The sequence below is a fragment of the Balearica regulorum genome, chromosome 5, assembly GCF_011004875.1.
Source record: "Balearica regulorum gibbericeps isolate bBalReg1 chromosome 5, bBalReg1.pri, whole genome shotgun sequence".
NCBI classification, from domain to species: domain Eukaryota; kingdom Metazoa; phylum Chordata; class Aves; order Gruiformes; family Gruidae; genus Balearica; species Balearica regulorum.
The window spans coordinates 43473337-43532852 of record NC_046188.1 but is presented as its reverse complement, the minus strand read 5'-3'; the positions used below and the strand labels follow the sequence as shown (position 1 = coordinate 43532852).

At 52.0% G+C, this 59516-nt stretch overlaps 1 protein-coding gene across 4 annotated transcripts; it reads right to left on the bottom strand.

Annotated features, from left to right (window-relative positions):
* Window positions 1–12600: 12600 nt before the first annotated feature.
* Window positions 12601–58916, bottom strand: CREB3L1 (cAMP responsive element binding protein 3 like 1). 4 transcript variants are annotated; one of them, XM_075754541.1, is made up of 12 exons: window positions 58662–58916; window positions 33988–34216; window positions 29036–29196; window positions 27288–27366; window positions 26186–26346; window positions 25425–25574; window positions 24577–24635; window positions 22622–22690; window positions 20151–20250; window positions 16009–16129; window positions 15287–15533; window positions 12601–14901 (listed from the first exon to the last, which is right to left on the bottom strand). In XM_075754541.1, the coding sequence occupies exons 1-12, from the start codon at window positions 58767–58769 to the stop codon at window positions 14865–14867; spliced, it is 1521 nt and encodes a 506-aa protein (XP_075610656.1). In that variant the 5' UTR covers window positions 58770–58916; the 3' UTR covers window positions 12601–14864. The 4 variants fall into 4 exon arrangements, with proteins under 4 accessions (XP_075610656.1, XP_075610657.1, XP_075610658.1 ...); XM_075754542.1 differs by having other exon boundaries at window positions 14717–14901; window positions 26186–26343; XM_075754543.1 differs by lacking the exon at window positions 29036–29196 and having other exon boundaries at window positions 14717–14901; window positions 58662–58796.
* Between the last annotated feature and the right edge of the window lie 600 nt (window positions 58917–59516).

Here is a 59516-nt window from a genome sequence, read left to right as displayed (position 1 = left end):
ATGGCCGGTTTCCCCCATTCCCCCCAAGGGTGCCGAGCCAGGCTGAAAGCCAGGACTCCCCCGGCAGGGGCCCAGCTGCCAGCCCTGCACAGCCACTTGGGTGATCTGTAACCACCTCGAGGCAGGTCCTGCTTACCACTTCAGGCACCCAACCGTTCACAGGGGGGCTGGTGGGGATGGGGACACAACTTCCAGCTCCCACCGCCTGCAAGAGGAACCCGACAGCCCAGGTAAAGCCCCACTGACCCCGTGCACTTGCAGGCTTGGTGTCAAGAGCACCCGTGTGGCCCTCCGACATCCCCGCTGGGGAGATTGTGCTGTGCGAGCCCAGCACTGGCACCAGGAGAAGAGGAGGGGATTGCTGGCGAGGCACCGGGAAAGCATGGGAAGCCTTTCCCCCACCCCCCGAAGCACAGGCTGTCAGCACCAGCATCTCATCCCCCCAAGAGCAAGAGGAAGGCAGCAGAGCCCAGCTCGGTGGGTACCTTGTATCTATGTCCCCCGGAGGGCTCTGGGGAACGTCCCAGGAGCGGTGCCGCCACATCTGCCGCAGCACGAGCTGATGCACTCAGCCGGCCTGGGGTTCACTCTCGCTCTTCCTCCCCCGGCAGCCGCTTTCCGGAGTCATCCCAAGGGCAGGTCCCTGGCAGTGCTCCGCCACCCGGCCTCCCGGCCGGGGCCCCGGCTTTGTTTGCACCCTCCACCTGGTTCCTCTCTCTGCACTTCCTGGAAGTGTGAGGGCGGCTGTCATCGCAGCCCCGGCTGCGCCGCACTCTTCCCACAACAGCCCATGGCGTGGGGCCACCTCCTCTGCCGGGCCCTCTCCGGAGAAGCCTCGCACGCGCCCTCGGCAAGCAGGAGCACGCCCTGGCGCGCCAGGCTGCGTGCTGAGGAGTCTCGCCTCCCTTGCCAGGCGGCTCTTCAAAAGCCCCTGGGCTCGAGACAGCCCTCTCTCCCAAAGCTGCCCCAGCACCACCATGCAAACGGGGCCATGGCAGTGGGGTTGTCCTCCTGCAGCCCACCCTGTGCCATGTGCAACCTCACCCCGCATGGTACTGCAGCACTCGCAACCCCCCAGCTGCGTGTGCCCCCCTGTGTGGTTGGTCTCCATACACCCTCCAAGCCATGAGCGTCTGCTCACCCTGCACCAGGGTTTGTCGAAAACCCACCTGGGTAAAGACAGATACGGGGACTGTGGGAAACGCAAGCATCTGGAAGGCTCCAGACCAGCCTCTAAAGAGCAGAGAGACAGACTGACATTCATCATCCGTCCCCAGTGTGGGTCTGCAGGGCACGGCATGAGCCTGCAGGCTCAGCCTGTCCCCAGCTCCACAAACCCCAGCTCTTCACAACCAGACAGTGCTCAGTCTGCTCTGGCTCCAGACCTTCAGATCAGCAAGGGGGTCTGTGGATGGTTTCTGTGCGGACAGAGAAAAGCAAGCAAGCAAGCAGAGCCAGGCCCCGTAGCCCACACGGATGACATTTCTAAAGGGGCACATGGTCTTGCTTTAGACTCCATCATCAAAAGGAAGAAAAAAAAATCACCAGACCTTGATCTCACCAGGCGAGCTCTGAAACTGAACACAACCCACTGCACTAATTACCATGCAGAGGGAGGAAAAGGCAGGTCCTGGATGCCTAAATCCAGCTCAGAGATCGGGGAGGGGAGAGGTTTTGTTATCACCAAAAGGGTTTGTCATCTCCACCGCTTTGCATGTCATGATGGGTTGGTCAAATTTGCTCCCTGCCTGCAGACATTTCCCTTTCACATTTTGTGCTGCCTGGCGGCATTGATGTCCAATCCTTTTACCTGGGAGCACTGAGCTTGGTGAGGCTGTGGAGAACATGCCCTGCCCTGGGACCTTTGCCCTCCTCTTTCTGCTGTGTCCGTGTGTCTTTCCACAGTCCTGTCCCTCGGGCTTGGTGCAAAACCACGTGGGATCCCACAGAAAGCCCATTCTCGCTGTTCTTGGTCAGGAGACCAGGGAGGACAACCCTGCTGGCACTGACTTCTCTGCAGGCAGCACTGGAGAGGGATGGGGGTCACTGTGCTGGGTGGTTTTGTGATCCAGCAGCCCTCTGTCTCTCTGCTAGTCCTCTGGTAAGGAAAGGGTTAAGCCGCCTGCTTAGCCCAAATCTGGCAGGATACCTGCCTGTGGGATTCATTGTGAGCTGGGATCAGATAAGGGAGGGGATGGCCAAGGGAGGGGATGGCCACTACTGTGAATTTTGGTTCAGGGATCCATCCCAGCCTTCCCCACCCAGGAGTGTGTGGGTGCAGTTTTGCACTGGCCCTATTTTGCGTTGCCCTTAATGCAACCTCCCTGCTGGCCTGCTCTCGGGGAGTCCCACCCCACACTCCACCCGCACACCCCCACTGCACAAGGCTGTGGCTTTGGGGACAACCAGGGAAGGCTAATGCGTATTCTGCTGCCTGAGGGAGCAGGTCTGGCCCAACTGACATGGAAAAACCCCAGCAGGAGGGAGGACAAGAGCATCCCCTCTGGCAGCAGCATGATCTTGGATTGGCTTAAACCAGGGAGCGTGTCTGGTTTAAGATAGGGGCTTGGGACTGTGTTACACTGCCCTGGCACAGCTGCAGGCATGTCCCTGCACAGCCAGGCTGTACGCGCAGCCTCCCAGTTTCTCCAAACTGCCTCTTGGGATGTTTCCATCTCTTATCACACACTGCCCAATCCCCAGTTTACCACTGCCTTGCACCTAGAAGCATCCAGGATGACAGCCATGGAGTGCTCACTGAGCACTGCGTGATGCTGACTCCAAACCATCCCACTGCTGTGTCCACCAGAGCCTGTACCTGACTGCGGGGCCAGCCACTGGCAGTGGGACTGCCACTGCGCCTGGGAGCTCTCACCAGCACCGTGCCCAGCAAGCAGAGTGTGTCTCTGGCTCTGGAGAGGGTCAGGGCAGGGGATGGTGAGACACCTGCTTGTCACCCCCCCAGCAAGGTCTGTGAGGAGCCACCCACTCACTAGGACTTTCCAGCGCTGTGAGCTTCCCTCCGGTTGTGCCGGGGGGTGCCAGCCATCTCCTTTCCCCAGCTGCACAGAGGGACACAGAGACAGATGTCTCTGTCAGAGTGGAGCGGGCTCAGCTTGCTGGGAATGAATGGGAATTTGATTATGCTGCTCTGCACAGCCAGGCTAACATGATTAAAAGGCTAGCAGGCAGGACTCGGAGGAAGGAGGCCCCTCTCTGCCCCTCTCTCCTGCAGCTGGAGACTCTCCTTCCCTTCCTCCCCAGCCCCTGCCCTGCCCAGCTGGGACGGAGGGGCTGCACACCCTCTGTCCTGGGACTTCACAAAACCCCAGAGCCCAGCCGGATCTGGAAGCAGAAAGAAGAGAAGACGGCAGAGAGCTGCAAGCAGCTCCCCTCCAGCCCCACAGGGCTCCCACCTCCCTCTCCCCAGCAGGCCCTGCCAGCTCTCCCCTCTGCCCTGCCTGTGCCTGTGCTGGTACCCGTGCCCAAGCTCCCTTGCTATTTACATTACAAAGCAGCCCGCTCTGCTCCCTCGGTTATATTTAGCTCCCCAGCACAGAACAGCCTGTGAGATCCATTAGCTGTGTCCTATCTGCCAGCCGGGGACCACGCCGAGCAGATGAGGTGCCCCGCATCTCACTAGCAGGGATGGGAGCTGGCTAAGGAACGCAGCCCTTTGCTCCGCGGGGGCTAACACTGGGGGGTGGGGGGACACAGAGGGCCACAGGGACCCCTCTTCCCCGTGCCGCAAGATGCCTGTGCCTCTGGAGGTGGCTGAGAGCAGAAGGGGACTGGTCTGACGCCCGGCACGTCCTTCACCCCATAGACGTAGCCTGCAGGGAACCCGTGCAGCGAGCTTTTGTACACTTGTGGTTTCCTTTCAGGGTAAACATGTCTGCGGGCTGGGTTGCAGGCCTTTGTCACTGCCACGGCTGCAAACATCATCCCGAAAGCAACTGAGAAAGTGTCAAAGATGAGAAAGAGCCCAGAACAGCACAGGTCCCCAGCCCCGTCGGAGAGGCTGCAGGGTGCTGCTGTGGCCAGCCAGCACCTGTGCCAGGCCTCCCCGGCTCTGGGTCACAGGGTTTTTCCTAGAGCAAAGTTTCCCCAGGCTCTAACACACCTTATTCCCACTCGCGGAGCTAGGGATGCTCCTGCCCCACTACAAAACCTTGGTGAAGACACTGGAAGCTAGCAGGAGCTGACTTTAGACTCCCCTTGGCCAAAGTGACTCTCCAGGAGCAAGGCACAAAGCCCTGGCACTTGCTCAGTGTTTGCTGTGGTGACAGAGAGCATGGGGTCCTTCTGGCATTGCAGAAGCACCTTCCTACTGGGAAAATTGTCCCAGAATGTGCAAATCTGGTGTACAAGCCAGGATCATTAATAAGCTTGGCACAAAACTGCTACTCAAAGCCCTAAATATAACCTGAGTGCTGAGCTCTCTTCCACCCGCCCAAGGCGCCTCCATACACCGCGGCAGCTATTTATGGAAAGAACTTTATTTCCATGGGCTTAACATCATTTCTGCTTATTTCAAAACCTTTATATAGCAGCTCATGCTGCCTGCCCCTTGTGATGACTAATGGGTCCCAGCAGGAACAGGCAGGTTGGCAGCAGGAGGACCAGGGCCTCCAACCTTCGCTTGACTTTGAGGACACCTGTGATGCCCACAGCCTAGGAAGGAGGTCCTCCAAACTCCATACTGGGGTTCAGTAAGTGCCTCCGGAGGCAGGCAACATGGTGAGGGGATTTCGTTCAGTCCCCCCAGGGTTTCTTGTGCTGCAGGAGGGGCACCTGATGAAAGGCTAGCCCAGCTCTGGGCAATGGCTCCATCACTGCCTGACCTGCCCCAGAGAGCAGCCAGACCCAACCCTGCATGGGCGCTGCAGGACGGCACAAACAGACTTCCACCCCCAGACACTTCCTCTCTGGTTTCTCCTTCCCTTTGCTCGACTGCCCGAAATGGCAACTCATCCCAAACATCGCCTCCTCCCTTGCAGCTGGCCTGCAGGTCGCTGCGGCATCCCCTCTGACCCTGCCAGATTCCTCCCTTCTGCAAAGCTCGCGTTGGATGGAGCAAAGCCTCTTGGAAAGAGGCCCCTTGTGAGGCTTGAGGAGGACCGAGGCGCTTTGCGGAAGAGCGGCACGGGCTGGAGTGTGTCAGCGGAGCCGCCTGCCTGGGGCGGCTGGGGTAGGATGAGCAGGATGTAAACAATCCCCAGCAACCTTAGACAATTCTGGAGCAAATTCAGGCTGATCAAATTAGGTTGCAATATGGTCCCTTCCTCCCCTGGGGAGGCTGGATAATTGCTAATCCATTTGCAAAACACTCTGTGCACATCTGGAGGAAGACAGCTAAGAGGAGAAAATCCTGCTCTGTCCCCTCTGCTTGGCACGGTAACCTCTCATCCTCGGTGGCGCCAGGGCAGAGATCCCAGGTGTCTCCAGCGCCTGGGAGAGCAGCCCCGGGTACCGAATGAGGGCCAGGAGGGCTGCGCGTTGCCCCAGCTCATGGCAAGGCTCAGGGATGCAGGGATGCCTTGGGGAGGGTTCTGCCACCCCGGCTCCTGCTCGCCACCCACTGCAGGAATAACAAGTGCTGGAGATGAGTCAGCTCTGAGGCCCCTCCTGCCCTGCAGGCACTAATAACGGTTTCCCATTAGTTCCCATTACCGCAGTATTAGAGAGCAATTTGCTCACAGTTTGCACCGCAGCCCTTGCAAGGGGGGAGAAGGGCTGCTGTATGCGTGGCAGCGCAGCTGGGGAGTGACCGATAGCTCCTGCCTGAAATCTGTCCCCCCCCGCAGAGCTCTGCACCCTGGAGACCCCGAGTCCCAGGCCGGTGGCCAGAGAGCCCGTCCAGCCTCTGCCCACCATGGCAGCAGGCATGGCATCAAGATCCTCTGTGCCAGTTTTTCACCTGCTTGTAAACTACCTGGTGCTTGCTGAGCGAGCCATGACATGGTGACACTGAGCCCAGGAGGACACAGAGATGTCCCTCGGCCAAGCTAGCTCAGAAGAAGGGTAAGGAGGTGGCTCCTGCCTTCTCCCCTCTGCTTGGTCCCAGACCCCCATAGCAGCCCAGGGTCAGTCCTGCAAGTGCTCACTTTTACTCTGAGCAGGCGCAGGGTTGAAGGATTTCTCCTCACTTACACCTGAGAGCCATTCTGCAAAGTTCAGAGGTACTAAATGGTGGAAGGGCTTAAACAGTGAAAGAAAGCAGAGGGTGAGACACCAAACCTTATTTGCTGTGAGAAAAAGAATAGAGCTGAGCTCCTGGAGGTGCTGACCCAAGCAGGATTTTGGACAGTATGGCTGGAGTTGGGAATAGGAGCTCATCTGAGCATCACCAGGCAATGGCTCCATAAAAGCTCCATGGGAGCTATGAAAACCGCTCTTTGCCTCCACCGGATTTACTTGGCTATAGCAGGGGTAGGTGAGTCCTAAGAAGAGCAGCCCTGGCAGAAGTCACACCAAGAGCCAGGACAGATACTCCTCGTGCTGCAAGGTGCCCACAAAGGGCACGTTTCCAGCCTAAGCCCCAACCTTAGCCCCTTCATCTTTGCATCACTTCTCAGTCTCCCCAGGTGGGACCAAGGTTTGCTGGTCTGGACCTGGGACTCAAACAAGTGGACATTTGCCTTGGGGCAGAGGAGGAAGAGGAGAATCTATGTTATCAGAAGTCCTTTGCATGCAATGCACTGAGCAGTGATAAGGCAGCCTGCAGAGAAAGGGAAACATCCAGCCCATGGCCCCATGCCAGAGCTGGTGGGAGGCTGTTGAGCACGGGCTGCCTGGAGGGGGGCCTGGGAGGCATCACAGCCCCGGGACAGGAAAGGGGAGTTGGGTAGAAGGAAAAATAAAGGGCACTGCGAGGGTGACAAGGGGACTGCTGCTGGGGAGGGGACTGTTGCATGGGTGGGGAGGGAAGGGGCTAACTGGTTCCCTTGTCTCAGATGGTTTCTGGTGGGAAGGCACCAGTGACCACCAGGAAGAGCCAGCCCTGACTCACAGGAGGGAGATCCCCCCCGGGACGGGACGCTCCTCTGCCCCAGTGCAGCCCCAGTGCTCGGGGACCCGGGAGCTCCTACCTGTAGGAGACCTGCTTTCTGATGGCCAAGTGCAGGAACTGCTCCTCCACCTCCACCTCCGCCACCACCATCGCCCCTCTCATCTCCTCCCAAGCTGGATCCATGCCGTGGAGGCCTGAGTGTTGTGCTTGCCCGGCGCTCTCTGCATCTGCCGCTCCCAGGAGGCTTGCCGCAGCCCCCCTGGCTGCCTCGCCATCGCCCCTGGCTGGGGTGAAGTCTCTCCAGCTCCCGGGACCTTCAGCCATGCTGAGGTGAGGTGCCTCTTTGGGCAGGGAGTCCTGCTCTGTCCCCACAAACCTCTCTGGCTGCTCGGTCCGGCCTTGCAGGGTCCCACGGTGCTGCTTCACTTTGCCTCCCCCAGGGTCGTGGGACGATCTCAGCGAGGCTTAACTACCTGAAGGAGCACGAGCACGGAGAAAAAGCAGTGTCCAACTTTTTGCAGTGGTATTTATTAGTCTCTTGATAGCAGGTTGGGCAGCTCAGGCACCGCAGCTCAGCCTTCCTCTGTCTCCGCTGCCCTGCCACGGTGAAGCAGAGGAACAGCCAACGGAAACCCGGAGATGTCAGTGCTGCTCCTCGGAGGAGCCGGCACTGCGAGAGCAGCGGGGAGGGAGCGGGAAACACGGCACTTGCCGGAGAAGGGGTCTTAGGAGACAGCGTGTCCAGGGATGGCGATGCTCTCAGCAGGCGACGGAGAGCAGGAGCTGCCTTCTGTGAGGTCCCCCTGGGGCCAGGCACGTCCCTTGGCGTCTCCGGCAGCAGCAGCCGAGTGGGAGAGGCAGGCAGAGGTAGGCAGCGAGGAAGGTGCCTGTGCACCGATCCTGCAGCAGCCCTCAAAGAGACAAAGCAGAAAGAGAGCGTGAGTGTGTGCGTGGGGAGGGGGGCTGCGGAGAGCTGCACCAAGCGAGGCAGCCTAGTGTCACCTTAGAGACACTCGGAAACTGGCACTTAACCCTTCAGAGGCTGGGGAGGCAGAGGAGGGTGACAATTCAGCCGCCCCTCGCTGCTCGCAGCCCAGCTGGCATCTGCCTGACTGCAAGGGCTGCTCAGAGAGCTGGGTCTCAGCTGCTCATCTTAACCAGACACGCAGTCAGGTAAAGTCAGGCAGCCTAGAAAACTGTGTGACAGCAGCACCAGCAGAGCAAAGTACCTGCTGCTCTGGCTGACAGCCCAACATGGATGAGATCTGTCTGGCAATAGGGTCTCCAGCTTTGGGCAGTGGTACCCAAGGAGAGGTACGGCTGTAGTGCAGCTTTCCTCCTCCCAGCAGGCACACTCAGCTCCTTGCCACTTGGGAGGCCACATTATCCCTGCTTTTTACTAATTCAAGGCATTTTTTCACCAATCCTAGCATCCAGAGGTAAAAAGGCCCTTGTGTCCTCTGCCCACATCCATCAGGAGTTGCATCGTCTGTCTGTCCTGGGCTGGGACTAGACTCTGTAGCTCCAGTCTCAGCTCTGGCCTGCCCCAGTGCTGCGGATGCCAGCTGGGGTGAGAGATCCCCACAAAGCTCCTGTATGTGCCTGGCTGCTTGTTTTGGATTTATTCTGCCCCAGATTTGCACGTTGAGGCTTTACCTGCTGGGCGCTGGGAAATTTGGGCTTCAGGTCTGTAAGAGCCACCCCCTGCATCGGTTGCCCACGGCAAGGTCCTACAACCATGTATTACATCAAGAACACATTGCTATCATCACCCCTAATCCCAGTGTCTTCCCATGAAGAGCTGGCATGACAGGAGCTGGAACGTGTCCTCAGCCTGCTCTGACCCTTTTATCACCTTGGGAGTCATCAGGAGCAGCTCATCCCTCTTCCCAGCCCTCCCCATCACCTCCATGCCACCCTGTGGCACCTCTGCTGCAGGATGCCATGGCAGCACACATTCCCATGCTGCTCCTGACCCCAACCTGGGAAGCAGCAGGGGCCGGAGAAGGGCTGTGCCTTTCCCTGGGAACCACGGCCCACCAGCACCTCCAGTTCAAGTTACTGAACCTTTGCCTGGCCCTAAATGCCACAATCACATCTCCCCCCATCCTGCACCTGCTGGGGAAATCGTGCCTCCCAGGGGCACGGCAGCCCCCGAGCCCACTCCTCCGCACAGTCGTGACTCGCAGGGAGCCCCGCACCCTCTTCACCGCGTGACTCAGCCCCTCCAGCCCCCACAGGGGTTTTGTTCCCCTTGAAAGCCAGAACGCTGCTGGGCGAGCCCTCCCTGACAGGCAGAGCTGGCCCTGGGGAAGTGGCTTCACCCTCGCTTGCTGGGATGGAGACCTGCCTGGGAGCTTGCCAGTGCTCCCCGCACTAATGCACAGCCCTGCCCGTGTCCTCCTGCCACCCACGGGCACTGCGGAAGTTGGGAGCAGGCTGTGGGAAGGGAGAAGCAGCAGGTACCTGGCAGGTGCAGAGGCACTTGTGGCACCTTGCTGCTTCTCACCACCCGCTGGGCGATGCCTTGCTGCCTGCCCCAGGGCTCACCCCAGCCTGGGGGTGCTGTGAGAGCCACCTTCACCTGCGCTGGTGGCCGGGCTGCCAGGGCAGGGCAGAGCTGGGCTGCCCAGAGGAGCTATGGGGGATGCAGGATGCAGGTCCACTCACGCTCCCAGAAGATTCTGCCCTGGGGTCGCAGAACCTCTGGTGGATGCAGAGAGAGGGGCAGGACAGGGGGTGCCTCCTGCCTTCCCACGGGGGCTGATCCTGTGCTGCTGAGGGGAGGAGCAGCCAGTAGAGGGATTTTGCCCTTTTCTACTCGTGTGCCAAACTGTACTGTTGTCACACAGGCAGTGTGTCCAGATTTTGTGCGTCTGGAGAAGAGGAGACATCACAGGATATGCCTGCATGAGGGGAGGTAAAGGATTGCTCGGGCTTCTGCATCTCTCTCTGCCCACCTGTCTCTACAGGATGTTTCACGTGTCTGTCACTAATGGGGTCACCTTTCCCTTGGAGGATGCCACCAGAGCTGCCTGAGGACCTGGGAAGAGCAGGCAGATGCTGGCTGGGGACCACGTGGCTGGGTGGTGGGATTGGGTTAGTGCTGTCCTCCTGGCACCCAAGGTACCCTTCAGCTGAGCCAGGTCACCTGCTTACCTGGAGGTCACTCACTTACCAGGGGCACAGGCAGGATAGGGCCTCCCCTGTGCCCTGGGTAGGGATTTCCTTCTGCATGGGCACACGGGACAGTGCAAGGGCAGCTCGGATTTGCCATACAGACCCTGTCCTCCCTTTTGCAGTCACAGGCAGGGCACAGGCTTTCTAGGAAGTTGCATTTCCAGCAGGTACAGTGGCATTTCTGTGAGGGTACAATCTCCTTCCCTGGGCACAAGAAGAGGAACCTCCATCCTCCTCACCCATAAGCCCCATTTCAGCCACCAGGTTAGAAAATCAACACGGATTTGTGGAGGCTGAGGCGGGCTGGGTCAGGGTCTGGCCAGGTGCCATCGTTATTAACAAGCCCAACCTGGGGGGTGTCAGGAGGTCTGACCGCCCCATTCTCCCCAGAAGCTGTCCAAAAGCCTGGATCCTTTGCCAGGCAGCAGGACCGAAGCCTGCCGATCCCATGATGGATCCACGTAAGAACTGCTAGCACAGTTCCAAATGGTGACAGCAAGAGGGACCGCGCTGGACTTGGAGAGCAGTGGTGCTCTCTTGAGAGCCCTAATAGCACATGTCGTCCTGTAACAAACCCAAATGTACCCACCAAGCTGCTGCCACGCACCGCCAGCGGCCCGCTCGGCAGCAGCAAGCTGCAAAAACCAATTCTTTTTTTTTTTTTTTTTTTACAAGTTGGCCTGGTAACAGAGAACAGTTGGGAATAATTTGTCTCTGAAAAATGAAGCCTGTGTTCTGTTCACGTTCTTTTGTTCAGGGCTTGTATGTATCGACAGTGCAGAGGCTTGTTAGAAATGTGACCCTAAATGGGCAAAAGCCCGGCTTGGCATGGAGGAGCTCGGTTGAGGGCATTTGGAGCAGGCTCAGCGTAACTGAGTGAGGCTGAAGGTGACTTGTAAAGAAGGTGCCCTCTTGCTTTGCTAATTCTCTCGTTCTGCTCTAATTAGTCACCATAGCCAAACTGGTAGGTGTGATTGGCTGGCTGCGTTTTGGGAGGCATAGCAGGTATCAAAAGATCCTAATGTTTTGAGCAGCTCAGAGTTATCCGGTAGACTGCAGAATCAGGAGGATTTGTCAAGATGAAATGAAATTTGCTCCTGACGGGCAGGGATTCCGGTTGCTTCAGCCACATCAGTGTTAAAGGAGCAAAGCCTAAGAAATCACCCTTTTAAGAGCTTCCCTCTTGCACCCATTTCCCTTGACATTTTGGAGTGCGCATGAAGGGCACAGGCCAGAATCTCCCTGGAAAACAATGCCCAAAGAGCTGGGTGATGTTGCACAGGGGCAAGCAAGGCACGAGCCCTTCCCCTGGATGAAATCTGGTGGGAGTGGGGAGAAGCCTAGTTGCACGGTGGGGGAAGGTGCATCACACTGACGAAGGGGTAGGAGGCTGCTTTTGGACAAGGTGCTGCAGGAAAAACGTCAGACCCTCGACTTAAAACTAGTTCTGGCCCAGGACACAAACTGCAGGGCAAGGTCAGGCATTTCCTTGCATCCATGGGTGCAGGGTACAGACCCAGCCAAGAACAGAGAGCTCCTTTCCTTCCCAGCCACTGTTCAACGGCCAGCCCTGTCACAACAGGGCTTTGCTTCTCTTCACAAAAAATCGTAATCCACAGAAAGAGATCTTTGCAAGCCCCAAGCCTCATATCCTCCTCCTGCAGCAAAGATGGAGCCCTGCTGTACCAGCCCAGCCAGAGGCAGGAGACAGAGGAGCTCCTGCTTGGGCGGCCTTCCAGCTCTGGGGGGCCTGATTGCAAGAAGGAGTTGTTTCAATGGCCAAATTCTAACAAACCCACTTAAAGCTTTCTAGAAAATGAAGATTCGTTTCCTAGACCCCCCGTTGCCTTGTGTTTCACACAAAATCAGGACAAAACCTATCAGTTTTCACGGATGGAGATGGACTATCAGGGGTGTGGGCTGACAGCCAGTCAGGTCCCAAATCGTTACTCATCTGAGCGCAGCTGCTCTGCTCTTACAGTTAACTGAAGGATTTAAGTATTTTTTCAGACGGGATGGGACCAGAGCCATGGTGCTACTAGCAATGTCTTTGTTGTACAGACCTCTGCACTGCCCCTTCATCAGAGGAGCTCATCGCACCTCATAAACTTTCTTCCATGATCTTCCTCCTTCCGAGAGGATGATGTTAGTGGTATTTCGGAGGGGGAGAAGAAACTGAGGCAGAACAGTTCCGACTTGTTCAAAACTGCAGAAGAAATCGCAGTGCTGCTGGAAATAAAACATGCAAGTTTGATTCTAGCCCCTGACAGTGAGCACAAGGTCCCAGCACTGAACCAATTCTGCACACGGCCATGGAGTGGGACAGTCAGGCAGCAGGAGGTGAGGAGCTGTGCATGTGGGCTGGCGTGACAACTGTGCCTCAATGAAAGGACCCGTCAACCCAGGGCTGATGCTGCATCTTTTTATTTTATTTTTATTTTGCTTCACTAAGCAAATGCAGAGCAAGTGATAAGAGAAGGGGAAAAGGTGGCTTGGAAAAAACAAACAAACAAAAAAACCAAAAAAAACCAAACAGGAGGGAAGAAGCAGCTGCTGGAGTATAACGGGAAAGTGAGCTGCTAACCATAAAGAAGTTCATAGATGCCAAGCCCGCACTAATTCTTAATAAAATACAATACTGAAAATAGGATCTGAGAGTCTCCAAAATACAATATCTTAAGGGATCGGCAATAATACAAAATAAGGTTCATTATGTACAAACGAGTTCTGCTTTTGGTCTCTGTACAACGGTGGGAGTGGGAGGCACGGGGACATGCTCAGTGGAAGTGCTGGGGGGAGGAAGGCGTGCTTGGACCCGGCAGTGGTTCTCTGTGCTGGGGTGGAGGTGGAGGACGGGGAATGAAGTGGTATCTGGTGACCAGCGGGCCCTGTGTGAACCTCGAGAAGAGCAGAGCTATGCTGAAGGCCTTCCTCTTCCTCACCCCACTGGCCACACATGTATGGCTGCAGCTAGCTGTGTCCAAATTTGTCCTAAATGTCTTCAGGGGGCAAAACCAGTTTTCGAAAGGGAGAAAAGAGGGATGTGAGGGCCCTTCCCTCACTTCTCCCAGTTCTTGAGCAAGAGCCATCCCATCCTTCCTTTCCAGGGAGCCCTCTCCACTCCCAGCCTGGGGGGAGAGGAAAGGCTGGGGCAGTGCAGAGTGAGTCCAGGGTGCTTGAACAAGCCAAAGAGGAACCTGCTGTGAGACCTGGCAGAGCGCAACAGGGATTCCCACGTACAAACACGGGGCAACCAGCCGCATCCCAGATCTCTGACACTCATGTCGTACATTGTCCTTCCATCAAATGGCAGCTGAGGGAATGGAGCGAGGAGACACTTCATCTTTCATCAGGGCTTTTGCCGGGGAGGAAGAAGGGTCAGAAATGGGTGTCTGGGTGCTAAAGAGAATGGCATAGGCTTGAGATGAGGTCATTTCAGCACCAAACTTTGCAAGTCTAGCCTGAAGGGTGGTATGGCAAGAGTTTGCTACCTTTGGTGCCAGCACTTAGTCAAAGAGGTCTAAAACAGTCTTTGGTGACCATGGCCAATTCCAACATGCCACCTCTTTCCTAACAGACGTACCTGTCACCAGAGATGCCAGTATTTCCTCAGTGGCTTTCACAACGCTGCTGTGCACACAGAGGATGTGAGGGGAATGACGGCTATCTAACAGCCCTCCAATGGGCTTGGTGGTTCTTAGGAAGACCCCATTTGGCATGAAGCAGAACCGGGGCTGGAGAGCTGGGATGGGTATCAGGTTATGGGAGCAGGTTTCTATCACCCACTCTCAAAGGGGGAGGCCTGCAGAATGGAAAGCGAGGAGGCCACTGACCTGGTTAGCACTGCACTGTAGGGCCCAAGCTGGGAACAGAAAGGGAAATACCACCCCTGCCAAAACAAGGGTGCCGAGGGTGGGAAGAAGTGGGTTGTGGGGAAAAATTGTTCTCTATTTCAGTGTTCTGGTTGCTCAGAAGCTGCTGGCTAATTTTTATGGTAGTTTATCTGTCTGGGATCTGTCTCCCCCACTCCGTTTGTGTGCAGATCTTTGCAGATAGTTGGCGTGGAAGTTATATAGGCATGTCCATCAAAAGAAAACTAGAGCAAGGAAGAATTAGGTTTTCTCTCAATGGAAGCAGAAATATACTAACAGATGGAGGGGAAGGAATGAGCTCAAACTCTCCAGAGCCATCTCTCCAGCACCAGCATCACCCACTCCTAAGCCCCCAGGCAGGACAGTAAGTCCATCACTCACTCTCTCTCCTTCAGGTGCATCTGATGTAGCCAAGGGGTGCACGCCTGGGGACAGCCCCCTTGGTCTGGAGGCTTTGGGGAGTGAGCTGAATAGATTGAGGACTTCCCCTGATCTCCCTCCACTCCAAGGTGAGCCCACACCCATAGGGTAGTGCTCATTTAAGCAGGAGGTAAGGCCAGGAGAAGAGGGTGTCTCAGGGCTTCACCAGACATTTATTGCTGGTTCTGGCAGTCGTGACACTCCCCTCAGAGAGATCAGTACTAACGTGGGGGGGGACACATGAGGAAGGGGAGGAGCTGAACCCAAGGCCAGTTTAGGTGTGTCTGAATGCAGCTTCCTCTCCTGCCAAGTCCCCTCAGTTGCTCGGTGAGGAGGGAATCCTGCAATCAGACAGATGAGGCCTTGAGGTCCAGCAGCTGCTACAAGTATTCAGCTGTCTCACTGGAGCTTGTCTCCCTGAGGAAAAGAAAAGACAAGGCATCAGTCAAGGTTCATTGCAGCCTCCTATGCAAATTCACCTCTCTGCGGACCCAGCTAGTTTGCTCTGACCAGGATGGAGCCTGAATGACCAGCAAGCCAGGGACCATCTCGATCACCCAGTCCTCCTCAGCTCTATGCCAGTGGGACACTGCTTTACAGAGTCCCAAACTTTTGTTCTAGAAAATAAACTTGGTCTTACGGTCCCTGCCAGCATTGGCCTCCTCCAGCCACTGCTCTTTAGCAAGTTGCCTGTCTCAGGTAGCTCAGCTGTCCTTAGCTCGCAGCAGAGGTCATACCTGCTGCTCACTCCCAGACACCATGCTGTGTTTTGGGGCTCGGAGGGTGGCCACCACCTGCTTACCTCTCATGGAATTGCTCTTTGAGGTGAGTGAGAGTTGGGTCAGTTCGGTTCTGGTCAGGACCCTCCAGCTGGGATTTGCTCAGGTATTTGGCTGTCTCATGTGTCCTGGCAAGATGAGGCCTGCCCTCCTCAGACTGCCCTTTTTCGGCTTCCCACCCCTCAGGATGGTCCATGGTTAGGAAGGAGCTATAGCTCTCTTCTAAGGAGCCAGCACCCTCATCATAGAAAAGGAGGCTCCGTGACTGAACTGGAAAAAAGGAGAGCATTGGTTAACAATGAGGACAAGGTCTCTTGCAATGGGTGTGGATCATGGTGGTGATTTCAGCACGTGCTCACCCAGCTATGGCCTTGTCCATGTGTAATTGTGCAGGAGGCCTGCTCTGCAGGATACCCACCTCCCCCCAGCTTCAGGAGGCAAATGCACCCCTGGACATGCAGCCTCTTCAGAAGACAAGAGATCTGCCCTGGGATTTTTCCCTCATGTTGCTTCCTTTGACACTTGTCATGGTTTGGGACAATGTTTAGCAGAGAACGTCAACAGGCCCAAACAAGGTGGTGTTATCAGAGTTTGTACCACTGACAGGCCAGGAATCTGCCCTCACCAGAGCCCCAGCATATGGGGTAGGCACTGTGGGGAGGATGTTACCCCTGAACCAGAAGTGTCGAGAGAAGAGCCAGAAATGGTTTGACAAGGTGAAATGGAGGAATCATGTTACACTCACTCTTACTAGTTGTGTAAATGTCTGGTGCTGGTGTTGCTTTCACTGTCTGTGATGCTGAAGAGAACTCAGGGAGACAGGGCATCAGGGATCCCAGGATCAGAACGAAGCAGAGTGCCAGCACCTGGAGAGGAGATCAGCACAGAGTTAGTGCTGCTAGCCATGAGGAAACACTCCCCCCACAGCACACAAACACGAGGCTGTGTGAGAACATGTGGCCAGGCTGACAACTGGGTCACTGTAGTCCCCCAGAGAGGGAAAGGGCTCGCTCTGCTAATCTCTGCTGCAAATCTGAGAAGGGAAGTCAGAAGCTTCCTTGTGTTGCTTTATTTGAAGTACTTCTGCTTCAATGGTGAGAACTTGCCCATCCAGTTGATGCAAAATGGTGGAAGGCATAGCGGGGAAACAAACTGAGAAAGAGGGAGACTCAACAGAAGGGATGAGTTCTGCCTTGACCAAAGGGAACCTGACCACTGGCTCAGTAGGAGCTGTAGTGGGCTGTAAGGAAATGAGAAATCTGTGAGGTACCATGGCACATAGCAAGTGAAACTGTTGTCCATGCAAGGACAGAAATGACAGCAGAACTGCAGCTGCCTAATACCTGATAGCGAGGACGGTGAGTCCAAGGAAAGGGTTAAATTTATGCTTGACACGCACCTTTACAGGACCATGTGTCCATGCTGTCTGCTGTCAGGCAGAGCACTCAGAGCTACTGGGCAGTGACAAAAGGAGAGAGGCAGATGAAAGCTCCCTGGAAATCCTCCTCTGGCAGATCTGCACCTGTCTGTAAATTCTGCCATAATAGTAAAGCTTCAGAGTGAGATGACAGTGCTGATTGTAAGGGACTCTATAGAGTTTAGGGAACTACCAGTAGAGAGCAAGAGTGGACACATGGGAAATGATACAGAGCCAAACTCTTATTGCCTGAATGCCCATGCGTCATGGGTGGAATATAACTAGCTGCCACCAGCTCAGTGCTCAGACTGAGCACATCAAAGAGGCAATCCATTTGTAGGTGATTTCTACTACCTGAGTATAAACTAGCTAAGTTTGACCTGTGAGGACAGCCAGCAATTGCTTGACTGCTTTTCAGAATAGCCACCTATTTCAGAATAGCTGTACCTAAGTAATGCACAGAAGCTGGTACATCAAGGTAATTTTGACCACCAGTGGATTCCACTAGATGTGGAAGATCAAATAAGAGCATGGGGATACTACACTATGTAAAGAGGGATTTTAATTGTCCACTCTACATTCCTGGTTTTAAAGTAAGGAAATTAAATGTGGACAGCATAGACATCACATCAGGCGCACAAGGCATTTAGAACACTTATTCCACAAAACCAGGGGATTCTGAATAGAAGTTGCTTGGAATTATCACAGCCAAACACACAACTTCCAGAAAGGGGAGCCAGCCCTCTGAAGCCTGTTCTCTTCTAAAACAAAACAGGCCTTATGGACTGGGAAAGAGCAGAATACTTAACACCTTGCTTTAAGATGGCTTTCAACTGGGGCTTTGCAAACCAGCATTGTTTTTACTCTGTTTTGTTTCAGGTTAACTCTGACTGATGCTCTGATTCTGTTCCAGTTCAAACTCTGTAACACTTCATAACAATAACTCTTGGTTTGACTCTGAGTGCCATTCATTTCACAGCTTTTGACCATCTCACCATTTTGACCTCTTAAAAAGTGAGGGAAACTAAGCTAGAGGAAACTACTGCAAAACCAGTTGGAAAGGTGGAGGTAAAATTAATCAAAAAAAGACATCCCAAGAGCGTAGTTATCAAATGGTTCACTGTCAAACTTGGAGGAAGTAGCAGATGGAGTAGCAGAGAGATTCGTTATGGCTCTGGCAAGATTCAACATTTTTAAGCTTGACTTGAATGACGGACTGTATCAAATCTGCAGATGGAAGAGACTACAAGCAGACTGGCTTTTGGTCAGGATTCAAATTCAGAATATCTTGACCATGGGGAGAAGTGGTCCAAGAGAACAGCGGGCAGATCCATATAGACAAATGCCGGAGACCTGCTGAGACCTGTGAGGTGGCAGGACTGATTAACAGAGGAAACATGTCACCGACTACATGGCCAGGCAGCTGTTCTACAGAAGAGGATCTGAGAGTTAAAATGGAGCATAAGGTGGGCACAAGTCGGTATCACTCTGCAAAGGGTAAATTTCAGCCTGGGCAGTATGAACAGGTTTTCTGGCTGGCTGGCTCTGTACCGGCCTTCAGGTGAATACTGTTTCCAGCCTTGGGCCCCATACTTCCAAAAAGATGTGGGGCAACTGGAGAAAGTCTGGAAGAGAGCTCTGGGAACAAGTAGTGATTCAGTAACTCAGCCAACAAGGGAAGACTGAGGAAATTGTGGTGATTTAGCAGAGCAGACTAAAGAGAGTTGCTCGAAAACAATAGTTTTCAAATATGTAAAATGCAGCTGCACAAAGGGAGGGTAAACTGATCTTGCTTACAGGGGGGCAGAAGAAGTCATAATAGGCTTAAGCTGTTGCAAGGAAGATTGAGATGAGATAGCAAGAAAGCTTTATCTGGGAAAGATGACAAAGCACTGGAATGGTTTGCCTGAGGAGGCTTATCACCGGAGGCCTTCAAAAACTGGCTGGACAAATATCCAGCAGCAATGACAGAGGGCTAAAAAAGAAGGGTACTCTGCTCCACTCCCATGCTGCAAGGCATGATGATTCTACATATCTGTTGTGATAAGGAGTGCTGTATTTGAAACTGGGAAGTGGGAACTCGGAGGCCTACGAGAGGAACTAGCCAAAGATAGAAAAGCAAACTACAAATTCTTGAAATGCTTCAAAACTAGGAAGCCTGAGAGAGTTGGTGTGTGGGCTGGGATTCTGTGGAATGAAGGGAACAGCAAGGAGAGATAAGACATTGTTGGGAAGCTAAATTAGGTATTTTATCAGCCCATAGCCCAGGGGATGTCTGGAAGGCACCTCTCCTGGACTTACTCATTCCAGGTAATAGTGATGAAGAATTGCTGGAGCCAGGGGAGCTCTCATGAGCTGCTGCATTAAGGAACAGTGAGTCACTGGGCCCAGCTGGGTCACACCCAAAAATGTGGAAAGAACTTGGGAATGAAGCCACAGAGCAGCCAACAGAAAAGGCAGTCAGTCATTAAAATATTGTCTGACATGGGGGCAGCAAAGAGTAGCAAAAGTTTGAGCAGATTTTGAAAGGAGAAAGTGCTGGAAATTACAGAGTGGGGGCTCTGGAACAAAGGAAACTGATTGAACCAAGAGCAAAAACCAACCCCTCAGGACAATGAGGCTGCTGAGAAAGTGGGGTAAGCGCCTCACCATCTGTTTGTAGTTCATGACTGTTAACAGAAGTGATAACTAGATATAGATAACTGACTTTGACAAATTTGTCTCAAGCAGCTACTACGACAATCCTGCAAAGACATCACAGGATCGAAGGTTGTATTTTTATCATGGATCAGAAACCTTTTCCCTGGCAAAAAATGAGAAGAAGAATAAGCAATTGACTCTATTTATGGCCACACACTGACATGCCCCAAAGCTCCACAGTGAAGCCAATATTGCTTAACCATGATCCTCCACTATGAGAAATGAGAGGCAAACAGGGATTACTAAAACCAACAGACAACCCCGAATCATTTTGGTTAGTCAAAAGGGCAAACAAAGAGAATTCCAGCTGGATTTAACAAAGCCTGATGTGCTTGCCTATAGCAAGAACAGATGCCATTTCTTGCTGATAAACACAAGGTAATGCCCACTGGGAAGAATTCTTGAACTGTTCATCTGCCCTGCTGAGTTAAACATTAAGCATTACCAACTCAGCAAAAGAAAACTACCCATTATGATGCAAGCTCATTGAAGATTTTTGCTGAATGGCCGATAGCTAACGAAAACGAAACAGAGTGCTGTTTTGCCCAAAGAACAAGACAGTGAAAATGCAGGAATTATTCTAATGCTATTGCATGAACGACTGACACTACCGATTTATGTATGACACAGGGTCCAGTTCTGGTGACTCTAACACAGAAGGAGAGAGCAGATGTAACTGGCAACAGAGCTGGGCAACAGGGAAGACAGGCAATCGACAAAGCTGTCTGGGGAAGCATGGCCAATAAGGAAGATGGAAATGAAGTTCATACCATTAGGCAAGTCCCAGTCTGCGTAGAAGCCATTTTGTAAGGTCTGGAGACTTTCCCAGCTACCAGAGCCTGCAGCTTCTGTAACTGCTGGAGCAGAGTCCTAGGATAGGAAACAACCCAAATCAAAACTTGATAAGGAGACAACAGCCAGTAAGCGATGCCAGAATACCACTACCCCCTTCATATTTTACCCTGATTTTCCCTTCTTGTGAAAACAAATATCCCCCTTTTGCTGTACCTTGCCCAAGTTCTCTGGCCAAACAGGCTTGGGAAGCATGAGACAAAGAAGTTTGAGTTTGAGATACAAGGTGTGGGAGGTACGGCCCCAAGGTGCCATTACGCTGTGGTAACCCCCTGCAGCACCTTCCTTCAGTCTCCTCACCAGTAGATCTACCACAACCTTCAATGCAACTACCCACCACTATAAATGTCCCATTCATTCAGGAGTCCTGGGTGCCTCAAAGCTCAGCCAGTCATCTTCCAAAGCAATGAAGAGGTAGGCTACCATGAAAACCAAGCTCAAGGGACAGGGGCTGAACTTTGCAGTCAGGTGAGACATTGAGCACAGACCCACCTGCTCCCACTTCACTCAGAGACGCATGCTCTGCAGCTCAACCTGTGCCCTGAACCATATGGTGGGGAGAGAAACAAAAAACAAGTTTTGATCCCCTCCAGCTTCTTCAGTCTTGGCAAACTCTGCAGAGGGATGTGGGCAAAGCCAAATCTTGAGTTCAGCAATTAATTTATTCTCTGGCTGCCCTGGCTGGAACACATGCTAAGGTCTCTCTGCCCCACTTAACTGAACATGGGCATCAGCACACATAAGCACAGAACAGTGGTAGGTGTGTTACTAAGAGCCACTGAACCCTTCACTGGCCTGGTGAAGAAATCTGCAATGAGGGAGACTACAGAACACACAGTTCCCAAAGGCTGCAAATTACTGAAAGGCAGACTACTGAGTGTTTCCCCGTGGGAGCACTGACTGTTTTACACAAATATGTTTGAGCTTTTATAAAATGCCAGGTCCTGGAGCCAGGAGATTGCAGGAGAATCCCAGCTTTATCTCTTTCCAAATGCTCTTCTGCTCCTTGTACATGTGGAGAGAAGCACAGAGCGTCCCACTGGCAGTGCTCAAAAACTAAACCCAATTAGAAAGAACACAATGTGTATTTTGAAAAAAAATAAATCTCCTGGCTTTTAGGCCAATCTCCTGATTTTGCAGGGTGGGGCTCATGCTCTTTGAGCAGCAGGGGCTGCCTGTACTCCCAGCGAAGCAGGGTGGTGGGCTGTGCCCCGTGGATGAGAGCAGCTGGGCAGCTGTGTGTCCAGCAGATAGGAGGCTCTGGCCACTCACACACCTCAGCCAGACCATGCCAGTGGCTGGCCTGGAAGTTGGGGCCTCAACACTCGTCTCATGGATGGGAGGAGGGAGTGTGACAGACCCTCAAGGAGTGCTCCACGGGCTGTAGTGGCAGCAGAGGAGTGGGTGGGAGGACTGGCTCTCTGGCTGCGGTTCTCCCCTTCAAGTTGAGGATGACAGAAACAGGGCTATAGAAATGAGCTTCCTCCTCACCAGCCCTGCAGCTGACTCTGCCCTTGCTCACACCTATTGCAGGCAGTAAGAGGCAGCAGAGCGGGCCCTCCTCTAGCTCCTGCAGCCTAGCCCCACTGCAGGGATGGGAGTCTTCATTATTTGCTTCCAAGGAAGCAAATTCCTCGGGTGCTTAGTTGGCCAGCTCTGCGTATTAGGAGCACAAGTGCTCACCAGATTCTTGGGCGAGGGAGCCAGGGGCCTGCTTTGGGGCTGTGGGAGCAGCTTGCTTCTTTCAGTTGAGTGGCAGCAGATAGGAGGGAGATCCTTCAGGCTTGCTTTGCAAGGGGAAGCAGCAGGGCAAGGGCTGGGGTACCACATGCACAGGGAGTTGCCCTGGATTTGGTGGGAGCTGGGATCTCTACCTTTATTAGTGGAATGGGCTTTCCCTGTATTTACCAAGTCTGTTCAGCTCTTTCTTAAGAGAAACCTGAACCAGACAGATTATGCCCAGGGCCTTGTTTTCCTCCAAAGAGCCCAAAAGCAGAAACGGTGGGTCTGAGAGGCTGGTGTGAGGGGCCTCTCTCAGTGCGGCTGCCCTGGAGACAGCCAGAGGCCTGGAGGGCAATGGGGAGGGCAGCATGAGCCCAAAGGGCTGCAGGGAGAAGGAGGAAGAGATGTGAGAAACGCGCCTTCTCTCCCTCCCCTTGCTGCGGCGCGGCCTGGCCGTCCCAACACAAACATTCCAGGCTCGCTAACCAAACCCAGCTGCCTTGCTGCTGCCACAGGCCGAAAACCAGCACCTCACTGAGCAGTGCCTGTCGCGCCAGGAGCTGGAGGAGCCTTTCTCTTCTTGCTCCCCTGCCCCAGTGCTCCCCTAGCTTCCCTTCCTGCCCACCCCATCCTACCTGCAGAGGGTCAGGGCTAGCCCCCCCCTTACCTGTTTGCATTTTCTAAGGTCTCCACTTTTTTCCAGAGTTCATTGTTTTCTGTTGTGTATGTCTCAACCCTGCAGGAATAAAAACCATAGCTGGTTAGTTACACAGGCTAGACAGATAAAGCAAATGTAGTCCTTGCTTCTCTCAAGGTGTGGAGGCTCAGTGGCCCCATTCATCACCTGCAGGTATGATCCTGGAGCCAGATGTCCCTCACCTGTCTAGCTGCAGCCAGCTCCAACGGACCGGGGATGAGATTGCAGGTGGACAGTTACATGTGCCGTTTCCCAGTTCAGGCTTTCCCGAGGGCTGGGAGAGCCAGTAGCACCCGGTTACAGGCAGGTCAAGTCAGGACAGACCCAAAGTTATGCAGGCATTTCCATCACTGCCAAACTCCCCCAAGGAGCATGGAAAAGGAACAGGGGGACAAATTCAAACCTCTGCACTCAGACTGAGAACCTGCCTGGGCTGTGCGCCTTGTGTATGAAAACCAGGCAGTTCTCTGCAAATGCTGGGCCAGCTCCGACTGCAGGCACTTGAGGGCAGCAGAGAACCTGCAGGCTCCCTCCCACTGGTTCGGAAGGGAGAGTGGTTAGGCTGCCCTTGGGACTAGGGAAGGGGAATGTCTCCAGGCCCGGAGGAAGGCAGGCCAGGGGCACAGCCTGATCCTGCTGGACGTTTCGAGCACAGACTCTGAACCAGGCATTCCGTGTAAAAACTGGGCTTGCAGCAAAGGTGTCAAACTGAATGGTGAAGGGCCCAAGTACAGGTTTTGACAAACCAGCTCTTACAGAAAGCCAAGTTGACCAAAGACTTGTTGCATTAAAAAAAATTCACTGAATGCTGCTTTTGGTTCACATTTAAACCTGGCACTGTTTGAAAGCCATCTGTCACAGCAATGCACTAGCGTAACAAACCGCTGAGTACGTACAGGCACCACAGCCACGTCTGGGGAAGAGGCCCCGGTACAGAAATGCCTGGGCCTGCCACTTGAGTGAGACCAGCCAGCTCCCTAAGACTCAGCTTGAAGGATCTGGGTGTCAGCGTGGGACATTAGCTGGAGGTGATGTGCTCTGATGCCTGTACACACATGCACGCTGAAGTACTGCTTGTGGAAGGGCATGAGAACTTGAAGGTGCCTTGAGTCACCTGTTCTCATTCAGCATTTCTACACAGTTAGAGAACATAAACAAATAGCATCAGGGAGAGGAGTTAATTAAGGTTGGGTTTTTTTTTTTTTTTCCATTTTGCTGATCTCAGGTGGTGTTAATAACAGGGAAGATAGTATTTAAACAGAAATGTGAATTTGCACCTGGATCCCAGCATTCTTCTTTGCCTGGGAATGTCCATCAGGGGCTGCTAGTACAGAGGGCATCACAGGATCAGACCCCCAAGAGTTATTTTCTACCCTGTCAGTGTCATGTGATGTCACCTTAGGCTTGTGCCTGCCATACATGCAGGACCTCGGGGCTGCAAGGAGAAAAACAAAGCTCATGCAGGGGACGGGGGGCGGAGTGTGGGGAATAACTAGGGCAAGGTTTTTCTTGCTATCAAATGCTTGTGTGTCCACCCTCATGAGCAGAGAGGGGAAAAGCCATGGTCAGTACCCTCAGAGGGCCTGCTGCTTATGGGACAGACAAAATAGAAGCAAGTTCTAGTGGGGAAACATGACTCTTACCCAAAATCCCACCTTGTTGGCAGCCAAAATGGCCTGTGTTCTGCAGGGGACCAGCCAAACTAAGCAGTTGGAAACACGAGGCTTCTAGAGCAATCTTTATCCTGCAAGAGGAGTTCTAGGAGGGAGGGGAGTAGCGGCAGGATACCAAAGCAAACTTCTGTGCAGCCAGCCTTGCAAGGAATTGTACTCTTTGAGCAATTCAGAGAGAAAAGCACTAGAAAGGGGGGCTGTGCATGGACAGGGCTCCTTTTTCAAAGGTAAGAATGAGAAGAAGAAACTTACTTTTTCTCTAGACACTCCACATATTCTTTCTTCTTCCTGCGACTCTCCTGAGCAGAGATCTGTGAGGGGGGCAGCCATCAGAGAGGAGTCAGTATCATAAGCCTCTAGACATTTCTTTGTGGCTCCCTCATCTTGTCTGTTCCCTGCACACACAGCACCATAAAGGTAAATGGGGAAGTTGCCTTCCAGTCTGCCATTCCTACTGTCTCCAGGCCAAAACTGGGAGGGATGGATGCTGTAGGTATGCAGTCTTCTTTGGCCTGTAGGCCACAACCATTTGTTGCAGTATGCCTGACCCCCTCGCCGCTGAGAGCATCTTTAGGGTTGCTTTGAACTCCTGTGACTCACATGGGTACGTGCTGTGGCCATCTGGGCAGATTCTGCCCCAGACCACTTCTGAGTCACTGGGTGAGTAATTCAGGGTCTCATCATTTCTCCCACGGGATGCTTTCTAATCACAGTCTAAACTCTCACGGCCTCTGCCTGGCTAATGAACTCTGTGCATCACCCGTCCTGCACCACGCAATGGCTCTTGTTTCCCTGCCCCCACAGCAAGGCCTGATCTGTGATGCCTTAGCTTGTGGGCCCCATCCCAGGCCACATGCTCCCAGGATCTGGGCTGGAAGCCACACTCCTCAGATACAGCTGCACACACAGCATTCATGCAGAGATGCCCCATGGCACATCTGGATGGGTTGGGAGGCTCATATCAGGCCACCAGAGGCAGGATCCCACCTTTTCTGAGCTGCACTGCAGCTGAGGAGGTGACGGTAACTATAACATTGGTCAGCCGAGGATGCTCTGGAATCATGGGAACTGCACGGTTACATTTTTTGCAAAACAGTCACCTTGTTCTTGATTTTCCTCCTGACCCTCTTCAGTGCTTTCTCCTCTGCCTTGGTGAGGGGCAGCTTGGTAGGAATGGGGTAGCCCTCAGCAATCAAGGTGCGTTTCTCCTCTTCAGTCAAGAGCAGCGGGCCAGAGGTCCCTTGTAACTTCTGAAACACACAGAGAGCAGCCATCAGTGTCAGCAAGGAGTTCTATTCCAGTGATCTTCCTTAAAGCCTTGCAGAGCAGCTAGGGGCTCAGTACAAATAAGTGCAGGGCAGTGCTCTTTCCTGCTCTCAACCTGATCCGGGGCACAGCGCAGCAGCTGCCTTCCTCTTTTACTTGGGAGGGCATCTGTTGCTTCATGGTGAGGCTGGCTACACACTTGCACTGCAGGATTCTGCCAAAGAACTTTTGGGCGATAGTTAAAAAACAGTCTGGTTATGGGAATTCTGTTATTCCTTTCTGTTATTCCATTAAGCTCCTCAGAAAGTCCTCCAGTGCTTAGGCCATTTCCCAAAATATGGGGTGAAAGACAGCACTTGCTAAAACAAAATAGCTGCTGTAGGCATTGTGCAAGACTCATTGTGCCTCTCCTCACTCCTGAGAGCACCATCCTGTCCCCACACCCCTGTGCTAGGACATCACATTGCCTTGCCAGATCATTTCAGTTTGGAGACCTTAACAAGGGCAGAATCCCCCACACGAGCCTTGGAAAGCCTCCAGCCCCCTCTGACACCAAGGAGCCCTGTGTCCCAGTGACGTCCTGCTGCCTCCTTACGTGTGGTGCTGTGAGGAGAGGTGAGGAGGAGATGGCAGTAGAAGAGCGAGCAGCAGGTCGGGCTGGGCTGGAGGGAGGAAGGGACCGGGGACTCTGGGATCCATCGCTGTCACTGCCATGGCTGCTGGGTGGAGTTGGAGGCATCTGCACCAGGTCATCTACTGAGAAATAAAGAGATTGAGTCAATGGCTGTCATGTCAGCCTGTTGGTACAGGCACAGGGCCGTAGGAAAAGGCACTGCCATAACACAGTACTGAAAGGAGAGGGTGATGAGTCTCACAAGACGGGGTGGGTCTGAGAACAAGGCTGGACTGAGCACTGCCCAAGACAGAGATGAAGCTGACCTCAACTGTGCTAAACTAGTAACTGCAGGAGTCAGAGAGCTGAGAGGGGCTTTGCCAAGATACCAAAGGTATTTACAAAGCAATAAGGTACTCCGGTGTCAACCAAAATGTAGTACAAAGCCCATGATGTTTTGCTCCATGGCCTGTTCACAACTGCAGGAAGCTCTGTAAGGGAAGAGCTCTTCCAAAAGGACCGCAGGGCTCACACACTTGCCAGCACACTTGATCCAAAGGGGCTCCGGTCACTCAGTTGGTTGCCAAGCACTTGAAAACTGTCCCCACTTTGTACTGGAGAGCCCTGGGGGCCCTAATGGAGGTGGGAATATGGCTAAGGAATGTCTCTCGGCAGCAGTGGGAGTTCCTATAGTGCTTTCATTTGTGCATCGGCAGATTTTCAGATGCCTGGGTTTCTTTCAAACTAAACTGGATCCTGAATTTCCTGACTTTCAGATGGTTGATTTTGGATAACTCTGCAGTCCCTCTGAGGATTTTAAAGGCACTCTTGCATATTTCCAACTCTGAGGTAGCCTGTTTTGCCTGGGAGTCCCTGTCTGAACAATTCCGTGCGTGGCTGCTGGTCCAGACACTGATCTGAGTTGGAACAGTGCAGCACTCACTCCTCTATTGGTCTGTGCCCCAGTACTACCTTGCATGCATGGCTCTGCTCTCAGGCATTGTCTTTTCTCGCTGTATAGTAATGGTCTATATCTGATTAATATAGAAGGATATAAGTTGACCAGCAAATTCTATCTTCTTACCTGCAGGTACATTTAGAAACTGGTTCACTTCTTTGGGTTCAGCTTTGATCACAGGTGCTGGAGTCATTTCTATGGGAGTCTGTGGAAGAGAAGCAGAAAGAGCTCTTGGGCGCTGCCACCTCCCCTGCCCAGAGGGTTCCCACCAGTTCTGTTCATAGCCGCGGCTCCCCGGCTCTCTGCATTGCCCCATCTCACAGCTGTGCCTGAAAGCAGCCTCTCACCACACATAACAGAAACCAGGAGTCCAAACATAAGCCCCCTGAAGTCTGTGTCGCTGGGCACACAGAGCACAAACACATGTTTGGAGAGGAAGAGGCAGCGGCAGATGGATATGCTGCCAAGCCGTGCACTGAGTACCTCCAAAAGGGAGATGATTTTTATCCTTGGCAATTCTTCCCTTGCTAGACCCAGACAGTGCAATTTAAACCAACCTCTGCATTGACATGGGAAGTCCGTCTTTGATCTGCCTTCATTAGAAATGGGAATATAGAGGTTGTACAGAAACAGAAACAGAACAAACTCCCTTTCCTGCTCACATGATTTTCACCAGGGCCACTGGGCAGCTGTTTCCAATCGGAGGGGACTGAGAGTTAAATAAAGAGTAGATTTATTCCCATCTGGGCTATGCTGCCCCTCAGCTCCCTGGCTCACCAGCCCCCAGCCCACCATAAGCTGGGGGAGTTTTTACACTAAACAGACACAGTGCAGACTCCTCCGGACTGTAAACACAGCTGAGAGAGCACCATGGTACGGCTGCTGAGCACACACAGCAGAGCTTCGAGGGCACAGCAAGTTCAAGCTGTGTAAATAACGGAGTAAGTTTGTGCACAGTTTTGGCTGGAAGTACCCATTTGTTTTGGATGGTTGTTTAAATGGGAAGATGCTCAGCATGAGTGAAAAGAGGAAGTGAACCCCAGAGATGCTCTACTGTTATCTACTGAGCTGCTACAAGATAGCCAAGGTTTGTGTGAGACTGGTCAAACCTTCCCATCCAACATGGCTGGGCTCAAGGACAGCTGAACTGAGCCCCCAGCTTACACCCACATACCAGTGGCATAAGTGAGCCTCCTTCAGACAAACAGACTTCTTAAGAACTTAGATATGACCAAAAGACTTGGCCCCTTGATTCTTAGAAATAATAATTCCTGCTGCTTCATAGAAAAAACCAAGCAGGACCTGGAGTGGGACCTCAATTTCCAGTGAGCAGCTGACAAAAGTGAGAGGCCCAAGGCCATGGAAAAGACAGTGGCAGAGCAGGGGCCTATACTCACAAGTAGTGAGGTCATTGGTATCACATTAATTGACACTGTTCTCTAAAAAATGAAAATAAGCCAAGAGTGGCTATAGAAATACAGGCAGATTGGGGGGGACAGGCGTCCATCATGTGCAAGCTTAAAAGCCTTTGACTTTTGTGCCAAGGAAACACGCTCATATTTAACCAAGATTGTAAAGTCTCCTGTGCTGGAGAAACTCCTCCCATTGTTTGCTCTGGAAGGATAAGCTGTCTTGTAGCTTCACTGCAAGAATCAAGAACACAGTTCTAGCTAGCATCAGGTGTGCTGCTCCTCTGACTGCCATTTCAAGAGAAGAATGACAACTAATGCAGTATCTCGGCTTTGTATCACCTTCTCCTGTCTGTCCAGCGGCTAATCACCTAGCAGGACCCCGCAGTACATGGCTGGGTCCACATCACCAGGGGTGCCGCTGTGTGAGAGCCCGGGTTCCCGATGGATCTTAGGTGGGCTCACCTCCTCGGGGACTGGCAGTCTCTGCAGAGGGTTGAGGTTCAGCACTGGTATGGAGCTGGCAGCTAGCTGGGACTCAGGCAGGTCTAGAGCCAGGTTCTGTTCCTGTTTCACCATGATGGAGCAGAGCTTGGGCCCCAGCGACCACACTCCATTCTCCAGCTCTGAAACATGCACAACGTGAGAGTCAAACTCCAGCAAGAACAGGACAAGAAAAAAAAAAAAAGCCATGAAGACAGCTTCCCCCCGTCTGGGGAGGCTGCCTTTCCAAGTTTAGCACTGTCACCACACAAGCATGTGCAGGCCCACAACAGAGAGTACAAAAGGGAATGAACCCCCAGCGTGCGGGGAGCAGACAGGACAGAGGGGATTGTGTCTCTGCTCTGCTCTGACTGTGCAGCCCGAGCGCTGGAGGACAGCTGCGGGGTTTCTTCCCCCAGTGATGTCTCAGTCTTGTTCTCTGGAGCTTATTTATATTTAGAGCTCACTGAGAGGAGGATGCTGGGCTGTTGCTCCTTAGGCAGCATGGCCAGCATCACAGAGCTGCCAGGTGTGTTACCAAGAATAGCACCATCTTTGTGCTAGAGAGCTGGCGAGAGGGCAAGCATGACAGTGAAAGGCTGACAGGTGGCTGTACGTGCTGCTTTGGCTTCCCGCCAATGCTGTGCCAAGTACCAGAGCTTTGTTGCATGACAGGAGAGGAGGAAGGTCCGTTTCTGTGGAAGGAAGTCCAATGTGGCACCTGGTTGTGAGGCTGCTTCCATGGCTGCTCCCCTCAGTCTCACCTCTGAGGCTCCCTCCTCCACCCCATGCTGCTCAGGGGGAGTGCTGCCTACAGCTGTGCCCTGCTGCCATTGCTGGCAGGGTCCAAAGCAGCAGCGAGGGAAAGGAAGTGTCTGAAGAGAACTGAATGGAGCTGTGTGGGGATGTACCCCTCGCCCCCTGCCTGGTCTGTCCCGTGCACGTCTGTGGTGTGAGCCTGGTTTGTCACTGGAAGCAGAGATCCCGGGAGCTGGGATTCAGGCAGTGGTGGATAAGCTGCAGCTCAGATGGGGAAAAAAAACTACTGGGCAGGAGAGCTGCCTGGGCTCTGCTCTGAAGTTTTGGTCTCCTCATTGCTCTTCAAACACTTCAGCCTGCCAAAAAGCTACTCCTAGCTGGCCTGGAGCCTGCATCCTCCTCCCTAATCTGCATCCTTTCTATCTGACAAACAGAAACGCATTTGTCTTGACACAGGACAGACCATTGCTAAGTGTGTCACCAGACAGTGCCCCAGTTGGCTCAACATGAGGTCACAGACGGGCTCACTCCCTGAGCCCTCTGCACTGCTCTCTGCATACCTCTCACAGACCCAGGGGTGTTGCCTAGTTGTCTGCAGCCCAAAGCAGCTCTGCAGTGCAGGTCTCTGTCTAGAAGGTATCCTGGCAAGATGGAGATGGGGAGAAAGGTCCTTCTCAGCTCCAGAAAAGCCTGCACAAAGAAGGGTACCAGCAAGCAGCCGTTCATGTGGGAGCAGCTATCTGAACTAAACTTAAAAGTGGCCTAATGTCATCTTTGCCTAACTTAGGCTCTGTTGCCCCAGGAGAGGACATGACAGAATCCTTCCTCTGGCTTCTGCATGGACACAGTGGTATTAAAGATTGGGCAAGAATTGTATCAGTTAAGATAGTGTTGCCCTTGCCAGAAGAATATGTTTGCTCCCTGTCTTTGGTTTGGCACCTCTGATTTTGCTGCCTGGATAGGTCTCTCTAGCAAAGGCTGATTCCTTCTAGCTCCTTGTGTGACTGGATGTCTTCAAGCACAGACGTGAGTTGCTGTGGCTTCTCCGTGTGCCTATCAGCTGTGCACGCTGCTCTCAGTGCTGTTGGATCGCTTCCTAGAGCTTCCCACAATGCAGCAGGGTCAATGTCGTCAGGCAGCGTCTCAGGCAGGGGTGCACTGCTCAGCCGTGACAATGGAGAGGCTGCTGAGCAGAGACAGACTGAATTGTGTTTTCTCTGTCCTGCTAAGGACACCGAACCCACAACTGGTAGTGAAGTCCCAGTTACCTCTGGTATGCAAACAAGCCCTTTCTGATGGAAGGAGGCAAGGTGTTACACAGCCACAAGTGTTTGCAGCCAGAAAACTTGGACTGAATTCTTCTCTTCGGACTGACTGCAGCCTGTCACAAAGATGAGGGACCTTGAGAGGTCTTCTGGTCTATCCTGCTGCTCTAGGCAAGTTAAACCTGTGTCAGTCCTGACTTGATCTTACCCCTCTGCAAAGTGATGAAGAATCCGCAGCTTTCCACATTAAATCTGTTCTATGGTTTCACTGTGCCCACTATGGGAAGGTTTTGCCTACTGACTAATCTGAAATTCCCTTACTGTGATGTTAAGCCTCAGCTTCTTCATCCTCCCTTTCTGTTGCAAAGCTCTGAGTTTTTCTTTTTCTCAGAGGCGCCGGGCATCCTCTGTCTGGGAGGGCTGCTGCTGAAGCAAGTTACCAGACAAGGGAGAGCAGACCACCAAGGGCTGTCCCCGTTCAGACTTGACTCGGGGAGAGAGCAGCCCCAATGCTGTCAGTCCAGACAGTCCAGGGAGCAGACACCCAAATAAGTACATGCTGCCCTCCCATTTCCTGTCTACATTCTGACCCTGCTCTCTTTCCCACCCTCAGAGATTTATCTGGGGAGTGATTGGGTTATAGAATCAGAATTACAGAACCAGAAACACATAAGTCATCAGAGGGTCAATGAGGGACTGAGGAGAAGGCATTCTGTGTGGACACATCTATGTTCTGCTGCCTCAGAGGATGTTTCAGAGGTATGGCCTGTCTGTAACCACTGCAGATTTCACTCTATGTTGCTGGGTGAGGTATGCCAGGAAGCTTATCCTCTGCTCTAGATACTCTGTACATAATAGGAAGAAGTATGGCTGAAAGATATCCATAGCTGCCCTGGGTTGAGGAGGTGGGGCAAAGAGTAGTGAGGAAGCAGGACCTGTGCAGGAGTGTGGGCACTAGTCTGAGGATGGTTCAGCACCCGTTGTTCTGCACAATGCTGGCTCCCCCTGCTCCTGGCATCAAATCACACCCTGCAGAACTGAGGGCTGGTACTGAGAACCAAAGCAGCCAGTCTGTATGTGCAAACCATCTGGAAAGCAGACTCCCCTGACAAGCAGGGTCACAGTGCACCCAGCCGCTTGCCCTAGCTGACCCATGTTAGTGGGAACCACGTGGGAAAGGGCATGATTTGGAAGTGTTTTGGAGCTCTGCAGAAAAGCTGGGAGAAAGCTGATAAATAGCAAGCTGCAAGCCAACTCCAAGCCTAGACAGAGCCGGGCATTCCTGAGGAGCTCTGCAGACCAAGCAGAGCTTGCTTAATGTTAAAGAAAAGCCATTCCTGGGTAATCAATTTGAAGTAAATGTCTAAAAGGACTGAGACTGGATGGAACTGTGCCAAAAGGACTGCACAGTGTTGCAAATACTGGACCTGGCTCAGGGCTACACTAGAATATGACTCACATCCAGCTACAAGCCAAGATAGCCCTGGAAAGATGGGTTGAATTATCCCACTGCAGGACTGGGTGCATAGATACCCCTATTCCTGCCACATTAATACTAGGCCTTACTCTCCATATAGATCTGATCTGCGCTATCAGACAGCAAGTGCCAGGTCCATCTCAAGCTCTCCTGGGTTGTGCTGTACACCCTGTGCTGGCCTCTGCCCAAGGATCAGTGTCACAGTCCATTCAGGAGAGTCATGGTCTTGCCTTGGAGACACTGCAGCTGAAGCACGGGCATGTCCAGATACAGAGGAGAGGAGCAGACGTGGTGACAAATTTCTTAGAGAGGAGTCCCTGAGGTAGCTTCTGCAAGCAGACTTCATTTCACTGCTTTCTACAAACTCATGCTTTTTGCTTATCTTTTTCCCAAGCCTCATCTCCTCCTATTCATTTGCAGGGGCAAAATAAAGATGTGTCTATGTGCTCATGCTGATTTGTTTTTTTGTTAGTCATCTGGTAGCCTTTTTGGGCTGAATGTCCTCCAGGACTGTACTGGGGTTAAAGCTAAGGAAAAAGAAATGGAAATGGAAAGCTTTTTTGATACTAAAGCAGAGCTTGCTTGGCCTGCCATAAGCTTCTCTCCCAGCATGTCTCTGAGTGGCCCCTAAGGAACGTGGCGCTGAGGTCTGTGCCCTTTGCAGGGCCCAAAGAGGCAGCGGAGGCCAGCTCCTCTCTTCCTTGGCATTTGATTGGCAATGATCTGGGATCATTCCTGGCCATGAGAGGGAAGCTTCTGTCCCAGGTCTCACTCTTGCTCAAAGGAACGGCTTTCTTCTGTGTATACTGAGCCTATGCCACTGCTTTTTCAGGCAGCCTGGTGTCCATCAGCTGTTGGGACACCCACACAGTCCCGCAAATTACAGGACTCTCTGCAAGGACAGTTCTAAAAATATCCAACCATCATAAATTATCCTAAAATGAATTGTTTTAAAAATAGGTTTTGAAATGACTGTTCCTCTCTGTCTCCTGCTAAAAGATCTGCTGGTAAAGAAGCCACTTAGCTTTCCACATGTACCAGCACTGGTTGCAGCCAAAGACTCATGCTTCCTATATTCAAGCCAAAACTCTGCTGCCTGATGCCAAAACAGACCTGGATCTAGGGCATCCACACCCAGGTTTGCAGGGTCCTAAAAAGACATTACCTATTGCTTGCCAGAAGCTGGCAGCACACCGAACCACAACCAATTATCCTTGTAAATAACAGCCCGGCAAAGGAGCAATGTGACTGTCAGAGCACAAACTGAAGGAAAAAATGTGGGCTGTGTTTGACAACAGCAGATCAGATTCTTCCCTGGATTAGCCATGCGCAAGCCCAAGGAATAACCAGTTTGTCCTTATATATGGAAGCCAGCCAGAGCCTCTGCTAACAGATGTGCCCAAAGCTGTGCAGTGTGCATGTGTCATGCTCACCATTAGTATTATCTTCAGTCTTGACAGGCACAAGGGGGCTCTGGGGAGCAGAGTCTCCACTGAGGGAGTAGCTGTGCTCTGCCTGGATGCCTGGAGTGGGTGGATCCAGGTCCATGTCCAGCAGTGGGTTCTTCTCAGCCAGTACTGGGTCATCGAAGAAACTGCTGAAGAGGTCGTTGGAGAAATCCTCCATGTTGTCGGAGAAGTGATCCAGGTTCTCTGAGAAATGCTGAGGGAAGACAAAGGGAGAGAGAGTGTCAACTCCAAGAAGGATCTGAGAGCCTTCCCCTGCTCTGAGAGCCAAACCTCAGCAACAGCCCTTTTTGGATGGGAAAAAGCAGTTCCTATCCCTTGCCTGCATCGGTTTGATAAAAGCACCTTGAATTAAGATAGAAAAGGCCATAGTGCTGTACATCTTCTCCAGCTGTTTATCTACGCCACACTCATGAAACTCTTCTATATTCTCACATCTCCCCCTTCCGCTGTATGTACCTATCTTCAGCTTCCTAGCATCATCTCACTGACAATGAGCTGAGTAGAGCACAAGGCAAGAAATCTCTGTGATGACAAAATGCAAGTGTGGCAGAAAATCACGGTCTTCAGCACCTGTCCTTGGTGGCAGTCCCTTTCTCATGTTCTCTGCCAGCAGCAATAGGCACTGCAATGCCCCAGAGAACATCAACTCAGCTGCTGATTTCTATCAGAGAAAAAAAGATCAGTTGGATCAACATAACAGGAAGGCCCCCCGTTGTATTTAATTTCCTCTGGGATTTCACAGCCCCTCTGTGGACCATATGAGGCTGTCCTCCAGCCAGATAATGCCTGTGAAATTCTGCTCCCCGATGAAGTTTAAACACTACAGATGGGCTGTTAACAACAAACAATCATTCCACTAATCATTCCAGTAACAGTCAGTAAATCTGGCCAGTGCTGCTGCAGAGCTGGGCTCCTGATGCTACAGGGAACCTGTTTCCTTTGAGGCATATCCTCCTATTCAGAAGTCAAATCACTAACTTTTCCATTTGCTACAACAAAGCATTGGTTGGGCAGAGAGAAAAATGATGGTTGCCAAACACCAGCTGAAAAATTATCCCATTTGTTGGCAGATTGAGGCTTCTGGCTCAGGGAGAGGAAAGAAAAGACAGATACATTCAAGTGACTATATTACACAGACAGAACTGTGTAACTTAAATGAACTGGAGAGAGCTCAGCGGAGTCAGACTGGGTCCCTCCCACCCCCCTCCCCTTTGGAAAAGCATCTGGGTGGGCAGAAAGGCATTGAAAGCAGCATACTGAAATACCAAGAGCAACAGGGTACGGATGAGAGAGAGTGGGAGAGAGCAGGCAGATCTAGAGTAGAGACATGAATGCCAATGAATTCCAGTGTGAGAGGTGAGCTCAGGAAAGAGCCTGGCTTCTAGACGAGCATGGGGTGCGTGCAGTCATTTCTTTCCCCAGCGCTAGGACTGACGGAGGAGTTGGCCAGAGGACCCCGGACGCTGGAGCCTGCAGGTTCCTGTTCCTATAGAAAGGTGTATTTGTTTTATCTGAGCACAATATCACTCTGTCAACATCATGCTGGCTGTTAGAGGGGTGGGGTGAGGCTGGGGAGTGAAGTAGGCTCCAGTTGAACAGATCCACGCTTCCCACCAAGTTGGGGAGGGACACAGTGAGCTGCAGCAATTTCCAACATGCCAGTGCCCTTCGCCCTCCAACATCAACCCTCAGCCACTCAACTGAAAAACTCAGATGCCCGCAGAGCATGTTGGAAGTGGGGGGTAGTCCCTGCTGCCTACATTTTGCCTGACACGAAGCTTCTCTCCCTTCACTTCCTTCCCACTTGTCCTGTCCTCCCACTGCCTGGAGTGTCAGCCCCGCCATCTGAGGCTCCCCTGGGAGGGCAGACACTGCATGTGCAGGTAAGGCAGAGAAGGCACGCTCATGCTAAATCCCAGTGTTGAGGCCGTCTCTGGGATGTCTGGGCTGAAGTTTTCTCTACATGCTCCCATACCGGAAGTCGAGTTGGCAGGATAGCTTGGTAAAATCTACCCAGCCATTTCCAAGTTGCCTAGAAGCATTTCTGCGCTTGAATCAAGCAAACAAAAAGAAAACACCTCCCATCTGTGCCGAACATACCCGTTCTTCAGAGGGAGCTGAGTCAGCAGATGGAATTGGGTTAGATATTTATCTAAAAAGCACTGGAAAACCAGGTTTTGTCCTATCCTACAGCACGGAGGGGTAAAGAGTTTGGAGTCCTGAGCATTAACCCCAGAGAGTGCCTGCTCACGTAACAGCTGTTCTTTGTCTTGCTTTCTCTAAACAACACAAGCAAACACAGGATATGAACATGATAGCCTTACGGTAAGGGTGAGAATGTAACCGCAGAAAAGTGAAGGGATTCAGAGTTCTGGCTGCCAACGCACCACAACAGCACAGCAGAGCCAGGATCCAACAAAAGGCACTCAAATCATATATACTGTTGTAACCATCAAAACTAGAACCACCATGTAACCCTGGAAAAGAAACAGGGCTGGGTGGACAGCTGCAGGGAGAGCTGTCTGCAACTCTGCCACGTGCTTCAAATTTTTTTCACAACTGTGCATTAACAAAGGCAAAGGTGGGAGGGAAAAGTCACGAAGATGCATTTATGCAGCAGTTCCATACACTATCTTTTAGCAGCATCCCACCCATGCTTAGAACAAGAATCACTTGGTCAGTCAACAGTCTTCCCATTGTAGAACAAACCTACCCAGAGGGAAGAGGCAGAGATGTGCCTCTGGTTTTATTCTGAAACCAAAAACTCTCCCCAGCAGTAGCTAAGGGGTGAGAGATGAGTAATGAGTGGGGGGTTGAGTATCAGAGGGGGCTGAGTATCAGAGCCTTAACGCGGTCACCAACATTGGCAGGAGTAATTGCAGATTTCTGGTTCTTTTAGACACCACACAGCAGGCTTGCTGGAGGACCTCGTTGCTTGGAAGTGAGAATGAAGGCAACACTGTTCTCCCAGAGATGCAGTTCAGGTCCCCAAGAGCCCATTCTCTCCCAAGAGACAGAGACCTACTGCACAGTATGGGAAAAACATGGGTGGTAAGCAGAGAATGAAACTCACACCCTCCCTGAAATGAATCTCATTCAGAAATGTTGGGGCATATACCCCTCCCTGGGTTCCTGGGTCTTATCCTCCAACACAACTAAATACCGGCAAAGCCTTCTCATCAAAGCAGCCCCCTTTCAGCTGCTTTGTATGTCAATCGTACATATACCAGTCAAACATCTCCAGACACAGACAATGGAGAGAAGGGAGCTAGCCTATGAGATTGGGCGTAACTATGGCTATTATGAAGAGGGCACCAAGGCAGACACCCTCAAAGAGGGAGAGCACCCAGAGCTGTCACAGAGCTGCAGATTGCTATTTTACTCAGAGGTGGTGGCAAGAGGCAGAGGAAAGCAGAAGAAGGAAGGGTAAAGCAAACAAAGATAATGACATGGCTTTGTGGCTGACTATATCCACAACGAAGACTACAGGACAAGCAGGCAGCTAAATCACCCCATCCCAGGAAGACTGTTGTGTCTCTAGGGTTGGTTCTGCTCACTCCTGACGGCACAGGTATTGTTGACTTCAGGACAGATTTTGGATTAGTAAAGACAGACACACGGTAACAGGAAAAAGTGTTCTCTTGTCCAGATCCAACTGTGATGGGCACAGTGTGGAGCAGCCCAGAGCTTAGTTTGGATAGATGCCATCAAAACCACTGCTAATTAATTTAGATCGAGCCTGCTAACCCAGAACATGCAAATTCTGTCCCATCTAGCCTCATTGTGGGAGTTGCACCTATCTGGCAAAAGTCAGAGAAGGCTTCAGCTGTACTTGTTCTCAACATGTGTGAGAGAGCAGGCTCCGGGGAACTGCAGGTCCCAGGGCTGTGTGGATCATGGCAGAGCATGGCAGGGTCAGTACTCCGAGTTTCGGAGCGATACACAGAAGGTTTATCACCTGACCAAACGGACGATAGCTTTATCCTGGCTCCAAAGGAGGTGCTGGGCAGCCACTAGCCCTCCCTTTCCACCCAGACTGGGGCCAGCACAGCTGAAGGTCTGCATGTGCTGCCACTAAATGACTGCGCTGGGATTTGGAGATACTTTTGCCAACACCGTGGTAACAAAGATCTCAGCCGACCTGAGGTACATGTCAGTTGAAGGTCCAAGAAAGAGTCCACAAGACTTGGACAAGAATGAAGGTGGGACGTTCAGAGATTCATAAGCAGAGCAGGCTCCTCCTATCACAGCTGCTCCAAGGCCTAGACTCTCTCCTTGAGAGCACCTTCCAGCCAGGCTGAGATCAGGTAGCTCCCACTCCTTAGGGAATTGGCCAAGAATTTCTAATTGTGACAATGAACAACTCTGCAACTCTGCTGAGAGTCTTCTTTAACACATCTCAAGTAGCTTTTACGCTAATGAGCCCAGCTTGAGCAAGGGGGACCAGTCAACTGGGAAACGTGATCCTTACCATCCTGGCCCAGAGGGAGCGGGTGTGAAGTGTACTGGGGGAAAACAGCTTCCAGATGGGATACGAAGCTCACAGCACAGTCTCATTTTGCATTATTCACTCCTGCTATCTCCCCCTCCCTTTCACACCCTCCTTCCTTCTCCTTCTAACTATGCTTCAAAGCCAAGAAATAGCACGAGATGTGTTTCCAAAGCTGTATTACCAGTGAGCGGTCAGGGAGGGGGCAGCCAAGGGACAGAAACGCAATGGCGAGGATGTGCTGGATTTCCTGATCCAAGCCCGATTTCTGGCTGACTGTCCCCCCACTGCAGTTCTGGGAGGACAAGGAGGCAGTGCCTGAAGGGGACAAGCCAACGTGCACAGGTACAGGGGAGGCAATGACCACCACATCTCAAGGCCCAACAGAGAGCCTTAAGCTGCTCTGGTGCCACAGGAGAATCTACTAAGGCTGAGGCCACCTCAGCCGCAGGGAGAGTGTGAGAATCTGTCAGCCGCTGGCTCCTGCTCCCTCCCACTCCTGGTGACCGACATAGGCACTGACTCTTCCAAACATATTTCCACCACATGTTTTCACCCTGACCTCATGCTTAGGGTTGTCTAAATAGCACACTGTATGTGCGTGCGTGCACTTCTCATTTGAACACCCTTTCCTGTTGTACAGCAGTTATCTTGGGAGCTAATGTAAGGCATCCAGACATCCAAATGCAATCTATTTCCCCCCACCCAGAGCTGGTGTTAGACCTCTGCAGGCCCCAAGCAGAGACAGAGGCATTAAGCCTTTTCTTCTGCCAGGTTGCACACGGGATGCCTGGAGGTGCCATTCTTGTAGCCCAGTGGCACCACACACAGCTGAGGAGGGGACGGTTTCTTCTCCCTGGATCCACTTCTCCTCTGTGGTCACCCTGGCTGCATCTGTCCCTCCCTTTCTCTTTCACGCTTCCATCCTTTGACTGTGTCTTTCCCCTTCCCACCTCCAGCTGAGTTGTTTGGAGACAATCTCCCTTCAGGATCAGCCTGGTTCTCACAGCCTCCCTGCTCCCACCACAATGGTCTCGCTCCAAAGAGAAAGCAGCGAGGGGCTAATCCAGCTGGGCAGCAGCCCAGGCCCAGGAGACGAAGGGCCTTTGCAGGTTGGAGGTTCTGCTCGCACTGGCAGGCAGTGCAGATGGGGAGGGGATTCTTCTGAGTTTTCTCTTTTCTTTTTGAAAGTATTTTTCCTCTTTGCTTGCCAAGATAAATCTCCTGTCCCAGCTGTGACATCTGCATTTCCCTTCTCTGCTTTCACTAAGGAATGAAGCCCCCTGCACTCCAGCTTCACAGGCAAGGTTTCCTTTACATTCCAGGAAAGAAGAGTCCATACACTCCAGACAGTCCTTCTGCTCTCTTTAAAATGTAGTGAATTTGAGACCTTATGAAAGTGAAGGTCTTGACAGCATTAACAAGATTCAGGCAGGACGGTCAGATGCTGCGCACGCTTCTCCTCACAGTCTAGTCAGTGCCTCTGCACCCCAAGGAGCACAAGTGATCATCCCACTCTCTCTTGGCTCCCTCAAGCCCCTCTGGTGCCCCTCTGTCCTGACCTGTATTGCTCTGGGTCTCTCCCCTCACGTACTGCAGCTCCTTGCTGCTCCATACCTGGTCTGCCCAGGTCTCCGGTCTGCCTCAATAGCTTGCAGCTGACCTGCTACCCCCTTGCTGTTCCTGCTTCGTCACATGGCATGACTGAAGCACTTCAGACCAAACCATCTGCAAGCCCCGCTGCTATTTCCCTCTAGCAGCAGGACAGCATCCCAACCAGCAGCACCCCTCAGTTTTTCTCAGAGACTGCCAGCAATGCTAAAGTCACCCGTGATTATTTTCAGCATCATGGCCTTGGACTGTATGACGAACAAAACGCTTCCGACACCCAGCCCCCAAGCAGCAGAGGGTTTGACTGAACCTGATTTGGATCCAGGACCAGAATTTATTGCTTTCTGTAGAATAATACACAATGACAGAAAGAAAGAGGGTGTAGGGTCTCTGAAAGCAAGGCAGGTGACCTGCTTCCCCGCAGGTGAGCTGTGCCATCAGCTCCCTCCCTGCAGGGGCTGCAGCCCCTCGGACCAAACGTGCTACAAGCCATTACTCCTTGGTGGTAGCAATGGTGGCCATGTCCCCAGTGCCTTGCAAAGGCCCAGCAAGGCTCAGGCACAGCTCACAGTGCAAACCTCCTTCCACCACGTATCCGTGCCAAGGACCTGGATTTACAATTTCCAGCGCTAGGCGCCACAAGACCTAGGAGGGACGACAGAGGCTCAAGACACAATCAGGGAAAGGCGATTGAGGGAGCGGTGCCAAGGCAAGGCGCTACCCTGAAGCGAGGGAGCTGCAGTGATTCGAGCCGCCGAAGTCCCCGCCTGGGCCCCGGGTGCCCGCAGCCGCTTCACACCCTGCCAAGCGGAACGGCCCGAAGCTCCCGGGTGAGCGGGGCACCCAACACGTCCTCGCTGCTCCCGGGTCGGAGGGGCGACTGACGGGTACAGAGAGCCACCCTCCCCTCCCCCGCCGCCGGCCGTTAACGGTCTCCACGGCACGCTTCCAACGGCCGGCAGCGGCGGCCGCCCATTGGCCGACGCCGCCGAGCGGCGGCCAATGGGAGGCAGCTGCCAGCGGAGCTGCGCGAGGCGGGCGGGAGGAGTGCAGGGTTAGGACGGAGCGGTCCGCGGCCCGCTGCGCCTCACGACCTTGTCGCGCCAAGTTACCAGCTGCGGCCCTGCCCACGGTTCCCCCGCGGCGCTGGGCTGCCGCACGGCTCGGCTGGACGCTGAGGCCGGAGGGCACGCTGGGGTCGAGGGGCACAAGCTGAAGTCGAGGGGTTCACTCGAGGAGGCCTCACCTTTGCCCCTTCATGACTCTTTCTCATCCTGGGATGTCTTAATGAGTGCCTTGGAGGACGTCGTCCCACCCTCTCCAGGAGACGTACCTCTTCGGGTACATACCGCTCCCACGGTTTGCAGTAACCTCCATGGCAGGCATAAAGGTTTTGTGTTTTTTTCCCTCCTCCTCCCCTACAACCCCAGCGGGATGGGGAGGGAAATATCAGCTGACAGAATGGGTGATGTTGTTAAGAACACATGCACAATACAGACCACATCAAAATTTTGTGGCCATGATCGCAATACCCAGCTCAGACTTTGCAAGCCTGCCGTTCATCGGGGAGGAATCTTGGAAGGCACCCAGGCATGAGAGGAGTGGGTGAGTTAAGTCTTTAGCTTAAATGTTTTTGCCCCTGAAGGGGAAAAGAAAAAAAAAAAAAGGTACATGGAAAGCTGAAATCTGCCAGCCTGTGACTGGATTTTCCAGTGGCCCTGAAGGAGGCACGAAAGGCATCTGCTGCTGCAGTGGCTGAAGAGTCGTGGACGCTGGTACGCCCACACCTGGCTTAGTGTGCTCAGCATAAATGGGATTAGTAGATGGCACAAGCAGTGGTGATGTAGAAGAGACTGGAAGCACCCTATGAGGAGAATGACTGTGGAGCAGGGCAGAGCCCAGGGCGAGCCAAATCAAAAGACAAATGGCATCACGGTGTGGCCGCAGTGGTGTGGCCATCTGTGTGCCCCAAATCATTGGTGGACACCAGAGTGCTGAGCAAGTATGTATGTGCTAGGGTGGAGGGGAAACATGTCAAGACTCCACCTGGGCAAACCATGCTCCACTGGCCCAGCATGGCACGCAGCTACAGTTTGCCTGTTGCACGAGACTTGCTGAGTCTGCAGAGACGGGAGCACCTCTCCTCCCAGCCGCAGCACCGCAGAGGTTAAAGAGGAATGCCTCTACTTTCCAGTGAGCTTTCGCTGCGTGTATGCTACATATGCAGTGAATGTCCCAAATTTCCTTTGGCTTACAACTCCCTTGCAGCCAGCTGATAAAAAAAATTAGAGTAGGACTTGAACCGTATGCAGAAATGCACACAGCCCTCTCAGGATGAAACATTTAGATCAGCTGCTCTTAACTCTCATTTGGCTGAAGATTTGGGGCCTCTTTCTAGGAGTCTGTGAAAGGTAAATAAAAAGTTTGTCCTTTGAGGCCTTTCTTGAGCTTGGAGAACTGAAGACACCTGCTTGCTACAAACAAAGCTGCCTTTATTTCTGAACCATCATGGTGGCAGCTGGGCCACGTGTTCGAATGGAGATGAGTGGGAGGTGTTCTCTGTGGGAATGCAGGTACCCCTGGGCAAGCTGGCAGGGGTCTCTTCCTCTTCTTTGCCCCTTCCCAAGCCCAGGTCAGCACAGTCTCCGGGCAGAGACTTCACACAAGCAGTATCTCTGAGAGAACAAAGCTGTATCATCATCACTGCCCCCAGGTCTCTGCCTCTTGTATGAATTGGAGCTTTACCTCTTTGTGTTAACTTGGCAGCTTCAGCTGAGTTTGCAGCAGACTCCCAAAGACACCCTAACTCCACACTGTGACGGGGGGCCAGGAGCCTGTCAGCTGCTGTAGCATCAGGGCGACAGGGTTAATGTGAACTTTATCTCCTTATGAGTGAAAATAGACTCTATCATCTTTGGGAAGACCCTATCTGCTATGTTACCCTGATCTACCTCCACCCAGGCGTGCCCTTTGCAGAACCCAAACACATCCATCCCTTCTCAGTCCCCATAGACGCAAAGCAGCCAGAACACAAGTGCCATGCCTGTTGGCGTGCAGCACCCCTGCACAACCTAGGGGCACAGCTCCGGCCCAGCCATACAAATCTACAGGCAAACTCTACCCTGAGAAAGCCTACATGAATTTAATTGTGCGTGGCACATCTGCCTGGACAGTTCAGGGAAAGTTTCTGCTTGATGGAGATGCACACGTGGTGCAACGAAAGGGAGCAGGCAGGGCAAACAAAAGAAAATACTGCTTTACTCTGCGTGACTCTCTGTGAAATATACTGTCATGTTGCAGCGGAGCTGAGGTCACAGTATCCCCAAAAGACATGAAATACAGTTCAATACAATTAAATTAGAGAGGTGCAACTGCTCAAGTCAGTCACCAGTCAGTGGGATGGGGAAGTTTATTCAATAACCAAAATAATCTGGAATAAACGCCACTCCACCATTTCTTCCCTCTTTCTTGGAAGCTTCTGGCCCGGCTCAATATGGGTTGGAGCCACCAGATTTGGCAGATCTCTGCTCTTATGCAGCTTGTCTCCCCCATGCCATTATGGGCCTTTTTTCTGCATCTTGTGAGAAAGGCAATCTACGCAACGAGAAAGGCACCCCGGGAGATAGAAGAAATCTGTTTTGGGAGATAACCAGAGTAGGAAGAAAGGTCTGTATTATCTTTACAATCAGCTTCATTTGTCTCATTGAAACTGTTTCTCTTTAGTGCTCAGACAGCAAAATTGGAGATAATTCACATTTTGTCCCCTGGCAGGTCCCTGGAGACCCATAAAGAAAAGCAGGCCTTGGAGGAGGAAGATAGCTGTACTCTCTTCAAGTCTAAAAGCTGAGGCATGCAGCTAATACCAAACATTACTGGTGGCTTTCATTCCTTGGGTCTTTGTAAAGGGCAATTACAGAGCAACTAAGTCTGTACCAGCTGATTTGTGACTCACGGATGTGAGGGATTTTCACCCAAAATCTTGAGAGAGCAAGAGCTGGGACTCTCTTCAGTGGCCAGGCTGGGCAAGAGCTGGATTTTGCAACCAGCAGACTGAATGGGGTCCCGCATCAGGACTGTTTTCAAAGCAATTCAGCTTGGAATGCAGATTTCTGACCTGCTGCCAATATCCCAGTGGAAAATCTGTGCCCTGAGCAGCAGATAGGAAATTAAACTTCAGCTCCAATGCTGAGGGTATCATTTTCACCTCAGTGGTCGAGCTGCAGAAACCATAGTCTCTGGAGAATGGGGAAATCCTTCCTAGCCTGCAAAGGGCATTAACCTCTCAGACCACTCGTCACTACTGGGGCAGCCCAGATTAACACCATCCTGGGGGTTAACGAAGATGTCATGTTGGTGAACAAGGGGTCAAAGCCCTGTATTTCCGAAGATGAGGATGGAAATCTGATCGGTCAGAGATAATGCAGTCACGTCAACTATGGGATGAAAATCAAGGCTGAAGGGGAAAGGCAGCCTGTGCGAATCCTTTCCAAACACATGGCTCTCCAGCTATCCCCTCTCCAAGCCAGACTTCTCCACAACAAGGCTCAGCAGCCAAGTACCATGTAGCTGGTGAAAAGAAGTAGAAACGTGAAGATGCATGGGATCGTGTACTCAAGTAGAGTCATAAGCTTCTGGGAAGAAAAGATCCCATGTTCCTTTGAAGACAGGAAACCTCTTATGTCCTGAAAACCTGCCCTGAAAGCTCCTGTGTCTGAGATCAAGCAGGCATCTGCAGCCCAGCATTGGAGAGGTGTCTGCAGAAACTGGTGGATTTGGGAATCCATTCTCTGGACATCCCTGGAGCAGCACAAGGAGACCATGGATGGCTTCATGGATTTTAATGCCTGGATGAACCAGTCTGGTAATCAAATATGGTTCCTTACATAGCTGAGTACAGGAACTATATTCATGCCTCCTGCTTCAAACTCATCATCTGCAACTGAGCTTCTCAGAAACATCTCATCTCAGTTTAAAGTCTTCAGATAAATCCACCCCTTTCAAAAAAAACCCCAACAAAACCTGTTATAGAAGCTAACTACAGTCACCAAACATATGAGTCATTGCAAAGAGAGACTCTCTAGCTTATGCCTCCAAAGTGTTTTCTCAGGCTTTCTGCTCTTAGATGAACAAGTCCTTACTATCAGAGGTCTTCCTCAGAACAAAACCAAGTCACCTTATAATCTGTGGAGTGTGGTATGGCATGGCCACCCTACCCGGTCGTTCTTCAGACAGCAAAAACAACACTGGTCTCATTGAGGCAGGGAGAACTTGAGGACTTATTTAATGATGGCAGGTTGTGGTCATGTAACACCACGTTAGCAGCAGATCCAAAGATTAAATTATCTTTCTGTATAATTAATTGCTAGATTTTAACATAATCAAATCACAAGTGGAAGTGAGTGATTCACAAGTTACAGCCTTGCCATGGTGGCCAGTGCTGCAAAGTGATAATGAAGGTTGTGCAAGCCCTAGAAAATCAAGATAAAATCTACAGTGGTTTGGCTTCTGGGCATCCTTTCAGACTTGGCCTTATTATGCAGGTATATAATCCAGGACCAGAAGCAACACTAACCTCTTAGTATCTATCATGGTTTTATGTGCAGCAAAAGAGAAAAAGCATCAGAGATCTTCCCCTTCTGTCACTCAATCCCAATGGCTTTTCCTGAGTATGGAGTTCTCTGTATATATGAAATCCCTCCCAAGTGCCTGTTGTGTGTCCCAGCACAGACGCACCTAGCCGCTGTTCCTGCCTGGATGCTCACAGCACCAGACCTTCTCATGCCACCCTCTTCCTTCATGCCTCTGCTGTCTGGTTTTTCCCTGCTCGCTCCTCCATCGCCTTCCTCCTGTCTCCTCTCTCTGAAAGGGTGCACACATCTGGTTTGCCTTTATTGTGCGATAAATCTCACCCTGCATCTTGGGTTCATTTTCTGAAAGTTTTGAATGGTGTCTTGGAAATGCTGTTGGACAATAGGAGCTCTTTGAACCCAGGCCAGCTGGACGGGACGCCTTGCATTGCAGCTGACATGCAGGCTTTGGCTGTCTTTCTCGACTCTTTCCTCTCGTCTCTTTTCTGTAGAGCATTTGAATTGTCCTCAAACTTTATTTTTGGAGTGGGCAGTATGTTTCTGAATCTTTTCATCATTATATTATTATTAATTATGGTCATGACTATTTATCTTTCTGCTGGCATTCCTGGGTGGATCTCTCCTCTCTCACTTAATGTCTTGGGTAAGACTACCTTGGCCGCAACCCACTTAAGCAGTGACTCAGAATCCCTGGACCACTCCCAGGAGAGATGCAAGAGTTTTGCCAGTCAGTTTATAAAGAGGCCATCGTTTTCCTCAGCTACTCTCTCACTCAGCAGAGCTGAGTCGGGTGGAAAAGCTCAGCTCTGTGGTTCCAGTGAGTCCATCCCTGGTGGACAGGCCGTCCCTGGTGTATTATGAAAGCAGAGCCCTGCTCCCTTCGGGTGCGACCAGGACAACTTCTGAACCAGGTGGTAGGATTCTTTGCCGAACAAAATTTTGCTCCCTGGGGGGTCACTGCACTCAACTTTCCTGTTCCCAAGCTTCTGGAAGAAACAAAGCTAAGCGAGGCATGTGGGCAGGATGAGGCATTGTGAGGGAGGGAGCACTGTGTGCTCATGTCAAACTGTTGCCTAATGGCTCATCGCACAGCTACCCACATCTCTTGAGTCAGAGCAGAGCATGGCGTACTCTGAAGCAGGCCCCTCGTATCGCTGGGTTTGAGGTTTGCTTGAAGCAGTGGTACGCTGTAGAGAAATCCAGTTTTCATCTTTGTGCATCTCAGACCTTTCCAGCCATGCAGGAGTTGTTCTGTGTCTGAAGGCAGGAGGGGACCTATGGCTCTACTGTTTGCCCCTTCACACACTGAATTTATGTAGTGAAGAAGACCACTTTGCTCCTGTGTGGCTCCTGTAACTTAAAGATGTTCAATCAGCGTGCTTTTATGGAGGCGGACGTACAAACCCTCTCCATTTCATGTGCTGGGAAGGACTCAAGAAAAAAGAAATGGCTGGCCTTCGTGACACATGTCTGTCTCCCACAGGCCATGGAGGGAATGCAAATCTGAATCCTTCCCATTAAACTGCACTGCCTCCTGGAAATGGCACTGAGTGACGGAGAGAAGGAGATCACAGGCCTTCGCCTAGCAGGGGTGGGCACTTGGCAGAGTTGGACCATGTCCTTCCCCAGCTGCTCCCCCTCCCATGTGCTGGGAAGCCCACCTGCTCCACAGGGCAGCTGAGAGCCCCCAGTGCTGGTGTTAGCAAGGGAGAGGGACTGAGATCATTGGTTGCTTTTTGCTCACATCTACCAAAGGGAGGAATAGGTCTTGGACCAAATAAAATTCTCCTTCCTTCCATTCTGCTGCAAGACCCAGCAGGGCACGGAAGCCCACGAGCAGCTGGGAACAGGGGGGTCCCACCAGCCCTCTCTGTGCTGGTGTTGAAGGCTGAGCTGACTCCTGAGCTCAGCTGCAGTGGCTCAAGCACCAGGCAGAGGTGTCATTGTCTCTCCAGCCGTGGCATGGTGTAACCCACAGCTGGTTCCCTGTGTGGGGCTGTTTCTCCCCAGCCGGCAGGCTGGCCGCGGCTGGCCTCTGCTCTGCACCAGCCGGGTGGCATTGCTTCTTCAGCTTGAGGAATGCAAACTGCCTGAGCTGCTCTTGAGGACTGGCCAGGAAAAGTCTGCAAATAGCAACAGGAAATCAAATGCCCGCTCCAGACATGCACCAGATATGAGGCCGTCCAGTGCAAGGAGAAAAATCAAATGCTGGACGATGGAGATTACATCATGCTGTGGATAAACCTGTGAGCCCATCCAGCTGGGACCATGCCAACAGGTCCAGATGGCTCAGGAATGCTAACTGCATAGCTACCTCTCTCTTGTCTTTGCTTTTTCTTCCCTCTTTCTTTCCCTATTCTCCATCCCTCCTGGCCTCCTTCCCTCTTCCCTTTCCCAGAATAAATAAATCCTCTGGCAACTCTACGTAATCCAATTTCATCGAGTATCAGAAAGGCATCTGAGACCAGTGGACAAGGCACTGGTGTGGACATGGGTCTCTGGCACTTACTCATAGATATTGAGGCTGCTGGGTGACCTCACCACACTGCATAGCTGCTGGGGTTGACATAGTAGTATGTGCCTTCATCTCACCTGGGACTTCAGCCCCTGGCTACAAAGGAGGAGGTTGCCAGGGCTGCTCCCCTGGAGCCTGAAGCATGCAGGAAAATAAGACATGAGCATTGCTCCTGCTCTGCTGCACTCACCCCAGCTGCTTACAGCTGCCACTGACTGCTTGCCATGGCTGCACTTACAAGGAGAGGGAGAAAACAGTCTTGCTCTGGCAGCTAGCAGCCTCTAGCTACCACCCTGGTACTAATTAGTGACAAAGAAAGGAGTGCAGCACCCTCTGTTCTGTCCCCAGCATTGACCAGGGCTCAGCTCTCTCCCAGTGTGACAAAAACAGGGCTCAAAGACACGTAAGAAAAGAATGAAAGGTGTGTGCTTTGCCGGGTCTGAAAAAGGGCTGTAGGCCATTTGCTCTTTATTTTATTCTAATCCAGCTGCTGGACTTCTGCCATATTTGAGAAATCCTGAAGAGCAGGAGAGGCATCAGAGAACCGGAAAGCAACCTTTGTATCCCTCTTCCCAGTGGACGACGGTGATCCTAACTTTACAACAGGTCAGGCAGACTTCCTGTGGAGAAAAGGCACTTCCAAAGAGAAGGGGAAAGCACCATGCGCTGAGCAGCAGGACGGACTCACATGGGTCTTGAATGCCCTGCTAGGGAACTGATAAAGCCCTGGCACTCTGGTTCTTTCAGCTTATTACCTCCTTCTCAGATACAAACCGGATGAGACATACTTTGGGAGCCTGGGAACTGGGCATAGCCCTGACCACACAGCAATTTCGGGCAGAAATGTAATGGGGTGCTCTCAGCAAGTTGTGCCAAACCGAGGGAGAAGTTAGGTTTTGCATGAACCAGGATCTGGTTGTGTAGTGGAGGATGAGGTATGAGTACAGCCCATTCACTGGATTTATAAAGCACAAATTGTTTGGTTTTCAGTAAGGCTCAAAGAGGTCAGGCCAGCAATAGCATGGGCCAAGTACTTCAGTTTAAATCCTGATGCTGACCAATGCAGTCATTCAGACTGACACAGAAAGATTACCCTGAATTAGCTTGAAGTATCTGAGGTCAGAATCAGGCACGTGCAGTCCTCGGTGTTAATAAACAGGAGAGGGGTGAAGGATAGCTGGGACATCAGTGGAGGATAGATCTGCCATACTGAAAATTGTTGCAAATGTAATCTATAGCTGCAAAGTAATTCAAAGAAACTTTAACTGAGGAAGCAAAGTAATAGCTCCTATGGACCTTTCCTGGCAGGTATCTGCTAGGAAAACTCCACCCCAGTCTAAGTTTTCATTAATCTGCTTCACCCATTGATGGCACTGCCCTGTGCCAGTAAGAATAAGGATGTGCAGTATTTTATAGACAGCAAAAGCTGCATCGCCGAAAGTGACACCCTGAGGATCACACACTAAGTAACTGGCAGAGCTGGGACTAAAATACAGTTCTCCTATTCCCGACAACCTCACTGCACCACTGTCCATAAGGAGAGAAAAAACAAAAACAAACCAAACATCGTTCAATTGGCAATTCAGTATTTATAGCTCAACAGCACCTCATCAACTCTCAGAGTCTGCCACATTTGCTTGGAAAGAAGAGCCATATTTCCAGCACTCCCTGGGCAAAGAGCTCTCAGATTGGGAGACTGAAAAGGCTTTGAAAGAAACCTTCCATCAACAGTTTTTACAAATGTCAGAGGTGGTTTCCTCCTCCCTGAGCTGCCTGGCTTGCAGTCCCTCCCCCGAGGCAGCAGTGAGCTCAGCCAAAAGCACCTGCCCAGCTCCTTCCTTCAACTGTCATGAATCTATGGGGCTCGTTTAACATCGAGCTGCTCTGACATGCAACAGTTAACTATGGAGGCTCTGGACCTGGATCCTCTTCTTCATTCTGGTCTCCTTCTGCCTCAGCTACCCCTTCTGGAGGGAAAAGCTCTCCTCCTAGGAGGGCTGAAAATACTGCGGAGCCAGGAGCAGGTTGCATGTCGCAAGGTAGACCCCCTGCGCCTCAGCCAGCAGAGACATGTTATTCTTGAGTTGCAGTGCTCCCACCTGGACATGGCATGGCATCAGGAGGAGAAGCCAGAGCCCCCATGACACTGCGGTGGGGAAGTCAGCACAGAGGAAGTTCTTTGGGCATTGGTCTAAGGAAGCTCACCTGCAGGAGGGATGCTGACAATCCGGTATAAGTGTCCAAAACCAATGTTGTATCCAGCTCCCTCCAGTGCAACGTGCTTGGTGTCAGGCCCAAGCTGTATTTCTCCTCCAGCCTTGGCTGCCAGGTTCCTCCTAAGGGAGCCCTGACATTCCTGTTGCAGGGGAACTCCTGACACAGATCGCTGAGCTGAACGAGTTACATATTGCATCTATTCTAGGAAAAATGTTAACTGCGTTTTGAGCAGGCTTTGCTAATCAGGTCAGCCAGACTGACCTAAATGAACATTTTTCCTAATCAAGACAAAGTCACAGTGTAAAGAAGCCAAAAGCAACTTTGCTGAGGTAGTCAGGGGTGAGTTTCCTCTGGAACAGGCTGGACAGTGATCGCAATGAATGACCTCACATAAGGCATCACCTTTGAGACCTAAAGATGGTACCAATTACCCCAGCACTGGTTTAAATTACATACTAGTTTCAGGGAGAATAGCCATGCACATCGCCTCCATCCTGTATGAGGAATTTCTGCAATCTTAGAAAGTGAGAAGATAAAATAGGAAGAGAAAGAAAGGAGTGAAAGTGTGTGGATATCTGCAGCTCCAACCTTCACAAGACCTTGTTCTGGCTGAATAACTTGTCAAGATTAGTGTCAAGCATTTACCACTCAGACGCTGACCAAAGCAGGGCAGCTCCACATGATTTCAAAGGCAGACAGCCCTGGAGAGATTTAAGAAAATAGGAGTAAAAGGACAGATGCAAAGAAAGAGAAGAGAAAGTGGGTAAAGAAGTCAGAAAGGGCTAGGTGAGAGGGGAAGGCTGGGGTGTTCAGGTCAGCTCAGGAGACTACAGGAAAGGAAAACTTTAAATGATGTGACACTACAGGAAAGCAGAAGGAAAAAAAAAATGTTTTCTTGAGCAGCTGGGAGTAAGTTAGACAGATGTAAACACTGCACAGCAGACATGTGGGGAGCAACTGGGCTGAAAGACACAGCCTGCCTTTCAGCACGCTACCTGCAGTCTCCTGCTGCTCTGGCCATGCCCTCGGCTCCTCACACTCTTTCAGCTATTTCTGCTCTGAGAGATGATGCAAAACATGCAGGCACCAACCCAAGAAAACACCTAGCAACTCACAAGTTGAGCTCCAAAGACAGAAAGGAGAAAAAAAAGGGCTCCATGCAAGCACCCACCCTGGCCTATTGCCAGGCTGAAAACAGAATTGATGATTTCAGCCAGACAATACCAAACTACGTTAAAGTGGCAGATACAGAAGTCACCTGCTGCAGCAGGACAGCCATGGTGTCAGCATGGGGGTCAGTCGAGAAACATGACTTTGATTCCACCCTTGCTCTCACTTCTCATCTCCCATGTGGAGACACAATGTCCCAGCAGTTGAGATGTGTAAAGGAGGATAAATACAGTCCCCAGTAGAAAGCTGGGATTGGTAGGATGTAGTAATCCCAGGACTGAGATTGGCCTGGAAGTGAGGACTAACACATTTGGCTCTTCCAACAGACACCTCTCCTGAAGAACAATGCTGACCACAAGGTTGCCTGTCAAGCATTGGTGACTGTACCTGAGCTTGCAGCACAGACCTGGAATTTCCCTGGGAAATCTCCCAGCCAAATCAGGTCAAGACACAGCTCTTGGACATTTCTTAGTTGAGCTGTAATGGTCCACTTCATCCCTGGTGCCCCAACTGTTCCCCTGTAACTCTGCAGCAAGGAGAGTCACCAACTGGCTTTTGGATCCCATTTGATTTCCTGCAGTGGACTGTCCACAACAGGACAAGGATGCACAGGCTTTAGAGGGTTGACTTATCCCTTCCCTAAAATGCAGTGGTACAAGTCAGTCTTGAGAATCAAATCTTCATATCAAGCACAATCCTACCTGTGGCTATCTACCTACCTATGGCAGAAGAGAACCTGCCGTGTGGCTGTCACAGAGACGACTCCAGAGAGTGAAGTGTTTTCATTCGCTTCCTTTACCACTGAGAATTTTTAAAGTAGTCAGTAAGTAATAGACTAAATGCTAATTAAATACTACAGTCTGAAAAACTACAAGGAAGTGCTGAGAAAAAAAAGGAGTGAGCCCAGGAGCAGACTGTTCTCAGAGGGAACACAGGAGTACATCACAAAGGTGTCAGCATAGCCACATTTTGAGTAGTGGGGCTGCATCTGTGGCTATGAAATCCCTACTTCTAAAATTTCCCTTTAAGGGGCTGCTTCAGAAAATGCTCTTTCCAAATTCCCCTCTCTACCAGAGACAGCTCCATTCCAGGCTTCAGTGAGACCAGTGTAGCAGTGCCGGATGAGACCAGCACAGTGCTGGATGGGACCACGCAGTGCCGTATGGGACCAGTGCAGCACCAGGTGGGCTCCTGGGCAGCAGAAGGCGCTTTGCATCAATGAACTCCACACTTGTCATAGGATTCAGAAGCCACCAGACACCTTGCTTAGACACTCGTACAGGTACCAGGAAGAGGTCCAATGGAACAGTCTCAGAGGCTTTCTACAGTCTGGTCTGTACAGGTGAGACCCCTAGGTTTCCTGCTCTTTGAAAGCAGTGGTGGCATCGAATGACTGCCTTATGCCAGAGGGGATGGGGATCACCTGGCAGACATGGCCTGAGCTGTACACAACTCCAGCATCTCCCAGCTGGTGCTGCTGACACCCTCAGTGGGAGCGGAGTGTATGCACAGATGTGCTTCCACCCCCTGCCAACCCCTCCCTTTGTTTGCTCTGCAAGCACTTCACCAAAGTCCTTCCTGCTGCTCTCCACCATGATGATGGCTCTGTCTCCACTGTTTAACCCTGTTTTGGATGCATGCCTGCCCACACCCCTGCTCTGAGTTGCAACCTCTCTCCTAGGTCTGGCCTACCAGCATCATTAAAGGGTTCTCCCACTTTGGCTGAGATGAGCATTTAGGCCAATGGATCCCCAGCACATGCAGGCAGTTGTCCAACAGATAAACGTTTTTATTTAGGAAGAGTATCCCAAATGTTTTTCAGTCTCTTGGCAGCTAGGAGGGACACATGAATGATCCCCAGTCTAGAGTCTTCCAAGGACAGTCAAATCTCTCCCCTTCTTCTTTACCAAAATGGAAATACGTTTCCTGGTGATGACCCTGTGGTGATGATGCTGTAGGCTCAGAGACCCATGAACTGCTGTGTTCAACTCTGGTTTCGTCCTGCTGCTTGGACTTCTGTAGGTGTAAGTCCCGCTATGAGACAGTAAGGAGCAGCATGGATATGAAGTGGAGGAATGATGAGATGGATCCAAAGAGACTAATGAAATAGGAAAATCTGGGAAATATTATTTTAGGATTAATTTCCATCATGCCAGGTCTGATGGTCCCACCAGGTCTCTCTGTGCTCCAGATCCCACAGGAATCTCTGACTGGCCAGTTCCAAGCAAAATGTGAAGAAAAAAGTCTTGCCTTGCCCAGTACTTGGCTGACTAACCAGAGATGTGTCACTGACCAAATTTTACCAGGCATGGGAATAGAGGGCCAAAATGCTTGTTGCATGTGTCCCCATGAGGGACTATCATCAGTCCCAGAGACCCAGCCTCCCAGAACTCCCCTCTATAGCAGCTGAAAGGGTTGAGAAGTGGATGACCAAATTTGCCTGAGCTTTGTCTTCACTGTGTGCAGAGATGGTAGGAGAGAGCTGACATGGCATGAAGCTCACTCAGACCAAAGGCCATTCCAAGACCTAAGCACCATTTAAGTGCTATTTATGTCCCTGTAGTAGGCATAAGAGGAATAGAAGTGTGTACAGGCTTCTTGCAAGAGTGACAGCCATCCACGGTGAATAGCCTCTCTTTATCATCAGGGAAGCTCCCCCTATGAGTCGCACCAGCACTGCTCTCAACCTCCTCACTACATACAGTCCTGCTACTTTCCTCCTTTCTGCCGGCTGGGACAATATTAAAGGAAAGAGCATGCGGAAGGCACAAAACCCAGTTTTCACTCAAGGAGCAACCCACAGGGACAAGCAGTTCCTCTCCCATTCTGCTGTCTCCCAGTAGACTCCAGAAGATGCTGCTTGTCGTATTACCTGGGCATACAGGATGACACAGTGAAAGAGCGCGTTACTGTGCTTTCCCCAAAGGAGCTGGGTTAGCACTGCTGAGACAGCCTGAATTGCCAACTTCTAACAGTGAAGATCTTGACTAGTGTGGAGGATATTTTTTTTGCCTTTGATGTCCTCCTTTTAGAAGGAGGTAAAGAATATGCTTTGAAAAGCATAGAGTCAAAATGGAGCTGTATTTACATGAACATCCAAAGTCATCTTCGAAGGTATTTTTCATACTATAAAATACAGAAACATAGAGAAGAAACAGACCCACTGGGGTACTGGGTTAAAAAGAAACACATGCCTCCTGTTTTGCTGGTTTATTGTGGCTTCATTCTGACACCAGAGTGTCACAAACCCAGTGAAGCACAGTGGTGAATCTGACTCAAAAGATAAGGCTTTTGCGGAGTTTCACAGCACTGATAAGAGCTGAGAGAAAAAGGAAGAGCGCTCAGAGTGCAGCTGTAATAGACTGTTAAGTGAATAGATTGGTGCTTGCAGGAATGACCAGAAATGCTGGACTGGGCAGAAGACAGACAGGTGAAATTGATAAGCGGAGACTGCATGAAGGATTAGCCTCATTTACAGTGGGTCCTTCTGGCAGAAAATGATGAGCAAAGTTGCCTAAGTTCAAGAGCAGTAGGTGGCCTCCTGAGCAAAAGGAGACTGATAATGTTGTTAGTAGTCATTGTATGTAAGTCTGGTAAGCAGAAGCTAAGGGAAGTAAAAAGAAGCATCTTGTGTCCCTTGGAGATTTCCCCTCCAAGTACCAAGCAGACACCATTTTCCTTAAGATTTTCCCCCCAAAAACCCCAACCCATCTTATAATCACAGACACATGCAGGTTGGGCGGGATCTCAGGAGGTCTCTAATCCAACCTCCTGCTCAGAGCAGGGCCAGCACTAAATGCAGACCAGGTTGCTCAGGACTTTGTCCAGATAGGACTTGGAAACCTCCAAGGAAGGAGCTTTCACAGTGTCTCTGGGCAGCCTCATCCTCTCTTAATTGTCCTCACAGTGAGAAATTGTTTCCTTATACCCAGTCTAAACCTTCCCCATTCCAATTTATGACCACTCATCCTCCTGCCATGCACTTATGGAAAGAGCCTGGCTCCATCTTCTCAGTAGCTTCCTCACCAGTGCAGGCAGGCTGCTGCTAGGTCCTCCTGGAGCTGCCCCTCCTCCAGCTGAACAAGCCCAGCTCTCTCAGCTTCTCCTCACAGGAGAAGTGCTCCAGCTCCCAGCTATCTTCATGACTGTCCCACACACAACATCTTTCTGGTACCAGGAAGTCTAAAACTGGACGCAGTTTTATGATTGTCAAGAAAAGGGGGATAATCACATCCCTCTGCCTATCTGCTGCCGCCCTCCCATTGCTAGCTGCCAGCTGCCTTTGCTCCTGGGACACAGCACTGCTCCATGAGCCCCTGGTGGGTCAGTCCATCCATCCCAGGGGCAGGAGATGGTATTTGGCCTTTCTGAATTTCATGATGTTTCTGGTGACCCATTCCTCCCACATGTCTAGGTCCTTCTGAACAGCACCCCCACACTTACTATTTTTTTACTGTATTTTCTGTTTCAAACACACAGACCTTTTTGAGGATGCATCTACAGATGTGCCTTCATTACTTCTTTGTCACAACTTCAGATGAACAATATAGGGAACCATTTTTTAAAGATCAAGATGACTCATTAGGAGTGCCAAGGTTCAGGAAAGGAGAGTAGCTCAGACACACGTAATTCTTGCCCCAAAGGAGCGCAGCCTCTGCAGTAAGGTTCATCCATCTTTTCTTTCCGCTCTCTTTCTGAACAGAAGACATCATCCTCAGAAAAAGTTTCATACTGGCATTTTATGGCCAAAATTTCTGGCCTGCTCTAAGAAAAATGCTTGCTGAACAATATCTGGAAAAGTTTGTCCATCTTTGAAGCAAAGGCACTGGCAACTTTGCGAGCTATTGTGCACGGTGATGCTTTGCACAGTTCTATGTAAAAAGAACTTCTCAACACATCTCAAGATCCCAGGAGATTTACTGGATTTAGTAAGAAAATGTAAGTGTATTCCTTCCCCCCTTGTTGTCATGCAGAGTGAGAACAAAGAGGGTGATGTATTATGTTCTGTCTCTTGTATCACCAACAGATTTGGTAGGCGAGAAGTGGCTACAGAATCTCTCATATTTATCATCTGCAGGAAGAGAAGATATCAGCTTGACTCTCACACTCCAGCAGAAGTTTGGTGCTGGCAGTTGGGAAAAAATCCACAAAAGCATTTATTTTTCTACATGTAAGCTGAGCACAATGATGTCTGAGTCACCACAACCTAGTTAATGTGAAGGCAAGGGTAAGGCTACTTCGAGAAGCAGCTTTCCAAGCAGAAAAGCGATTTAAATGAGGCGGGACGGAGGCAGCCTGCACACGGCCACTGCACGCTTTAAACACACTGTCCTGGCAGGTGGCACCAGATGGCACTCTTACACAAAAGCTTCTTTTTCACAGGGTCTACTTGCAGGCAGAAGTTGTATCTAAGCTATAGAGAGGTACCACCTGTGTTGGTTAGGGGTCTCCTGACTTCTGACTGCAGCCCATGTTGCACCTAGGTAAAAGGGCTGGTGCCAATACATATTTTCACTTTGGTAAGGGAATGAACGGTCCTGGCATAAAGCATGTCATATCAGCACAGCTTCATCCACACTGGATGTATATGAAATTAGGGAAAACACAAGACTCCTAACAACAGGTCTCTAAGATACGAGCAAGGCCTCGCAGTTCGAGTGAGCATTCAGTCTCGGGGTGACATGCCACTGGAAGGTCTGCCTGAGCACAGCGGGACTCTGCTGCCTCCCATAGAGCCTGACCGGAGTCAGTCCTTGAGGCACCGTAGTATCTTGGAAATTAGGAGTGATTTGTGAGACATGGGGCTGCCTGCATAATCTGTTTCCCAGACCCTGTGTGCCTCCACACACCAAGTGCGGTGTGCTTAACATATACGCAAACTCTGCATCTCTACTTTCTTCTCCACAAGGGAGAGAGCATAGAAGTCTTTGGATATCTTCTGTGTAGCAAAGCAGAAGTGGATTCATCAGGTGTTTAATGGCTACAGCCTTCCTCTCTCTGTCCCCTGCTTCTGTGTCATGGTGCTGGCATCTCTCCTGCTCCTGTTGCAAAGGTAGTCTCCAGAGACCCTCACAGTGCTACACTAGGAATGCAGGAGGTGCCAGTATTGTGACAGGGGAGTAACAATTCGTGGCTAAAATCTCTCTGTCAGGGACAGGCACGCTGTCCCACGGCTGCAGCTGCTCAGAGGCTGGTGGAGCCTCGAGTGCAGGCAGTGTCCTGCTGTCCAGCGTCAGATGATGCCCTCACCCTCAACTCCAAACCACCTCTGAGGTGGGGCCCTTCCCCCTTCTGCCTCAGGGCTGAGGGGCTGCAGGGTTCGCAGTGCAAACTCCCAGCGAAAGCTCGGGCAGGACAGCAAAGAGCCCGTGCGTGCTGCTCAAGGGAGAGCTGCTGGACTGGGGACTCGCATGACTCCTCAGAGAGGCTGGGCAGTTTCCCTAGAGGTGAACAATGCCCCTTTGGTTTCTGGGGACTGGCAACACATTTTCCTCCCAAGTCACTCTTCCCCCTCGCCCTTCTCTCCAAAGTAAATCAGCCCAGCCTTAATGCCAAGCAGGAGATGCTTCACCTCCCAAATGCCACTATAAGAAAAAGTTACAAGCAAACGAGAGCGGAGGCGCCGAGCCCAAAGGTCTCCCGATGGCACCCGGTCGTGCCTCCCGTGCTGCCCGCACAACGGCAGGTTGTGCACTCCCCGCCCGGGACCGCACGCTTCTCCCCCAGCCATCAGTCTCACAAAAGGGCATTTTAAGAAAAAAAAACCCCTGTGATTTCCCAGCGGGGTCTCCCCGGGGTGCCCGCGGCAGGACGCCTGCGGGCGGCGGGGCCGGTCCCGGGGGGCGCTGGCCGTGCGCGGCGAGGGACACCCGGGTACCTGCATCCCCGGGGCACCCGCGCTCAGGGGCAGGACTCCGGCACACGCAGCCCCGGGGCAGGCGGGGCGCAGCGGGGACCGCGGCGAGCTCGCCGGCGCGTCCCGTCCCCGCTGCCGGGGCCGCCCCTCCGGGGAGGGTGGGGAGGTGGGGTGCTGCCGGCGGTCCCTTACCACATTGCTGAGGAAGTCCGCCTCGCTGAAGTCGCCGAGGTCGAGGAAGCCGGTGCCGGCGGCGGGGAAGAGCCGCTCGGCGGGGAAGGGCTCCAGGATACTGTCCATGGTGCCCGCGGCGCGGGCGCTTGGCCGCCCCCCGCGCTCCGCCGGCCGGGCTCACTGCGGCGGCACGCTCCCGCCCGCCCCCCGGCGGCGGCGGTCCATGGGGCGGCGGGGGCCGCGGCGGGGAGCGAGCCGCCTGCCGGGGACGGGAGCGCCGCGGCGGGTGCCCGCTCGGGGCAGCTGTCAGTGCCCCGCTGCCGAGGGGCCGGCCGCGGCACGCCCCCGCTCGCGCATCGGGAGCCGGCGGGGCGGGACTTCCCTCGCCGACACCCCCTTAAGGCAGCGCGGCGCACCCTCCTCCGGCGCAGCCCCCCGCACCGCCGGGACCCCCGGCGTCCTCCCACCGCCGGGGAGAGCGAGGGCGAGCCCTGCGGCTGCCCGGGGCTGTCGCGCTGCTCCCTCCCGGGGCTGCGGAGGGGGCCCGAGGGTGATGCCGATCCCCGGCAGAACGATTCCAGTTTGATGAACTGAACAAACCCTCCCTTCAGCAGACGTCCCTGCCGGCAGAAAGGCGGTGACAGGCTCTGGTGGCCCCCTCTGCATCCCTGGGAGAGCAGAGCTGGGAAGGATGGGGTTTCCGAGGGGTCAGTGCCCAAGGGGGAGCCGCAAGCCGGCAGGGAGATCTCCTTGCCCCTGCTCTCCCCAGCAGGCTTGCAAGTAGGCCTGGCTGCAGTGGCCCCTGTGGATGCTCTGTAATTAAAAAGTTGGGCACCATTAAAGAGCTTCAGGAAGATTATATGGCTCCAGATA

Coding starts and splice junctions, on each gene's coding strand:
- CREB3L1 (XM_075754541.1), bottom strand. CDS start 58,769: ATGGACAGTATCCTGGAGCCCTTCCCCGCCGAGCGGCTCTTCCCCGCC. Junction 22,691..24,576: donor GTGGAGTGTCTAGAGAAAAA/GTAAGTTTCTTC, acceptor TTATTCCTGCAG/GGTTGAGACATACACAACAG. Junction 20,251..22,621: donor ACCTTAGAAAATGCAAACAG/GTAAGGGGGGGG, acceptor TTCCTATCCTAG/GACTCTGCTCCAGCAGTTAC.